Below are 62,608 nucleotides of genomic sequence, written 5' to 3'. Positions count from 1 at the left end.
CTACCCAACCATTGGGTTACGATGATGGTTTACGTCAAGAAACAACTAATTTACTTTCTGGATTCAGATATTGTAGTGACCCGCAATTAATCAAGGTTTTTGCCTAAAATTATCCGAAGTGGATCGGAAGCTCCGAAGCACAGATCGGAAGCTCCGATCTGGATCGGACGTTCCATTCTAGCTAGGGCTGGCGTCATCACCGACGTCAGCAAGATGACATCATTGCTTACGCACGTGAGGTGACATCGGACGTTCTGATGTCATGATCGGACGCTCCGTTCGCGATCGGACGTTCCGATGAGGGATCGGACGTTCCGATCGCCGTCTATAAATAAGGGGTCCGAGCCCTCATTCTGTGCACCGATTTCCCCTCCTCTCCTCTGGTTTTCGAACCTTCTTACTTAGATCTACGGAGTTCTAGGCATCCTATTGGGAATCCGGAAGTTGCCTAGCGATCCCGGCGTCGTAGCGGAGGTGTGCCTAAGTTTTGAGGCGATTCTACACCAGCGGGCTGACGACGGACGAAGGTATAATTTGGCTTTCTAAAAATATTTAGGATTATGAAATAGCTTAGTTAAGGCTTTTAGAGCGTTTATAGTGATGCATGGACTTTTGCATGTGTAGACGCAGTAGAGCAGACTTGTAGGCTTTGGACCTAGACGGGTATGCTAGGAGTTGACCTGCAGTGTTAGAGGTACGTAAGTACTGACCGAGATAGCCGGCATGATATTTATACATATGTGTGTGATGCATGATGTATGTGCTGTATTGGCTATGTTTTACTGTTTTTAGCACATGCATATGTTTTTACGGAGACTGCATCGGGTATGATGTGAGTCATGATAGTTTCCATCAGTCGAGGCGATTCTTCCTGAGGATTCGTGTCTTGGGAATATACGATTACCACGCGGAGTCGCTCTCTTGCCCGGTACTGTGTATTCCAGGCGCCATGAGTAAAGTGATTTAACCCTGATTTTTAAAGTCATGTGCATGCTCATATTTGTATTTATATCATTGCTTCCGTATTGAGCGTAGTCGCTCACGCCCTTTATGTTTCGTGTTTTGGGACACCTTGTGGTGGGTCAGGTCTGAGGCTAGACGGTCCCGGTGGTTCCCAGCAAGGTTGAGGTTGCTACCGTGCAGAGGTAGTTGGTTATGGATTCTGATACCCAAATTTCGATTTGGTTGTATAAAGAATTATACACTGTTTCTATCGTCGGTTGTATTCTGTCGATTGGATTTGTTGTACTTTGGAATTATCCGCTATTTAACGCTTTAATTATTATTGCTTGCGCTAATCACTCTGATTAGGTAGTGGATCCGGGTAGGGTCGCTATAGATATAAGTGCGACAACTCGGAGCAACTTCGACAAAGCTGTGAAGGGCGTCATTAGCTTGGTCCCGGAAACTCTGAGAGCCCTGGATTTTGAAGGTGCAGAAAGGAGTTGGACATGCGTTAGGTTGTGTGCATTTTCCCATCAGAAAACAAGGTCTTCCATTTACGTTACTTCTCATCAATGTTGTGTACTATAATGTTTAAGTAATATTTGGTCTATAGTGAAAGCTAATTATCTTCTTTAAGTGCAGTGGCGAGTGTGGTTTGTATACTTTGAGGTCAATTGCTGCTGAGATGACCAATGGCGATCCATATCAACTGAATAATGATGTCATTGCCGATTTCAGAAAATTTTTGACCATAGCGAATTGGCTCAATGACTGGTCCCTTCCAGCTATTGATGAGATTTGATGTAAGCACAATTAATTTGTTCATGCGAACAATATAAAATTGGCATTGTACGATATATTTATTTGTAGTAGAAATCAATTTTGTCAGTATGAATGAGTTTTATAGCAAAACTTGGAAGTATCTATTTGTTCGATAGCAAAATCATCGACGATCGATTATTATATGGAGTCGACCGACGTTATTCACACTCGACCGAAGGCATTCTTTATTTATTTACTATGTATAATTATAATTGTAAACTAATACGATGAGTATGAATATTATTAGGAGGACGAGGAATATAAATACTATTATTTTAATCAACTGATATATATATATAATTGTAATCTGGTCGATAGCAAAATCATCGACGACCGATTATTATATGGAGTCGATCGACGTTATTCACACTCGACCGGAGGCATTCTTTATTTATTTAATATGTATAATTATAATTGTAAACTAATACGATGAGTACGAATATTATTAGGAGGACGAGAAATATAAATACTATTATTTTAATCAACTAATATATAATTGTAATCTGGTTGATAGCAAAATAATCGACGACCGATTATTATATGTAGTAGACCGATTGGACCATCGATCGACCGGATTCCTGTTTTATTTATTATGTATAATTATAATTAAATTTGTACAACTTTTCAAAAAAAAAATAATAATTAAATTTGTACCTGTGAATTTGGCATGAAAATGACCTCAAGGATAGCATAATCAATTTTAAGGTATTCCTTGATATCCCCAACAGGCAACAACACCTTGAGGATGTTTCAGTTTTTCCTGCCATTTCGAGCAAAGTTTTTGGGTACCATGTCTTTCACGAACCATGATCATGCAAAGAGAGTTCTTTATCAATCTGAGTGAAAGATATAATATAGTTCTCTCTCAATCTGAGTGACAGATAACTCTATTTGCATTACGGCTAAACTTTCCTCAGAGTGGCAACAAAAAGCTAAAAATTCCGAGGCTTCTGGCATAATCTGCTTCGTGGGTGATCACCTTAAATAACCATGATCAATCTTGAGGATAGCATATGTGTGCAACAGTTATCGATCGGTATGAGATAGAGATGAGACAGAATGTTTCAAAATGATAACAGATGTTGTACTTTTATAATCAGAAATCAGAAGTCAGGGTAGGTTAAGTGTCAAGAGTCTGGGATACGTGTTGCAATTCTTTATTTTTCTCTTTGAACTTTTAGATTAAGATTTTCTTTTTTTTTTTTCCATCATAATTCACAATAAAAATCTAACAGAACAAATACAAAAAAATAATTTATATAATAACAAAAATAGATTGTTGATATGAGATTTAATATAAGCACAATATAAAACGTATTTTAGATCGTAATAAATTATTAAACATTGAATACGAATATTATTCGGCGGTCGATAGCAAAATCCGCAACGACCGGTTAATATATGGAGTCGACCGACGTTATTCACATTTGACCGAGGGCATTCTTTATTATTTAATTATTCTCCGTTCGGTAGCAAATTCATCGACGACCGCTTATTATGTAGAGTAGACCTTCATTCACAATCGACGACTGTTTATAATTAAATATAATATATTAAGCCTTTTTTCTTTAGGGGATATAATATTTTGAACTTAGACTGTTGACAATTAGGTTGTATTGTTATTATTATCTTCATTACGGTTTCAAGAATTATCAACGCATGTGTAAAGAAAAACTCATTAACGAAACATAATTTTATATAATAAAAGAAAATTTTTACAACCCTAATTCTTGCAATAGTGAATGATTCCATTCAGCAATCCAAGAGTACAAGTCAGAGTTAGGGTGATCATAGGCGATATTCATAAACTGATAAGAGTAAAAAAATTTCCTCACATGTTTAGACTCTTTCATTAACATTAAACGGCGAACATTTTCATCTTTGAAAATGTCCATGGAATTCGAAATGTGGAGCTTCCTCTTAAATTTTTCCTCTATGCGATCAAGTCTTCTGGCGTCTGACATTCGCCAAGGAGGTATTGGCGCTTGTCTGTACATCCTCAGCTCCTCAATCTTCGACCACGTAAACATTGTCTTCTCACAGACAAAGTCTTCGTACATCCTCTTCACATGTTGTATGTAGTGGTTGACGTTGGAACCTTCGCCTGCCATTGGAAAATGAATGCGAGAGAGGAGAAAAAAATAAAGAAAGGAGTGCAAGAGTTTGAGCAGAACGTAATATTACGTAAACACGTAAATGCACTATTTATAGACAAACATTGAAAGTTGCAAACTTGTATTCATCCTTATCATGAGCAGCCGATGCGATGGGACATTTTGAATTCATGTTCTCAATTAATACGCTATATTAATTGGTTGACGTCTCTTCGGTGAACTTATCGTAAAAGTAATTTCGTAAGTACTGTTTACACGCTATTATTATTATCATTATTATTATCATTATGAAAATAAATGAAAAAAACCCTACTGATGGAAACCCAGTTACACACAGGTAAGGTCCGTAAGGACTCCTCTTGTATTACCAACATAACCAACATAGTGGAAAATAGATACTATTTAACATTACAATGCAAGAAAAACAAAATAAATTACTAATGAAAACACGAAATAATACGATATCGGAATGAGAAAAAAAAATCTATCCGCCTACTGATGGAACCCATAATACGTATTTTGAAAATAGATACTATTATGGGGAGATGTCAAGGAAGAAAGACAGACGATGAGAGTTCAGAGCCTCTCAGAGTGTGTGTACCGGCCTTTTTAACGAATTTCGCCTATAAACATTATATATTTATAATAATAACATAATAACATTAAGATAAAGGGAACCTAATAGCCAGCAGACAAAAGGAAAAAATAAAAAATGAACAACGGGACAAAAATCAATACAATTGCGGTTCTTAAATCCCTCGATTTGCGTGTAGTCTTCGGGTTGCACAAACAGCATGCGCATGCGCATGCGTGATGAGCCCTCGGTATGAGTGTATTCTTTGAAATAATATTATTCATGAACTGAACCGGGCAATAAATAATCATGCGCATGCGCATGCGTGCTGATCCCTCGGTATGTGTGTCTTCTTTGGAGTAATATTATTCATGAACTGAACCGGGCAATAAATAAAGTCTGGCATTCCCGTCCGTGTACTAAAATAATAATGTAGGATTAAATTGGATTCACATTTGGTGGAGAATAATCTATCGTTATCACCATGGGTTTTGGATTGGAGCAAAATTGATCACAGTGGACGCCGATGCTACCTCTTCGACCGTTGTTCGATCGTTTTAAAATTTATGATCGACTGATCATTATTTGGCTGTCGATTTTTAAAAACTTGATAGTAGACGTGATCGAATGATATTTATGAGAAGACCACGTGACAATCCTGTGAATATTTGTACTTTACTTTACTATATAACCTCGAATACTGTGAAAGTAAAATAGCGATAAAGAATCGTATCCAGATTCATTAGTGTGTATTTTTGGGGATGCGCGCTTGCAATTGTCGGATTTCACCGGATCCGCAATAAGACACCCTAAACCCCAAATAATGCTAAACCCTAAACCCTAAATTGAAAACCTCAATTGAAAACCCTAAACCCTAAATTGAAAACCCTAATCCCTAAATTCCATTATTATGAAATTTGTTCCATGGAGATTGTATCATATTATTTCAAAGGTTATGATTGTGATTATTCGAATATATAAACATGATTACCTCCTTATCATAATGTAAGATTAAGATTAGTGTCACATTTGGTAGAGAAGAAACTATCGTTCTCACCATTGGATTAAGACTGGATTCATCATGGGCGACCAGAACCTATTCAATATACTGTGATACAACATGATTTGACCCATATTAAACACCGAGGATGCCCACACTACCGTTTCGATCGCTGTCCGACCGAATATAATTATTGATCGACCGAATATATTTGCCCGTCGACCCATTTCAGCAGTTGTTTGAAAGGCTCTGTTTTGACTCCTATTTCCCCATCATGTGTATGTGCTTAACCATAGTCCTCTGACCTCTCATATCTAAAGAATAAAATATCATATGCAATTTAATCTGAGATTACGATACAATTCAATAGTCAGAGATATGCTAAAATTTTTCTAAAAACTTGAGAGAAAGATTATATATATTTATTTGTCCTACTTGAGAGAAAGTATATATATATATTGTTTTTATTTTAATTTTTATGGAAACCATCATATAAAAATAAATTTGGTTAGTCAACTAAACCATTTAGGTTATGATTATGAATAACGTTATTGCTTACGATTATGATTAAGATTACAGTATTATGTATATGTTATTAATCAGTCGGCGTCTATGTAATAGGCGACTGATCATTATTTGGCTGTCGACTGTTAAAAACTTGATATTTGACGTGATCGAATGATATTTATGAGAAGACCACGTGACAATCCTGTGAATATTTGTACTTTACTTTACTATATAACCTCGAATACCGTGAAAGTAAAATAGCGATAAAGAATCGTATCCAGATTCATTAGCGTATCTTTTTGGGGATGCGCGCTTGCAATTGTCGGGTTTCATCGGACCCGCAATAAGACACCCTAAACCCAAATAATGCTAAACCCTAAACCCTAAATTGAAAACCCTAAATTGAAAACCCTAAATTCCATTATTATGAAATTTGTTTCATGGAGATTGTATCATATTATTTCAAAGGTTATGATTGTGATTATTCGAATATATAAACATGATTACCTCTCTATCATAATGTAAGATTAAGATTAGTGTCACATTTGATAGAGAAAAAACTATCGTTCTCACCATTGGATTAAGACTGGATTCATCATGGGCGACCAGAACCTATTCAATATATTGTGATACAACATGATTTGACCCATATTAAACACCGAGGATGCCCACGCTACCGTTTCGACCGCTGTCTGACCGAATATAATTATTGATCGACCGAATATATTTGTCCGTCGACCCATTTCAGTTGTTGCTTTAAAATTTCATTTTTTGGGCTATATATTTATTTCCAATTCGACCCATTTCTAAACACTTCAAATTTTTCTTATCATTTTATAAATTTTCCAACCTTCCCAAATCATACATTATCTTCCAAGACTTGACTGTTCGGCCATGCTAGTCTCAAGACTAATTTCACGGGAATCGGAATATATCCGTCTTCTTCGGATACACATTCCAAGAAAAAGGAATTTGATTCATTCTCACCCGTGACCCGATATGTGGGAATAATTCAATTCACTCGACGATTATAAGGGGCCATAATTATTATTTATTACTACCATAACGCATGTATATAAAATAATATATTATTATTATTATTATTATTATTATTATTATTATTATTATTATTATTATTATTATTATTACTTGAGAAATATATGATAATAACATATGTAGACTAATTCAAATTTAATTATTTATAATTTTAATGTGTAGGGACAATTTTGGAATAAAATCTAAAATGCTCAACCGTATGGATTATGATTATTCACTCACCCACCCAATCTTCTTCTTCTATAAATAAAGATAGAAGGCGTTTAATTTTTCATATTCATATTCACCATTATTAAAAAAATTTCCATCTCTTCATCTCCTTCTTCGTCTTCTATCTACTCTTCTCCTCTTCTCCTCTCTCGAATACAAAATTACAATAATTAATATTTTATCACTATGATTGTTGTTGATCAACTTATTATGTTGGACATTCCAGACCCCGTATGGATTTCTGCCGATGATACCCAACCTGGGTTACAAGTTCCATCCAACTACAATAATACGAGTGGAGTCCTAATTGCAGTCCTACGTATCCTCTATATTACCTAATAATACAAGAGGAGTCCTAACGCTGCCTGCTACCGCCATGTTCACTTCAAGATGGCAGCTGCGTTAGGTTTTTATTCCAAATCGCCTATCTAATCCTGCATGATTTCATGAATTAATGTAAGGCTTTCGAAGACTTGGGCATCAATGTTTTATTTTCGATCGTCGCATAAGCCGTTTGAAGGCCGAGATAGGTGGTGAAGAAGAAGTACTGGGATTCGAGTTAAGAAGAATTGTTGCTGCTCCTTGGTAATATCTTTTATTTAGGCAATCAGTTTTTTTACACCTAAACCCTAAACCCTAAAGTTTGAAAACAACAAAACAGATATCCGTAATAATTTTCATTTATGTTTATGTGAAATTTTAGATAGCAATATTTTTTATTAACAAACTTGTACCATTTTATATTTTTTATATACCAACCGACTCTCCTGGATGAATTAGGCTTCGTTAAAACTCTACACTCAAAGCGGTCGAGTTGGTAATATTAACAGTCGACACCATACATTAATCGGTCGACACGTTTTCCGCGCACAGACTACAAAAGTTAAATACGAATAAAATGAAAATAATAATAAATACGAAAAACCCTAACATTTGAAAACAACAAAACAAATATACGTAATAATTTTTATTTATGTTTATGTGGAATTTTAGCTAGCAATATTTTTTATTAACAAACTTGTACCATTTTATATTTTTTATATACCAAACGACTCTCCTGGATGAATTAGGCTTCGTTAAAACTCTACACTCAAAGCGGTCGAGTTGGTAATATTAACAGTCGACACCATACATTAATCGGTCGACACGTTTTCCGCGCACAGACTACAAAAGTTAAATACGAATAAAATGCAAATAATAATAAATACGAAAAACCCTAACGTTTGAAAACAACAAAACAGATATCCGTAATAATTTTCATTTATGTTTATGTGGAATTTTAGCTAGCAATATTTTTTATTAACAAACTTGTACCATTTTATATTTTTATATACCAACCGACTCTCCTGGATGAATTAGGCTTCGTTAGTAACGATCGATTGAAAAGAGAATTAAAACTCTACACTCAAAGCGGTCGAGTTGGTAATATTAACAGTCGACACCATACATTAATCGGTCGTTTCATGCTGAAGGAGTGACAAAAACAAAAATCAACGTCTTCTGGCATACTCCCCGACTGAAGGTATTCTTTTTACTTTTTTCCGTCCACGTCGGGGAATGACTAGAGGCGGCAGTACCAATATTTCCTCCTGCACTGTCCATTCACCTGGTACTGGATAGACATGGTCCGTATATGCTTCTAACCAGTAACGTGTGGTGTAATAATCATAAACAAAAATATTTGCGTTGTAGGCAGCAGCAATGGCATGTGAACATGGAATCCTGTCAATGTCGAATTTACGGCATGTGCAAAATTTACTCTGTAAATCAACTAACATGTTGCTTGTGCTACCGGACACGCAATACTTCCCCTCAGTTGCTTCAATGACTTCATATTTTCTAAAAACGATGAAATTCTCACGAACGATCGACTCTATCGCTGGTATGAGATGTGTAGTTGATGCAACCGCTTTTTGACGATATTTACTTCTCCAGGTTGATGTGATTCTTTGCAGTGCTTCCAATAATGCAATTATTGGAAGCTCCCTCTCCTCACGCAACCTACCATTTATTGATTCCACTCCATTCGTGGTCATGATGGAGTAATGGTTCCCGGGTTGTTTCGTTCTAGACAACCTTCCGGGAGAAGTGTTATCTTCCAAATATTTAGCAACCTCTGGAAATCTCTCTCTCAATTCTCTATACAAGGAATAAAAATCACTTTTCTTGTATGCTTTTGCCACCCGAATGAATAGCTCGGCAGCTCCCTTTTTTTTGTTGCTCTTGCCTTTGATGTTTTGTGACATGTGCCACATACAAAACACATGATGTGCACGATTGTATAAAAATGCAATTGCATTTATGATGCCCTGGTGTTTATCTGATATTATCACCAATTCGTCGTCGTCCTCTACTATGATTTTCAATCTGCTTAGAAACCAAGACCATGACTCAGAGCTTTCCTTGTCGACAACACCCCATGCAATGGGAAATTGGTGGTGATTTCCGTCCTGTGCGGTTGCTACAAGTAGCACACCGTCATACTTTCCTTTCAAGAATGTACCATCAATGCAGACAACTTTTCTCATGAATTTGTATCCCGTAATACATGCACCATATGCCAAGAACATGTATTTAAATCTATTTTCTTCATCCACTTCTAAATCCGTGAAACTACCAACATTTACTTTCTCAACCATTTTCAAAAATGATGGCAACTTCCTAAAATTCTCAACAGAATCGCCCATCATGGTGTTAAGGGCCAGTTCTTTACCTCTACGTGCCTTGAAGTATGATACTTGAACTCCCTGATTACGCATCATTGTGATTATTGATTTCGGCACAGGTGTAGTCCTTTGACCAACGAAATTTTCTAGCAACACAGCTGACACTAACCCAGAAGTAGCCTGTCGATTTTTTATACTCATGCGCATCAAGTCACAGGTGTGAATGTTGCAATATGTTCGAACGTTAAAACATGTTGAGTGTGGATCTTTCTTTGCACCTCGAATCCTCCAAGTACAACTATCAGCAGCACATCGAACATCATACACGGACTTGTTAGATTTCACTATTTCGAACTCGAAAGATGACTTTATTGCAAGTCGGGACAATTCAATCTGAAATTCTGCCTTATTGGAAAATACCTGCCCAATAGAAATGTTGGATCCATCACGGAATGAGTAGGTACCATTGCACATTGACTCATCTCTATTTACCAACGGAATTCTCTTTCGGATCCGAAGTCCATTTAGATACCCTTTCGGCTCGGACTCAGACCGTCTTAATTGCTGCTGGTGTAATGAAGGTTCTCCTAAAATTAAAGGATCTTCAAGTTGTTAGAATGGACAAGACACGTTTAAATTCTCAGTTGTTTCCTTATCATTCTCGTTAGGAATGACAAAAAATCCATCAAAGTATTCGTCATTATGATTCAACCCCCCACAGGACAAGACACGTTGACATTCTCAGTTGTTTCCTTATCATTCTCGTTAGGAATGACAAAATCTCCACCAAAGTATTCATCATTATGATTCAACCCCCCCCCCCCCCCCCCACAGGACAAGACACGTTGACATTCTCAGTTGTTTCCTTATCATTTTCGTTAGGAATGACAAAATCTCCATCCAAGTATTCGTCATTACGATTCAACCCCCCAACATTTACATCCATCGATCTGTCACGATCCTCGTCTTCACCATCAAGACCCCCATTTCATTGCATGATCTACCATAATCAGCGACTTTACAATTGCCACATGTATCATCTTCATCTAACAACAAATTCCTCCCAGTACGATTGATCCCCCCAACATTTTCATCCATCGATCTGTCACAAACATCAAATGATTGTTCAAAATTAGCGATGTTATTAAATGTCATGCTATCATTACTGAGGTGCTGAGTGCTTTCAAATGCATGCACTTCGTTGTCCAATCCAACGTTCACTTCCTCTTCTTCCATCATAACATTTAGCACAGGTCTCTTGTCTGGGGCACCAAAGTAAAGGTACGCACGCAGAGTTCTATCATCCTTAATATAAAAGGGAGGAGGATGGCAATTAGGAACAATCGGCAAATAGCTGAATTTGGTTCTGTTAATATCACATGCCAAATCCAGAATGTTAACAACCTCATTCTTAAAAGATTCGAAATTGCATGTCTCATCGTCCACTGTGATTAAATCCCATTTACAACTTTCATGTGAAGACCATTTGAAAATATCGTGCTCATCCCGTATCCACTTTCCATTACATTGAAGGACAACATTACTGATTGTCATAACCTATAAAAATAATTAGATTAAGCATAAGCAACTTTCAAAAAAAAAAAATAAATACGCCTGCGTTTTAACAAATTTTATTTGAATTACGAAGACGACATTGTCATGTCCAAAAGGTCGCCGTGCTTTACATATCAACCGAGATTTCATAATAATGGTCGAAATAATATTATGCCAACGGTGAAAACTACTTAAAGTCTTGTAGTGCAGTCTATATGCTTGAAAGAGCAGTCTAAATGATTCAAAAATAAGTCGATATTGGAGGGTATAAATTGTACTAATTATATGCAAACGGTCAGGTTGACTAAACCATTGAATTCTACACCAGCCGGCACTACAACAAGTCGGTCGATCATTACAATAAGTCGATAGAGATTCATGAAATAGCAGTCGAGATTACGGTCGGTATGACTTTACAAAATGCATTCTTCCTCTGTCGACGTTACAAAGAGACAGTCGAGCAATAGCCTATGTCGGTCGACCAAATGTAAACCACTCAAATTTCTTCCCCGATCCAACAACAATATAGTTACTACTAGAGTCGATACAAATATTTATTAAACAGTTAGCATTAAAGACATCATTGTAAAACATATACACAGAAAAATAAAAGATAAATGCCATTTAACATAACAGAAATAAAAGAAAGGGGGCAGATTTAGAGCATTAATGATATTGCTTACTTTTTGTTCCCTCTTGGAAAATACGAGGGATAAAACAAGGGAAATAGTTTGTTTGGTACAGGTGTGGGACTTTAAAGCAGAGTGGTCCAGTTGGAAGGAAGTTTTTGAGAATATTTTGATCGGAGAAAGGGTGGTCCCGTTAGAAAAGGAGCTGCGTTTGCACAGCAGGGGAATACGCACAAAAAAACAAACAAAAAAAAACAGGTCCCACGAGTATATGGTCGAGATAAAGGATTACCTACCCATTAACTAATCTGAGCGACACCACTTAAGAAATTAAGACCCAATTTAAGGGTCAACTAAGACAGTAAATTAAATGAGTTCCTTTTAACTTTAAAAAAAAAAAAAAAAAAAACACGTAAGTCCTTTGACTTAAAAAAAAAAAAAAAACAAGAACGAGCCTATATATTTAAATTTCCTTATAAATTCCAACCTCCTACCATTTCCATCTCTTCCCCTGGTTTTGATGGCATGATTCGCCGCCAGCAGAACTCTTCCTCTCGTTTTAGGGTTCGTTTTCTATCTCGCATGTCTGTTGATTAATTATTTGTTCCATGATTAAGATTCTACACCAGAGATTTTTCATTGTAAAAGATCGAATTCTTGGGACTGCTGTAATTTTGTTTTTGTTTTTTTTATAAAAAAGAATCAATCGTGCTTTATTTGAACTGGGTACTTGAGTATCTATCCTTTTTATTTATTTATTTATTTTGGATCTGGATGACTCAAGTCTCAGCTTTGTTGGACTAGCACCTATTTATTCGATTTTTTCAGGCTGATTTTCTGATTTTTTTCTTTTTGAATGTTGTGATCTGCTTGTGGTTGGCTTTGGTAGGTTTTACTGTCAGTAAACTGATTTCTACTGTATGAGCTTGTTTGTGCTGGATGGGTGTGTGTGGTAGCTGAAAATGTTTTTCTAGAGTTTGAGGGATGGATTGAACGATGGGGGTGTTGATTTTCTTTGCTTTGCTCTTACTTTATTTGGGTAAATTTGATCTTTAGTTGGTCTATGTTTGGTTTCTCTCCTATTGTCAATTACGGGCCTTTGTGTGTTTGTTTCCTTTTTATTTTCTTTTAGTTGTTCGTTTGGAATTTTGGAGAAACTTTTGGTAATTGCAAGAAGGTGAAATTTTGAGATCGAGGAGACCTTGTGCCTGGGCCCTGTTTAGAGACATGAACATGATTAATGAAAACCGAATTTATGGTGGTGCAGTGTGCACTTTTTTATCTACATGTAATTATAATTAAAATGGTTAAGTGCAAGTATTCTTATGTGTGGTGGTGGATTTCAAACACAGAATTAAGAGAAATCTTTCGAGAAGAATTTGTCTTGGGTGACTTTTGTGATGGACGAGTGTGTGGGAAAGTATGAGTATACAGGCTTTAGGCATGGACCTCCGGGTTAGTGCTGTTCTGCAACTAGATTGATACGGGATTTCAGATTTGGGCATGGACCTCTGGGTTGGTGCTGCTCTGCCAATTCGATTGGTACGCGCATTGGAAGTGGGCCTTCGGGTTGACGCTGTTCTGCCAAACCTGGATCCATGGTATAATGTTTGGCCAAACGACTATGACTGACGACATGATGAAATTTTTGAGCCTTGAGGAAAAAGGTCGACTGATTATGTCACGATGAATAATTATGTGTGAGGGTGGAAGGGCTAAATATTTTCGAAATGTTGTGAGCTAGTTTCGAAATATTTTCAGTAAAAGGTGCATTTTTATATTTTAAGTTTTGAGGAAAGAAATGATATTTTTCTATGTTCAAATTTTGAGTTAAGTGTGTATGCATGTGATTTTACCTATGTTTTATTTTTTATCAGACAGAATAGCTTGTTGGGCCCTTAGACACATTAGATTTCATGTTTCTGAAAATTTTTATGAATGACGATGTTTTATGTTTAAATTTCTAGCCTTGGGGATTACTATCGGAAAATGCTGGAAGTTTTTATTCTTAAGAACTTTTATTTTTAATTTTTTTTTGTTGATGTCAATTGATGAAGAAGTTATTTCATGCATCATACACGTAAACTCTTCAATATTTTAAATTTTAAATTTTATGTTTAAGTCTGATGCATGTTTCGAAATTATGGGGTGCAGTTTTTTTAGTATATTTTAATTGATGGTTCAGCTATGGTTTTATTTGTAATAAAGAAAAAAATCTGCATTTATTTTGTGAAAATTACGGACGCTGCATTGGAGGAGGAATGAACTGAACAATATGAAATATTTAGGTAATTTATTTGACCAATTTGAATTTTATTAGTTCACTTTATATTCCCGTTGCATGTTCTGTTATTATAACTTTCCGGCTTACGCGTAGACTATTTTAGGAAAATTTTAAAACGACAGGGATTATTTCGGCTCACGCGAAAGAAGAGGAACTGAACCTGAAAATTCCCTAACAACTGGGACGAAATTTGGTATTATCCAATCAGGCTTGTTGAGAGAGTTGAACAATGAGTGCAGGTACGATGACTGAAACCCTGCTAAGGTTTAGTCAAATGTTCGATTGATCTTAAAATGTTCTTGTACATTATGGGTCTGCGAGTTTGCTTTAAATTTTAAGCACATTGTTTCATTCATTGGCCATCTATCTTATGAAGTAATTGATTGATTTTGACCAGCGGAAGATTAAATATATTGGTTTAACCACAAATTAAAGGACAAAGCTTGTTTGATTCATTAATTTTCTTGTCCGTGGCTAGAAGATTGTTGTTTGATCTTCAATTGAAAATTCTGTTTCTAGACTTAAAAGATTTGACTTTTGAGTATAAATAATGTCAAACAATCTGGGTTATGGCTTACATTTCATTACAGGGATACTTTGTTTATGTCTACAACTAATATCCTAATAACGCTTATCATGTTTCAGTATTCATGTCTAATAGTGAGACTCATGGAGTCATGGTAAACATTCGTGAGTAGAAGTTGCACCCCAAATGTGTTGGGGGTATTCGAAATGAACGAATAACTTCATTCGTAAGAAGACCATCCAAATGCGTAAAAGTAGAATCTCTAGCTTTTGCTTGACCTGTTAATTGTGTATCGTGATTTATATTTGTTCTTCCCAAATATGCAGGGGGAGCGTTTGGTGGTAACAGAGGGGCAAGACCAGTGCCCCCCGAAAAAGGGGTGTTTCCCCTGGATCATATGCAGCTATGTGACCTGGTATGGTTAAGCTGTATACATTTAGACTTGCAGGCATTGGGGGACTGCTTTTGGTGTGCTCATTTGGCACTTTTCTTTTGTTGCAGGAGAAAAAGGACTACATCAAGTGTCTGAAGTCTTCAGGCCACAAATCTGAAAATTGCAGAAACTTCTCTAAGAGGTACTTGGAATGTCGCATGGAAAAGTAAGTGCATTGTATTATTTTGGTTTTTGAAGACTTAGTATTTTGATTTACAAGCGATTGACGATGAGATAACTGAACCTTACCTTTGCCAATTCGAGTAGTTTTACTTGTAGTTGAGTTTTTTTTAATGACGGGAGATTGACATTTGAGGCACCATATCCTGGGATTTGAATGGGCTCAAATCTCTCAGTTTTATATCCACATCAATTATTTTCCTTTTTATTTTTTTTATTGTTGGCATTCTTGGGTTTATGAGTTATGACTGGGAAGATGTGTTTATTATTGGGGAGGCTATATACCATCAGTAGCAATCATACGATGTTACCTAACGACCCAAAAGAACTGGGTACGTGTGCATCATCTTGAATTTTTAAATAAACATATTGCGCGACTTTGCAGGAATTTGATGGCAAAACAAGACATGTCAGAACTTGGATTTGGACAGAGAACATCCGATTAAGATTTTCAAAACTCATGTTTCCCGACAAGGAATAGATGCATGGAAAAAAAAGCTTTCCGTGAATTTCGCAATGGCAAAGACTGATGATATGGAGCTTTGCGTCTCCACACCAGAAGATCTCCGTTGAGCCTTGTTACCCTGAGATATGTTCGAGTAACAGATTTCTTTAAAAAGAAGAAAACATATCATTGAAAGACTGAAAGAATGAGACATCGTGAATTTGTTTACCAGAGCTGTTTTCATGATTTGTTATTTTTATTATTCTGTGTCATATCCATCCGCAGAATAAAAGTAGTGGAGGGACGGTGAAATAACTAAGTTATGGATTTAAGTTAATTGTTAACACTAAAATGGTAATCAAAATCCATGGATTTGAGATTCTTTCATCCAAGCACAACCTTATATTCTTTTTTAATATTCTCGAATTTGAGAACAATTTGTATCTCTACCCTCTACCACCGAAAATTGCTTATGTTTGCAGTATGCTTTTTCGTATTGTGCCGAGTATCTGGTTACCATGTTAATTTTTGATCCAAAATTCTTGATTAGATATGTTCATTTCAGATGTAACGAATTAACCTTCTGAACTTGAATGACTATTTGTGTAAGATTTAATTAAATTATTAGAAACAACTTAAACAAGAAGCTGGAATAGCTCAGTTGGTTAGAGCGTGTGGCTGTTAACCACAAGGTCGGAGGTTCAAGCCCTCCTTCTAGCGAAGTTGATTTTCCTTTTTTTTTTCCCCTTTGTTTTTGTTTTTTGTTTTTTTAACTTTTCACTTGCAATATTTTTGACTTTTAGCCCAAAATTAAACAAATTTTCATGTTGAGTTTACATATTACTCTATTTTGACATAAATATAATTTAGAAATGGTTTCTGTCATCAATTACGATAATCCACTATTGATATTATTTTATAAGGGTATTTTTAGTTTATCAAAAATTTATTCCATGATCTCCAAATTAGTTATTTTAGACTATAGACAATATTTATAACGATGTATATTTAATAACATAATAACCGTTAATTATAATAACGCTAGCTCCTCTTATCAAGGAAAACTTCAAAATACATAAATATATGTGCATGCTACGTACAAATATATGAATGAGACCATACCATACACAATGAGATAAGAGATGAACTAGAACCATACATTCAACTTATGTAAAGTAAACCATGTCACCAAAAAGCTAGCTTAGCTCCATATGAATTATCTCCAAACACACAAAATATGGGATCACTTCACCTCAACACTCACACCTTGTCTACATCATCACTTCATAGCATCAACACCCCTCTGAAAAAAATATTAAAGCCCCCCATTAACCATTTCAGCTTCACCACTCTAAAAAGATTCGGAATCGTCCGGATTCGAGCCGATTCCGAGTCGGATATCGCTCCCATCGACGACCAAGAACCGAACCCGACTGTCAGCTTAGCGTTTGTCAGCGTAAGTTGTACGTAAATAATTCGAAATAAGCCAAAATTTTATTCGAATTTAAGCGTAATCATTTATTGTTAGATGTTGCAAACAATACTTTATTTATATATCCATTATTTTTTTTGTAGTCTGTTTTGCTTCCGGACGGGTCTCCGGATGTGCATTATCGGACGGCTTCGGGTGGGAAGAAGCTGAGGGATATAATGCTGGATAACAACATTGAATTGTACGGGCCATATGTAAGCCCTTTTTGGTAATTTGCCTTTAATTAAAAAATTAATTATATTTACTGTATAGTTTTAATGCCATGAATAAATAACATAATTATTTTGTGAATTAAACTCCTACTTATATATAGGCTTGTTTCATTATTATTAATGTCATTTAATTACAGGCTAGGGCGTTGTTGAATTGTGCTGGAGGAGGAACCTGTGCCACCTGCATGGTCGAGGTAATTATTATTACACTGATTATAAATTCGATTTTATTAGCTCAACAGGGTTGGATTTTGTTATCGAGTAATTTTTTAAAAAAATATTTCAATTCACTTTAGTTTAATGACAAATTGTAAGAGGTTATTGTTATTAGTTCTTCCACTATTTTTTTTATAAAGTTATCTATTGATAATTAGCATGAGTCCAACCTGATTTTTTGATCTAAGCGTACAGAGCAGGTTAATGTAGTGTTTTGGAGAGTTTTTAGGAAGCACTTTTTAGCTTTTTTTTTTTTTCATAAAAATTAGAAATTTTGTAAAAAAAAAACTGAAAAGTGTTTCGTAGAAGATTTCCCAAATACTACCTAAATATATTGGATTATAAGAATTTAGAATCGTCTATAACCAAACCAAGAGTAGAGGATTGTTTTACTTTTTCACTATTTTATCTACGAAATCGAGTAGACGAATATTTTAGTTTTCATATTATTTTATTTACGGAAACTTCGATTCTAGCTATCTAGCTTACGAGTAGTACTCGTATACTAGCATCAATGACACATTTGTTATTGAACAAGAGATTCTTTTCTAGTTTAAAAATAAATAAATAAGATTCTTTTTGACAGTAGGTTGTTGAGGGAAGAGACCTATTAAGCCCTCGGACAGAAAAGGAGAAGGAAAAGCTTAAAAAGGTATTTCATTAAAATTCAGGGTTCAATGTGAAATCATCGAACTTCTTAATAATTACCAATTTTGCACTTCTATTCGTAGAAACCAAAGAATTGGAGGCTTGCTTGCCAGACCACGGTCGGAGGACCAGAATCCAGAGGGCTGGTTCGTCATTTCACACTTCCAAACTTATAATTCATTTTTTAAATTTATAATTATATAATATTTTACTTTCAAAAATATATATTTTTATTTTATTTTATTTTTATGTAAATACAGGTGGTCATCCAGCAACTTCCCGAGTGGAAATCTCATGAATGGAGTTACGGTGGGGAGGAGCCACTGGCAGAAGAAACCAAGAATAAATAATATTTATATTTTATTTTTTAAAATATTATTTTAATAAACTAAGCATAAAATATTTATTCAAAAGAGGAAAAGTTAGCAATATTTTGATATATAGAGCAACAAGAATGTGATTGCACTTGGTCACGATAAATTGTTGGCAATTTGATTTCTTATAAAATTGATAAAGTTGTCACTTGTTTTCGATTATATTTGTTATGCCCGATCCTAGAGTAATGTATTATGTAACAATCAAGCCAACCAAACATAAAGAACAAATCTACAATATAGAACAAAATATATATGAGTTTTGATATAATGAACAATATTCATTATACATTTATATGAACATTGACATCGAGTATGAATTTAAGAAGAATACACAAACTATATACGAATTACATTAGTGAAATTAAAACCAACTTCCACGATAGTGATAGCTAGTAAGTATTCTTTTAATTAATGCACGTGATCATCAGCCATTTCAACATAAATACACAAAGATTTATAAAATTTATTAAATATATTCCCATCTAAAAGAATTCATGGAGGCAAAGAGGTGGATCAAATCATAACTCCACATGAAATAATGTGAAACTTTAGCGTGAAATGCACTTTAATTCTATCACCAACATTACTATAAATACCAATAATTATTCAAATAAATTAATTAAGTACATTATAATAATATATATATTATCATGGACCACTCTATCTTCTTATTAAGTTGTTGCAGAGCTCGACACTGAGTGTGCCCATAAATGTAAGAAGGATGAAATAAGATCGAATTAAATTTATAGTCTTTTTCGATCTACAGCTAGTCATAGGTTAAATTCTGATAGGAACCCAAAAATTTAATATAACCTGTATTATTATAATTATATTATTATGTGATATCCAACTAATTACAATATTTTTTTTTTGTCAAAAAAATAAAAATATAATGTCTATGATCTCCTTTCATCATCCAGTTTCAACTCAAGATCCATGGAGTTCACAGATGAAAAAGGTCCCTGTAAGTTAAAAATTACAGAAGCAAGAAGAAGCGTAAATCTTCCTAGAATATCATCGATATCGCAGGAGGACGACTACGACGGCGGCGGCGATCCTCAGCCTGTGTCAGCAAGAACTTCTTGCGCTTCCGCAGCATCCTTCAGGCTTTGGCCGACGAGTCCGGAAACAGTACAATGGACTCGGACTCCGACGAACGCCGCCCAATCTCCGGCGCCGCTACTCTACCATTGCTTAGCATCACTGCATCGCAGTGAAGGCAGCATCTTCTCCGTGTACGTGACGAAAGATTTCATCTTTACGGGATCGAGTAGCTGCAGAATCCATGTCTGGAAGCTTCTTGATTGCTCTGAAGTGGGGTATATCAAAGCTTCGAGCGGCGATATTCGAGCCATTTCCGGGTGGGGGAGGTTTCTTTTCACGTCGCATGGCGACGGCAGAATCCGAGCTTGGGACGTGCCGTCTGCGGAGAACTTCCGGTCGAAGAAGATCGCCACATTGCCCGGAAGATCTTTCTTCAAATTTCCCAAGAAAAGCAGCCACCAACGCAAGAACCCAATTTCCTGCCTCGCGTACAGCAACATGGAGAGGCTTTTGTTCACGGGTTCTTGGGATCGGACGGTCAAAGTATGGCAAGTCTCGGAGAGACGATGCGTGGATTCGTTTATCGCCCACGACGGTCCCGTCAACGCGATCGTGATCAACCAAGAAGACGGGTGTGTTTTCACATGTTCATCCGATGGAACAGTGAAGATCTGGAGAAGGGTCTGCGGAGAAAGCTCTCATATTCTCACGATGAAGCTAAAGTTCCAGCCTTCTCCCGTGAATGCCTTAGCCTTGAGCATGTCGTCCCAAGGAAACTGTTTCCTCTACTCCGGATCCTCCGATGGGCTGATAAATTTCTGGGAGAAGGAGAGAATCTCTGGGAGATACAATCACTTGGGATTCTTGCAAGGACATCATTTCGCGGTTCTTTGTTTAGTAACGATCGAGGATCTTATCCTCAGTGGCTCCGAGGACGCGACGATTCGGATATGGAAGCGGGAAGATGGGAACTCGTTGCATTCATGTGTTGCGGTGGTGGACGGGCATCATGGGCCGGTGAAGTGCTTGGCCGCCGCCATGGAAGGCGATGAGATGGGCGGAGATTTGGTGGTATACAGTGGTAGCTTGGATCAAACTCTCAAAGTGTGGCGAGTGAAAGTAGTGCATGATCAATTATATTCGGAGGATAAAGTATTAATGAAGTTGGATAGATCAGAAGGGAATGATCATCAGTACTTGGAATATTGTAGAATGAGCCCTGTGTTGTCGCCTTCTTGGGTAGAGAAGAAGATTTCTGGTGGCGAATTCTGAACAAAATTTTTATATTTTGTCTAGTTGTTCTTAAATTCCATATAGTTCATGATGATTAATTGATGTAACATACATAAATTCAAGTCACAACTTTAATATATATCATCATATATACTCAAAATTATATATATAGTTAATTATGTCCCGAGTTTGTATTGAAATGCATGCATGCCCAATTGAAATGTGTGTGGACTATAGTTCTTTTGACAAAAGTTTGTACTAAATTATAATTTACTTATCTTGACTTGGAAGGTTTGAAATAGGATAACGAATTGCAAATGTTAAAGTTTACTACAAACTTTTGTTGGAATTAAATACGAAAAGGCTAGCTAGAATGATCAGAACCAGAAAAGTTTAGCATGGTAGTTAATTAGTTATTTTCTTAGAAAACGTTTATGAAAATGCTTCAAGACATTCCACAACGTTTTTCTTGTAAAAGTTTTTTCTTGTTTGGATTTTAGTACCGTATGGCTTGCAATCTTGCATGTGTTTGTTATATTTCAAGAATCATAAAAAAAAAAAAAAATAGTTTTCAGTTATTCTCTAAAAATTATAAATTATTATACTAGGAGAAAAAAAAATTGTTCATAAAATATTGACACGAATTTTGTTCAAATACATATTTTAAATTTTTTTCACTTATAAAATATAAAAAGATTTTTAAAGTGCATGCTTTGCCAAATAGCACCAAACTCTATCTCTTGCAATGCTCTGAACTATCTCTTGCAAAACCATAAAATATGTAGTAAGTACTCTTGTCCAGATCTCTTATTAATCACATATTAAAGCCTAATTAAAAATGCAATTAACAATAATTAGAGATAAACTACGGAACGCAAATAATTATTGGACCGACACAATATAATCTATTAAACAAATCCAAAAAATACAACCAATTAAATTATACTAATAAATTGTTTTTTTGATCCGATATGTTTGTCACTTTGCGATTTTAGTCCTTTATATTTTCAGATTTCAGTTTTAGTCCGCTATCTTTATTTTTTTGGGCAATTTTAGTCCTTTTTTCGATGTGACGCTGACATGGCACCAATTCAGTGCTGATGTGGAGCTGACGTGTACAGTGTCACGTAAGCATTTTCGAATAAAAAGGACCGAAATTGCCAAAAATCAAAACATGCCAGACTAAAATAGAAATGTAAAAACATAAAGGACCAAAATCGCAAAATGACAAACATACCAAACTAAATTTGCAATTTTTCCTAATAAATAAACCTAACAACTAGCTAACTCTGCTGCTGCATCTCGGCCTCCGACTACTCAAGTTTGAGTTGCATAACATTATGTACACGCGTCGTAAAATTAACATTTAATAAAATTGGATACTGATAGCTTTAATTTTTGAATTTGTTGGAACATGTGCCTCCCATTCTTATTAAGAACTAACCAAAAATTACTTTTTAAAAAACAATTAATGATCAAAATTTGCAAAAATTTATTCGGAAAATAGATTGACTCAATCATACGTAAGATGAAAAGTTAATATTTGTACATAAAAAACAGTAATTTTTTTATGAACCGGATCAAATATAAAAATAAATATTTATTATTATTTCCTTCTTTTGCCAACTTAAATATATTCCCTCCGATGTTCAAAAATATATATATATATATACTCCCTCCTTCCTACTCATTCTTTTTTCATACGTTCTTATTTATATATTCTAATTTCTATATTTGATGTTATCTCTTTTACTTTTTTATCCATTTATTTTTATTAAATTAAAATCATTAAATATTTTGAATAATATTTTGCTTCCAAACATATATATATTTTTCTTATTTGATATTCCTATAAAGTTTCAGTCTTTATGTTGTTTCTATATATTTGCATATGTTAAAGTTTCAGTCTTTATGCTGTTTCTACTTGCATATGTATCTGTTATGAGGGTGTACTCCGAATTTTGAAAATTTATACATTAATAGCAACAACAACAGCAACAAAGATGAACAAAGTCGAGGCGAGAGAAACTCTCTATCCGCAAGACGAAATTGCCGATTAACAGTGCTTAAACGTTGGCGGCAATCGTATTTAAGATACAACGACTTTACAATCGAGATATAGTAGCACACCAAAAATCTCGATCTTCAAGGAACAAAAATATGCGTCAACTTGACTTTTGTGAGAGAGAGAGAAGAATTTACAGAGAAATCTGATATATCACGTTATCAGATGTTTTCTAATTACTTCTTCTGCGTTATATAGTCATATATATATATACTATGACTCTAAAGAACACGTTTTATGGCTTAAAGATGCAACCCATAACAGAAAAAACCCAAAAAGAGTCGTGACTTTTCGGACTACAGAAGGTGCGCTCGGTCGGTAATTTTTAACCGATCGAGCACCCTACTTTTGCCACACTCACTGCCTCGGAAAATAAGGGTGCGCTCGATCGGTATAATTTGGTCGATCGAGCGCCCAAATTTTTTGGAACTTTCTGTCTCGGAAGGAAAGGGCTGCGCTCGGTCGGTCGTTTTTTAACGATCGAGCGCACTAAAAAAAATAAATTTCATTTATTTTTTTTTCTTTAACCAAATTTTATCCAAAAAGAATAATTGATCATAAGACCTCGCCGCGCAGGCCGCGCGCGCGCGCATGTTTATTGCATCGATTAGCGTCTTGCCTCTTTACAAAACACCCGTTGTCCTAAGGGCCTAATCCCATAATCCATAGTTGGATTATTTAAGGTGAACAATACATTGAACATGTTTCAATGTGGGCAACTTTTTCTCCAATTTATTTCACCAAATTCAAATTTTTGCATCAATTGGGACAAGCTTTTTGGACAAGTATACAAGCCTTTTGGACAAGTAATTGAAGCCCATTTCATGCCATTTTATTCCAACAATTCATTCAACATTTTTATTTTAAAGAATTTATTCAGTAGTTCCATTCCTTTCCCCAGTTATTTAAAAAAAAACAGTTAGCATTTATATAAATTTTATTTTTAAACATTTATTATTTAATAAAGTTAAGAAAAATTGATAGCGCTACATAAGTCTTTTGTCTTTCTTGGTCATAAAATTTAAAATTATTTATTTTCTTATTTAGTAAATTTGAGATATTATTGTGCTTATCATGATATTTATTTATCTCATATCTTAATTATTTTTATTCCTTACCTTTGTAGATTCAATCTTGAACTATAAAAATAAAGATCAAATCTTGTTTGATAAGATTCACACGGCTACAAGAAAACAAAAAAAGGACTCTTTTGCCTATTTATGAAGGAGGCGTGTACAAGAGATTAAGAGAGATAGACGAGCAAGTGAATTTTTCTGAGAGCTGTTGTGCGTACTACTTGAGAAAATTCTGAAGATGATATTGGTCGTGTTAACTTGATCGCCGTGAAGACTTTAAGAGTATTGAAGATTGAAGAGTGTTGCTCTTTCGTGTGTTTGACATCAAGGATCATCTCCTTACTTTATTTTCTTTATTCTATTTTGTTACGCCTTAAACGCATATAAATCTCGAATTATGAGATTAATGTTTTTAATGCATTAACAAGTCTTATTTCTCTATGTTTTGATGATTAACAAAACTAGGTTAAAATGTTACCAATATTTACATTGAGCTTATTACAGAGTTAAAATTTTCAAGATGAATTAAGACTAAATTCATACTCAAGATCAGAAACAAAATTCGAAGAAGTATACTGCTACGGGATCGGAAGCTCCGATTGGAGATCGGAACCTCCGATCATGATCAGAAGCGTCTTCGGAAGCTAAGGGTAGATCGGAAGCTCCGATCAGAGTTCGGAAGCTCCGATCTATTTCCAGGAAGTTTTATATTGTTCGGAATGAAGAACGGAAGCTACGAAGAACAAGTTCGGAAGCTCCGATCTATGATCGGAAGGTCCGATCATTTTCTAAGAATATTATATTGTTCGGAAGCAGATCGGAGGCAACGAAGTGAAGCAGATCGGAAGCACCGAACGTGATCGGACGTTCCGATCTTGAACGGCCGCCTGATAATCTTGTCCGAAAGACTTTTGCTCGACAACACATTTATTGCGCCGATCGGAAGCTCCGAAGTGGATCGGACGTTCCGATCCAGTACACCCGCGTGTCTCAAAATTCAAATTTCGGAAGCTCCGATGCAGGGATCGGAAGTTCCGATCGATGCCGAATTTTCAGCTATAAAAGGAGGCATTCCGAGGCCATTCAACACATCCCAACATCTTCAAGTCTCTCAATCCTCTCAAGCATTATTCAAGCCATTTGTTGAGCAATTTGTAGCCCCTTTTGAGTGTTCAAAATATATTCACATATCGAGTTGTATACGGGGTTGTAAAATCGAGGGTTGTTTGTTTATGAGTTGGTTGCTCGGTTTTGTAAACACTTGTGTGTGAAGCCAAATGTATTTTACAAGTGTTGAGGCTATCCTTGGAGCCCTTAAGGCCAAGAGTGTTGAGTTGTATCGGCGCGGTGATCGTGTCAAGTTGTAAGGCTATCCTTGGAGCCATCAAGGCCAAGACGTTCGAAGTGCTAGTGGATCCTTGGTTAATCGACTTAACCAAGAAGGGGAGACGTAGACGATTTATCGTCGAACTTCCATAAACATCTCTTATCCCTTTTACTGCTTTATTTACATTACGCATTTATTTACCGCACTTATTATTTGATTGCTTAAGTCTTCCGCTTGCGTACTTGCATAATCGCTTTAAATTGCTAAAGTTGCCAATAGAACCTAAATCCCCCCTCCCCCCCATTAGGTTCTAACAAGTGGTATCAAAGCCACCTTTTTACAAAATATTTTCAAAAAAGGCTCTATGGCAAATCTAGCTAGTGACTATGCTCAAGGGCAATCAACAAATCGTCCTCCTCTTTTCAATGGCATAAACTACGGATATTGGAAAAATCAAATGTCCCTATATATCCAATCCGTAGATTATGATCTTTGGAAAGTTACTGTGAAAGGTCCCTACATACCTACTAAAGAGGTTGAGGGTGTCAAAATTCCCAAGGGAATGGACGACTTTTCCAAGGAGGACATGCGATTAATTTCTCAAAATGCTAAAGCCATGAATATTCTTCATTGTTCCTTAGATATGAATGAGTACAACCGGATCTCAATGTGCTCATCCGCTAAAGAGATATAGAACAAGTTGGAGATATGCCATGAAGGGACTAATCAAGTCAAAGAGACGAAGATCGATCTACTCCAACTCAAATATGAAACATTCGAGATGGAATCAAATGAAGATGTAGATACTATGTTCCGAAGGCTTACTCAAATTATCAATGAGCTAGCCCAACTCGAGGAACAATATCCAACCAAACAAGTGTGGAGGAGAGCTCTACGCGCCTTACCCAAGGAGTGGGATGCCAAGAGAACGGCCATCATCGAGTCAAACAAAGGCGACACCGCATCCTACGATCTTGATCAACTACATGGGACTCTAAAAACCCATGAGCTGGAATTATCAACAAGGAAGGAATTAAAGAAAGAAGATACTAAGGCAAAGGGGATTGCTCTATCTAGCCAATCCAAAGAAGATGATGATGATGATGATATGGCGCTCTTCGCAAGAAAGTTCAAATGATTCATGCGAGGAAACAAATTCCAAAAGAAGCCAGATAAGAAAGTTACTTGCTACAACTGTCAACAACAAGACCACTATGCAAATGAGTGTCCTCTTAAGAAGAAAGTTGACAAGGGAAAGAAGAAAGCACTTCTAGCCACTTGGAGCGATAGCGACGATGACGAGGAGGAAGCCAACATTTGCCTCATGGCTAAAAGTGATGACATCACCTCCGACGACAATGATGAGGTACCATCTTATGATGAAATACTTCAAGAATATAAACTTATGTTTGATATGGCTAAAACCCTTAGAAAAGAAAATAAACTTCTTAAAAATGAATTAGATTCTAAGAAGCATGAAAACCTAAGATTAAAGGATGACATAGCTCATTTAGAAAAATCATTTGATAAGTTCAATATTAGTAGTAATAAATTGAGTAACTTACTTAGCATGCAGAAATGTAGTTTTGATAAGGGTGGAATAGGGTATGGTAAGAAATCAATTGACTTTACTAGCCTAATTGCAAAGGCAAAAATGAGATTACCTCCTACATGCTCTTATTGTTGTAAAATAGGACATGTTAAACATAAATGTAGATCTTTAAGATTTCAATATAATCAAAAGAGCTATATGAAATGGAGGCCTAAGAGTACTTAACAACTCATCAGTTGGCATTATGAGATCATGATCTAAGGGAGTTCATCATAGACCGGTTTAAATTGCCTTGATGCGACTGGTCTTCCTGATGAACGCTGCTTTGTCCAAGAAAATAGGTTTTTAAAGAGGCATAGCCCTACCTACTACTGGGAGCACTCTTAGAAAGTGACGATGATGTTGCTATGAGAGACTGAACTCTAAGAAGTCTATTTTGTATCTCTCTTTTCTAACACTGTGGACCCAAAAGAACTAAAGGGTACCAAAATAAATTTCTTGTAGGGAAATAGAAAAATTGTTCTCCCTAGCATATGGTATCTAGACAGTGGATGTTCTAGACATATGACGGGGAACAAGGAGCTACTTCAATCAATCAAACCAAAGGAGAAGAGAACTGTAACCTTTGGAGACAACAACAAAGGAATCATTGAAGAAATCGGCTCAATAGGTATATCTGAATCTTGCTTGATTGATGATATACTCCTAGTGAAAGGGCTTAAGCATAATCTACTAAGCATAAGTCAATTGTGCGATAGAGGTTATGAAGTCAAATTCACTCTCCAACACTGCACTATATCACTCACGACTGACAAATCCATAAATTTCAAAGGATATAGAAGTGAAAATGTTTACAAGGTTTCTTTAAACAATTTATCTTTATCAAATATTAAAAGTCTTGTATCCTTGAATGTTGATGACAACATTCTTTGGCATAGACGACTAGGTTATGTTGGTCCTAGTACCAAAGAAAAACTTTTTAAACTTGATTTAGTTGTTGGTATGCCAAAACTCAATTTAAAATTAGATTCTATTTGTGATGCATGTCAACTTGGCAAACATACAAGGAAATCTTTTAAAAGCAAAAATTTTATATCAACTTCTATGCCCCTTGAACTTTTTCACCTAGATCTATGTGGTCCCTCGAGGAACGCTAGCCTAGGAGGGAAGCTTTATGCATTTGTCATTGTGGATGATTTCTCACGATTCACGTGGACATTGTTTTTAGCACACAAAAATGATGCCTTTGATTATTTTAAAACTTTTGTGAAACGTGTTGAGAATGAGAAAAATCTTTCAATAAAGCAGATCCGTAGTGACCACGGAAGTGAATTTCAAAATGAGAGTTTTTCAAACTTTTGTGAAGAGAAAGACATCGGTCATAATTTTTCTTGTCCTAGGAATCCTCAACAAAACGGGGTCGTTGAGAGAAAAAATAGGACACTTGTGAAGATTGCGAGGACCATGATATGTGAGCATTCTCTACCAAAATATTTTTGGGCTGAAGCAATGAACACTGCCTGTTACATTATCAATCGCGTATCAATAAGGCCAATTCTCAAGAAAACTCCATATGAATTATGGAGAGGGAGAAAGCCTAACATTTCTTACTTTCGAGCTTTCGGTTCCAAATGCTACATACATAACAATGGTAAGGACAACCTTGGCAAATTTGATGCCAAATCCGACAAAGGTATCTTTCTCGGATATTCTACCTCAAGTAAGGCCTTTAGAGTTTTTAATAAACGCACTTTACTTGTTGAAGAATCTATGCATGTTATTTTTGATGAATCTATGTCTACTATTGTTCGCACTAACATTGATGATGTAGAATTACTCGAAGAAGAGTTGGCTTCCTCAAGCCTAAATGATATAGATGTTTCCGTTGAGGAAACACCACTTCCGAAGGATTGGACGCTTCACAAAGATCACCCAATGGATCTTATCATAGGAAGTCCTTCGAAGGGAGTAGCCACTCGTTCTTCTCTTAATAATATTTGTAATCATCTTGCCTTTGTTTCGCATGTTGAACCTAAATGCAAAGATGATGCTTTATTAGATGATGCATGGATAATTGCGATGCAAGATGAGTTGAATGAGTTTAAACGCAATGATGTTTGGTTTCTTGTTCCTAGGCCGCATGATAGATCTATCATTGGTACTAAATGGGTGTTTAGGAATAAACTTGACGAGCATGGCACTATCACTAGAAATAAAGCTAGGCTTGTAGCGAAAGGATATGGTCAAGAAGAAGGCATAGATTATGATGAAACTTATGCGCCTGTTGCTAGACTAAAATCTATTCGCATGCTACTTGCTTTTTCTTGCTCTAAAAATTTTAAGTTATTTCAAATGGATGTCAAAAGTGCCTTTCTTAATGGTGAATTGAAAGAAGAGGTTTATATTGAGCAACCTGATGGCTTTGTTGATCTTTCTTTGCCTGATCATGTGTTTAGACTAAACAAAGAATTGTATGGTTTGAAACAAGCTCCTCGAGCTTGGTATGATAAACTGTCTACTTTCTTGCTTTCAAATGGTTTTTCAAGAGGAAAGATCGACATTACCTTATTTACCAAGAATGTCAAAAATGATCTTTTGATTATGCAAATTTATGTTGATGATATAATTTTTGGTTCTACTGACGAAACTCTTTGTCAAGATTTCTCCAAGCTTATGCAGGAACACTTTGAGATGAGCATGATGGGGGAACTTAACTATTTTCTCGGATTGCAAATCAAACAGTGTAAAGATGGGTTCTTTGTGAACCAAAGCAAATACATTAAGGAGATTCTAAAGAAGTTTGGGATGGAGAACACCAAATCATCATCCACACCAATGAGCACAACAATCAGACTCGACAAGGATGAAAATGGTAAATCTGTAGATCAATCTTCCTTTCATAGTATGATTGGCTCCTTATTATATGCTACTGCCAGTAGGCCGGACATTATGTTTAGTGTTTGCTTGTGTGCACGATTTCAATCATGTCCAAAGGAATCACATTTGTTCGCCTTAAAACGCATTTTCAAATATCTTTCAAATACTCCAAATCTCGGCTTGTGGTATTCGAAAAATTCTTTCTTTGATTTAAAAGCTTATTGCGATGCCGACTTTGGTGGATATAAGGTGGACCGAAAAAGCACTAGTGGAACTTGTTTCTTTTTAGGAAACTGTTTAGTTTCTTGGTTTTCCAAAAAGCAAAACTGTGTTGCGTTATCAACGACCGAAGCCAAATATATGGCTACCGGTAGTTGTTGTGCGCAAATTCTTTGGATGAAGCATCAATTGCTCGACTATGGTGTATCTTTTTCAAAAATCCCTATTTTCTGTGACAAAACTAGCGCCATATGTCTTACAAAGAATCCGATTCAACATTCGCGCACCAAACATATTGACATTCGTCATCATTTTATTCGTGACCACATCGAACGAAATGAAGTTGAACTTCAATATGTTGACACGTCAAATCAAATTGCCGATATTTTTACAAAACCACTAGATGAAAATACTTTTATTCGTTTGCATGGTGAACTTGGCATGATTGAGTTGTAATCACTTGTAGGCATAAATTAAATTTAATGTCATATTAAGGGGGAGCTTAATATTAAATTCGAGCAAATTAATTTTGGATAATACAAATCAATTGTATTTATTCAAAATTAAGAAGCTCACATTTTTATGTGAATTATTTGCTTAAATGCTAAATAAAATAAATTTTAAAGAGTCGAAATCATGCTTTCTTCCTAAGGCAGATCGGCACCACCGATCCAGATCGGAACCACCGATCCAGATTGGAACTTTCGATCTGTATCCCGCCACTTTTCAACTTGCGCGGTAAATTTTCCATCCAAGATGAGGATCGGAACCACCGATCACAATCGGAAAGTCCGATCCCCATCTGATCCGTCTTTTCAAATTACTTTTCACCGCCTTATCATTAATTACCGCCTCAGGATCGGAACATCCGAAGCCTGTTCGGAGCTTTCGATCAACACGTGGCCTTACCTCAGTGGACCGCACGATCGGAACGACCGATCAGGATCGGAGCTTCCGATCGTTCCAACCCCTATAAATATCAGATCGCTCAGTCCGATTTCTTGCACCTAAATTTCTTCTCTTTTTTCTATTTCATACGATTCCAACCTATAAAAATGCCTGTCAAACGCCGTCGCGATCAAGAGAGTTCTAGTCGCCCTATTATTATCCGTGATCCTACCCAACCAGCTGTTTCTAGGCCATTCCTGATGATTATTTGCATCGTTCTATTCATCCGGGTCGTATCTTAGATACTACCTACTTGGCCCAATTCCATCTCCTACTGTTGAACTTAATCAATGCTCAACATTGGGAATCCTTTTTTCAGCCATCTGTCCCCGACCGAATCTTTCCTTCACTGATTCACGAGTTCTATGCAAACCTTGAACTCGAATTAGAGCATGGTGATATCACCATTGCCACGATCGTTCAAGGAAGGCATATCATCTTTTCTTCTACTGATCTGTCCTCCTGGTTTGATCTTCCCAGGAATGGACCCGGTGAATATTTTTCCCAAACTTGGCCACAAAATGATCCAAACTTTGATCGTAATCTCTTTCTTAGTACTATTCTCGGTCGACAAGCCACTGGTGATGACGATCGAATCCATCTCAAGAGTCTTTGTCCTGATTTCCAAATCATTCAAAAACTCATTACCACATCCATAGTTCCCCGCAGTGGAGACTTCTCCACTTGCAAATATCTGGATTTGTATATCCTTTTTCATATCATCTCCTCTCGACCTTTTAACCTTCCGCGCCTTGTTATGCAGATTATGCATCACACGGCAACGACGGCTAAAAAGGTTTCCTTTCCTTTTGCCCGGTTTATTAACCAGATTTTGAGTCGTTTTGATATTGATTTTGAGGGGATCCCTTCTCTTGAAATCCAGTCGAGTCATATCATCAACCATCAGTTTATTATCAGGATGGATTTATCTTGGAATCCTGTGTATTCTCGATGGGTTGATGATCCTAGTCGAGCTTTTTCTAGATTTTTTCCTATTACTGATTTTCATCGAGACTTTTCCTCTCTTCCTCACTCTATCCAAACCAAAGGTTTTCCGACTGGTCCTCCCAACACTGATATTCCATCCTCTTCCAGTTTTGAGGCCTTTGCATCTACCATTGGTGATCTTCCTTTCCAAGCTCCTGAGGTTCCTCCTACACCAATAAACCAATTTCCTAGCGACCGACTCTTCGAGACTCTTCATCGCATTGAGACGAGTATGCACACTCATTTTACCGAGTTGACTGCTAAAGTTGCCTCTCTGGAGACTCGATTTGATGACTTCGCCGCTCGCTATCCTCCTCCGCAGCATGATGATGACTCTTAGATTTTTTTTTTATTTTTATTTGTATTTTTTCTCTTGCTTTGTATTAAAAATTATTATTGTAATGAAATTGTTGCGTATTTTTAATTCTATGTTTCATTACTTTTTTCTTATCACAAAGGGGGAGAATTAATGGTTAAAATATTAATTGGGATAAAATTTGTTTATCTGATAAATTTGTTTATCCGTTAAATTTTGTTGCTTATAAAAATTGTTTATGATTATCGTATATTTTATCTCCTATTTTTAACCAAGTTTTGTGATCATCAAAAAGGGGGAGATTGTTACGCCTTAAACGCATATAAATCTCGAATTATGAGATTAATGTTCTTAATGCATTAACAAGTCTTATTTCTCTATGTTTTGATGATTAACAAAACTAGGTTAAAATGTTACTAATATTTACATTGAGCTTATTACAGAGTTAAAATTTTCAAGATGAATTAAGACTAAATTCATACTCAAGATCAGAAACAAAATTCGAAGAAGTATACTCTGCTACGGGATCGGAAGCTCCGATTGGAGATCGGAACCTCCGATCATGATCAGAAGCATCTTCGGAAGCTAAGGGTAGATCGCAAGCTTCGATCAGAGTTCGGAAGCTCCGATCTATTTCCAGGAAGTTTTATATTGTTCGGAATGAAGAACGGAAGCTACGAAAAACAAGTTTGGAAGCTCCGATCTATGATCGGAAGGTCCGATCATTTTCTAAGAATATTATATTGTTCGGAAGCAGATCAGAGGCAACGAAGTGAAGCAGATCGGAAGCACCGAACGTGATCGGACGTTCCGATCTTGAACGGCCGCCTGATAATCTTGTCCGAAAGACTTTTGCTTGACAACACATTTATTGCGCCGATCGGAAGCTCCGAAGTGGATCGGACGTTCCAATCCAGTACACCCGCGTGTCTCAGAATTCAAATTTTTGAAGCTCCGATGCAGGGATCGGAAGTTCCGATTGATGCCGAATTTTCAGCTATAAAAGGAGGCATTCCGAGGCCATTCAACACATCCCAACATCTTCAAGTCTCTCAATCCTCTCAAGCATTATTCAAGCCATTTGTTGAGCAATTTGTAGCCCCTTTTGAGTGTTCAAAATATATTCACATATCGAGTTGTATACGGGGTTGTAAAATCGAGGGTTGTTTGTTTGTGAGTTGGTTGCTCGGTTTTGTAAACACTTGTGTGTGAAGCCAAGTGTATTTTACAAGTGTTGAGGCTATCCTTGGAGCCCTTAAGGCCAAGAGTGTTGAGTTGTATCGGCGCGGTGATCGTGTCAAGTTGTAAGGCTATCCTTGGAGCCATTAAGGCCAAGACGTTCGAAGTGCTAGTGGATCCTTGGTTAATCGACTTAACCAAGAAGGGGAGACGTAGACGATTTATCGTCGAACTTTCATAAACATCTTCTATCCCTTTTACTGCTTTATTTATATTACGCATTTATTTACCGCACTTATTATTTGATTGCTTAAGTCTTCCGCTTGCGTACTTGCATAATCGCTTTAAATTGCTAAAGTTGCCAATAGAACCTAAATCCCCCCCCCCCCCCATTAAGTTCTAACATATTTCAAATAGAATTTTTAGGAGATATTTTTATTGTTAATTTTCTCATATGTTTTGAGAAAATTGATTTTTACAATGATTCACTAGTTTTAGGGTTATGTAAAGCCCTGAGGCGCTATAATTTGTACTCTTGCTTAAATATTTGAGTTTATTTATTTCGTTGCTTGTTTATTTTATTAACGCTTTTATTAAATTCCGTTGTATGTTATACATAGAGGTGTCAAAATGGGCTGGTGGGACGGGCCAGCCCACAACCCGTCGTAACCCACCATTAAGCGGGGCGGAGCAGCCCCTATTTAAGGCGGGTTGGGAAAACCCCAATCCAACCCACCTATTTTAAGTGGCGGAACGGGCCAACCCGACGGGCTTACATGTAAATTGGCGGGTTTTGGCGGGCCAACCCGCAACCCACCACAACCCACCATTAGGCGGGGCGGTGCAGGCCTGCCTACTTTTTAGGCGGGTTGGAAAATTGTCAACCCAACTCAATCAACCTATTTTGTATGGCGGGGCGGGCTAACCCATTTTGACACTTCTAGTTATGCCAGATGTTGCCAACATTTTGTGACAACATTTGAATCTGATTTTATGTGCAACCAAATATCCCTAACAATATCTATGTATAAATTTTCCAAATCGTCTCTCAAATATATTATTTTTTCTTCAAGTACAAGAAAAAATGTTTGTTATCATGCTCTATCGTTATCTTTCTTGTGTTGTGCGGGCATACTATCGAAATTATCACTGATTCAAAATCAATGATACGCAATAGTATGGACGTTTGTGCGAGCCATTCTATGCTGGCAAACCGGTACTGCCCGGTCTACCAGATCCAATGGTCCCGGGCCATTTTGCACATCACATCATGGTGATTTGTCATGGTCCAGGGCCGTTGGATTGTCCTTCGGGTCTAAGAATTGCCCCGTTTGTGCATACAATAGTACTGAGATAGTTGACGTTAGTTTTATTTTGATATACAAATTCTCTCTAACCATTTGTATAATAAAATTTCAAACCCGAGGAGGAGGAACTGGGGACTGGGGTGTTTTATTAATATATATTCTATTATACACTCGCAAAATAAGTTTACTAGCAAATTTTGCCGGCACAAATTCTCGAGAAAGAAATCTGAAACTGAATTTATCAAATGGTAAGAAATTTTTGTGATTTAAGTAATGGACTATATTTTTGGTAGACTAGAAATGTAAAATTCGATTGTATAGAAATAGGCTAGACAATTCAATATATGAAAATGTTCCTCACCGTTAGTTTGTTGTTAAATTTTGTAAGTATTTATTTTTTAAATTTAAATTACTAATATTTTTTAAATTTAAATTTTGTAACTTTGATATGGTTGTTGGATTTCTTTCATATTTGTCACCATGTAGTACCATCACTACCACTTATGTTTAAAAAAAATTGTAATTTAAATTTAAAAAATAAATATTACCAAAAGTTAACAAATAATATACATCTTTGACAAAGTAGAAAACTTTTACGTGAACTCCTGACAACAATTAGAGAAAACATTTTCAGAAATTGAATTGACTATCATTTTCACTTCACTATACAAATCCAATTTAATCTTCTTACTATAAAAAAATATGATTCATTTAATGAATAATTATGAATATTTAAGTCACAAAAAATTTCTCTGTTTTACCAAAAATTATCTTCCAATTAATTAAATTTCTTTGTTGAGGATTTGTGCATTCTAAATTTGATAGGAAACATATTTCGCGGATCTATAGACTATAATAGAATACTAGACACTCTAGTCTCACAGCTTAATTTATCATGACAATTTTTCTAAGGGATTGATGTATTATAATATATTAGTGGACGGGGCACACGCGATGCGTGTGTGGAACGAATATAATTTAATACAATATAATGGTCTTTTTATAATAAATAGTATCAAATGGTAGAGATATAATAGTAGACCAAGGTCCAAATGTGATATAAATAAGTTATACCTTGCTTCAAATAAAAAAAAAAAAAATAGATTTTCAGGTTGCTGCTTCAAATTTAAAATAAGATAACCAAGTCTTATTCATCCAAAATAAGAACATATCACGTGTAGCCAAAGCCATATACCTTTGCTGCTCCAATGCTGCTGGTAATGATGTTGAAAGATGCAGCTCTCCCACCCCTTCAGTCCTTTGCGGATGGTTCATCCACAGTCTTTTGAGTGGCTAAATGAAAATGAAAGTACTATAGCTAGACACAAATTAAAATTAAATAAACAATTCATTAAACATATATACTTGTAATAGAGAAATGAAAATTACCAAAAAAAAAAAAACAAAAAATATTTTAGAAGAGAAACATGAAAACATGCAGAAAAAAGTGTATACCAACCTTGGCCAAGGGAGCAAGACAGTTTGTGTTGCAGCTAGCATTGGAAGCAATATTTAGATCTGGTGTGTACTCCTCATTGACACCAACTACAAACATTAGCGTAAATAACAACTTTCTTTGCACCCCCGGGTGATTCACAAATTTTCAGGAGATTAATCGCTTGCGGATCAACTCATGATATTTAATATTTATACTAAAGTTAACGAATAATTTTTTTCTACCAATAAGCTCACAAAACCATTCATGTTTTGATTTCAGAAGTGTACGTATGAATATAGATTCAAAAAGATACATCTTCTAACAATTTGAAAGGGACCATCACATGCTTCCCATAATATAAAATACTCATTTATCAACCACCAAAGCAGATACTCAAAACTTTAAATGGGCCGCAACCTTATCTTTGTCAGTGAATACTCTAGTTGACTCGACAACATATATACTCCGCACTAGAGTCACCCCAAGGGATCTCCTCCGGGTTCCTTGAATATCACCAAATTAAAATTTCAATACGGTGTACTTTGTACACAACACATAAATAATCATCAACCAAATACAAAAAAAAAAAAAAAAAAAAAAAGAGAAAAGAATAAGCAAGGACCATACCTAACACCAAAAACTACAACAGGCTTCTCCCCAAAGAGAAGGGTCTTCTCATCCTTAACAGTGATCTCATTGTGCTTTCATTGTCCATGAACATTATCATACTTATCTATACACAATATTTTCCAATGACACGACATGAGGAATTCATAACAGAACAAAGTCACTCAACCATGAGTAGAGCGAAATCATTAGTCTTTTAGTCTTTTACATGAACCCTCGAGCTTTGAATACACTGCAAATAATTTATCTAAAAAACAAAAAAAGGGGCCGACACATTTTTACCACTCATTTCTTATTTCACATGGTCAATAAATCTGTTGTTTCTTTCTCTAGCTTTCATTCTCCTAACTGGAGTTGTGCGGCTATAAAATTTTTAACCATTATTTTTCATTTTAAACAAATTTAATTGAGCTAATCAACCATACGTACAATAAATAGTTAATTATTTGGAGAAATTTCTCATTCATGTATACAAAGATTTAAATTCTCCCAAACATTATATATAGACAGGCCGGGACATATATAGAATTTGGGGTACAAAATCACGTAATTCTTCAAACCAAATTGGCAAAGTAAAGGTAATAAGAAGAAAGCTTACTATCGTACAAATATTATATATAGACAGGCTGGGACAAATATAGAATTACATGTAGGTTTGCAGAAACACAAATATTTCACATGTAACAAAGTGTGGACAATTCCCACATCAGAAGGTTTTAGGTTTGAGAATTTGACTCAAAAGCAACGCAAAATGAACAAAACCCAGAAGTGACGCAAGATTTCAACCGAGGTAGCCGGAGTAACATAGTTTAAATAAACAAAAAAAAAAACGCATCAAAAGTAAAAGTTTCTAGCTACTCCTGTCGCACGAAAGAAAGTAGACATACGAAAAAACAATGAGACGAAGTTAGATATATATCTGACTATTAATTTGTAAAATTAATTTAGTTTCTTATATAATGATTGGTTGTGATTGTTGGTTAACAATGACTTTGCACAAAAGCAAATATCATGAATAAGCACGATTTAAGCATATAATTCACTACAAAATAAAAAATAATTGGATAACGTACAGGTGCTAATTAATGATAGTAAAATAAAATTTGTAATTAAATGTGTGAGATATTAAAAAACGAAGCATAAACTTCTAGATTTATTCAATATGAATATGTATACGTTTATATATATATATATATATATATATATTTCTATATATGCAACCAAACTCCAGAAAAATGATGCCTCGCGTTTTTGGTTTACTGTTTGAGAAGATGATCGACACACACACCCATAGTGACATAGAATACAGTCTCAAAAGCTTATCTAAATCCCACATAAGTACTTTATAGCGAGCTTACCTTTATGAATGATAAAATCCACATGGAGATCAGTAGATTGTGTCGGCCGTTGTCAATGAAATGGTGATTTGTCACTATTTTTCTAATGTGGTTACGTACCCAAAAAGTATACGAAATCGTTGAAATTCAAAATATTTATGGGTTCGAAAATGTAATTACAATATCAAATTTTATACCTGATAGAAGGAAAGTGGTCCAAAATATATATGGGTTTAGAAAGTGTAATTGCATTGACACATTGTGTACCTGATAGAACACTTCCACACCGAAGACCTGATTTGAGATTTTTTTAGAAAGAGATGAGGATAGTAAAAACTACAATTAATGGAATGATTTCTATTGGAATAGATAACACGTTTTTAGTTCTATATCAAGGAATATACGTTTCTTTCCTTTATTTTCCTTTACTATATAAAGACGCTCTTGTACTGTTCATTGACAATTATTGTAATACAATCATTTTCCTCTCTTCTTCGACAATGAAGTGGGAGTTCATCTATAGCATCTATTTTACTTTAACAATTTCTATTGCAAAATTGAAATGAAAACTTAAAATAATTAAACATTTCAATGGTAAATGCAAACTGACGAATTTACGCAAACGGCAAAACCATTCATTAACACAATTCATTTAAAAACTATACGTGGAGAATATTTTTTTTTAAAAAATATAATAGTTTTCAAAAACATTTTATAAAACTTTAATATAAAATACCATTTTTTAAATATAAGTGAAAAAAACTTAAAGTATGCGCTTGGATAAGAGCATACTTTAAGTTTTTTTCACTTATAAAACACTAAAAATATTTTTAAATCACGTGTCCAAACGGAACCTAATTATTATTTTTAATCAATATCCCGTTTTTTCTACTCGGTAATTCCGGTCCCGGTCAAGTCTATGTTAATATCAAAACATCAACCTGCAATCCTCTCCACATGATGTAAGGGTGATTCTTCTAAACTAACTTAATTATAGGTTAATTTCGGGAGAAAGGTGACATTTTCAAAACCTGAAGCGATTTCATTTGCTTCCCTGTTGTCTTAATTGTCTCGGAATATAATATTTATGACGGAGAAACACATGCATTCTCTAAATCATCAATGAGTAGTGATGCAACCGTATAATTATATGGGGCTAGCTAGCTAGCTCCTATATCTTCTGAGGATCTCACTACAAAAACGGTTTATTATTGCGATGGTTTTTAAACACCGTCGCAATTTGCAATGGTTTATACTAAACCGTCGCAAAATGTTGCCACGGTTTTACATGTAACCGTTGCAAAATTGTGTAGATCTCACTACAAAAACGGTTTATTATTGCGACGGTTTTTAAACACCGTCGCAATTTGCAATGGTTTATACTAAACCGTCGCAAAATGTTGCCACGGTTTTACATGTAACCGTTGCAAAATTGTGTAACGATTTTGCGACGGAATGTAGAGACGGTTCAAAATTAACCGTTGCAAAGGTTTAAAAATAGAGCATCGCTATCGCGACGGTTAAAGTCAAACCGTCGCAAAATTCTTCTACAATACGCGTCTTCTACGTGCGTCTCAAATAATTGTACGCGTGTCGGTGTCAGATCTTTAATTATAACGATTTTCTTAAATCGTCGCAAAAATTTGGCTATATATACAGGGACGGAGCTAGGATTTTTTAGTGAGGGGGTGAATTTATTGTTATGTAATTATTGATTATTAAAAATTTTAAAATATATATATATACATAATAATAAAAATAATTTTGACTCATATCATTGAGAAAAGTTTATTAAAATTTTGAAAAAAAATTGAATTTCTTATAAAGAAATTTAAAATAAAAATTAAATATGTGGTTTTATATTAAATTATGTAAAAGTTAAAAATAACTATTTCAAAGTTTTCAATATTTAAAATACTAATATTAAATTTTAATAAATGCAAAGAAAATATTTAACATGTAGATTAAAAATTAAAATAATATGTAATTTTTTTATTTACATGTATATTATATTTAGATAAATTATTATACTCTATTTTTTATATACAATTTCAAAATAAGTAATGATTAAATTTATTATGAAATTTTGAATTAACAAAATATGTGTAAGTGTAATATCAATGAATAAATGTTAAAACATAAAGGAGTTTTAGGTGTTAAATTTGTAATTAAATATGGAAGACGTTCTATGAAATTAAAATTGAAATAGTTAAATAAATCTAACTAATATATCTATGGCTTACTAACATTTATATTATATTTCAGTTTTTTAGAATAGTGATTATAATTTTAGTAGTTTGATACATTCAAAAATTTGATGATAATACAAAAATCAGATTAAAAAATATAAATACTTATTTTAAAGATAACTATTTTTTATTTGTTAAACCGTTGAATACATTTGTTTCAAAATATTTGCAATTAAATGTGATTCATATTATTTGAATTTTTGTATTAGAGTTCCTTTTTTAAAAAAAAAATTGTATTAGAGTTTATTATTGCGGGATTAATGAAAAATATACATTGATCTCACAAATATAAAAAAAGTTTTAAATTTTTTTATTTAATTAATTATATATGTGATAATAAAAAAAGAGGTACGTAATTTAAATACGAAAATTAGAATTTTTATATTTTTATTTATTTTTATTGTGTATATATTTAATATATAATATTATGTTATTATGTAAAATGAGTCTCAAGATCAATCACCAAAACTTCATACTCTACTTGATTGTTAGAGTACATGCAAGACCCAAATTGAATGAAAGCTTCGTTAAGCACTCGATGATAAGACATTCTTCATTTGATTTATTTATGTTTTCTTGAGTTTATGGTTTCAATTTAGTTGTCATAAATTGAATGAAATTTATGTTTAGATTGTATCTTTCGAGAGAGAAGATTTTGAATAAGATATAAAATTCAACATTGATGTTTATAGTACTTCGAAGGCATATAGCTTTATTAATTGAAGCCTTTGAAATAATTATTGATTTTTTTTCACATAATTATCTAATATATTATTTTCGATAAGAATATTGGTATCTATATTAGATACATAAATTTTATTATAGACACTTGGGGAAAGAGTTAGAAAACATTAAGACTTCTTAGCTAATAAATTGGAAGAAGTTAATGTACAACTATGAGAGAGGAATTAAGTGGTTGGCATTCAAGTTTAATTGGATCTTTAGAAAATTCGTTTTTTTAATTATTTTGAATTTTATTATTTGAAAATTCATCTACTTTCAAAGCTCTAAATGGGATTAAGACTACTATATTAATTTCAAATATTTTGTATAATATCAATTAATTGCTTCATTATATGTGGGAATATTATTATAAATGAGTAGGTCTCGAGAAATGGTCTCATAGATTTCATGTCAAGACCTATATTTACATTGAAAATTGATTTTTCGCATAAACAATATGTTTCATGGGTTATGTCAAATTTGCGATCTCTTTCACAAAATTAATTGAATCGTGATATTATCTCACAAATTTGTGTTATAATTATCGTATATTAAAATTTCACGGCGTATGTTTGCAAGCGAAAATACCACAACACATTATAAGAGAAAAAGAAAACAAAGAAAATAATAGTTAACTGTGGTTTATAGTGAAGATATTGATAAAAACTTTAGTGACAACAATAAAATAAAATTAATAAGATATGAGATTTATTTAGATTATTTTTTTAATTATAAAATGTGAAAATTCAAGCACACACTGTTGTATTAAATAAATATACAAATCAATAACTTGATAAGGTATAAAGAGGAACGATTTTTCTCTATTTTTAAAAAAATCCAAATTATATGTATTAAAGTTAAAATGTGAAACGATTTTGAGCAACTACGGTGAGCACCAATGTGAGCACCCGCTGATGTGTCACTCACTTATTGGATTTGCATTATGCCACGTCAGCACATGCTCACATGGGTGCTCACGGTGGTTGCTCACCATATCATTCCTCATATATGATATTAAATTTATTTTATAAATAAAACTTTAATATTATTTTACGGAAGCAAACGCTAACCCTTCGTTTCCACAACTCTAAAATTGTTCGAAGCAATTGTACTCGTGTCTCTTCGTGTTTTCCCTTCCCAAATTGATTTTGGTTTTGTACAGTTTTTCTCTAAATTATCGTGTCAAATTTCTTATGATTATCACGGAGGGATTCGTCGGACGAAATATGTAGATGTGGAAACTCTGTGTGACGTATGTTGCTTCTTATTGAATTTTCCTGCTAATTTCTTATTCATTTCGACCCACGCTCATTTCTTAACCCTTTTTCGCGAAATTGTGAAATTTTGTGAAGAAAAAACTTTTAGAAAGTCTCCCAAACGCTCTCAATTAAACACTACATCTATGTTATATGAGGTTTAGTTCAATCTACCTTAAGGATAATAATTAAGAGATCTAACAACTCATTATTTGCCATTAATTTGCTCTTTTATTTTATTTTTTAAAATTTTAATATATTTGTTGGCAGATGTGCGACGACTATTATGACCCACGTATCTGCGAAGTTGGTGGAACGAGAACCTGTTTTAATTTTGTTCTCGGAATCGTGAAAATAGCAGGAAATTACACATTTCACCCTATTTTTTAGTCATCTTTACATTCCGACTACCGAGATTGAAATTTGTAGAATATGATATATCATTGGATTCGTACCATAAGATGTGTGGGATCAAGTCTCAATAAATAGCACTACACACTGGCATATGTGACATAAAATATTTCAATTTTAAACATCCAATCATTTTATAGTAAACATTCATAATATATACTAGCGACAGAGCGTGGCGTGTGTGATATAATATATGAATATTTTATGAGTTTATCTTATTTATGAACTAATGAATTATTTAGTAGTTAAAATTAATTATGGGAAAGATAATATAAATTTAATATGTTAATATAATCAAATTGATATTTGAGATATATACGTGTGAAATGAATCATAGAAAAACAAACATAATTCGGATTGGTTGAAGAAAATGATCATGTGGAAGAGGTTAGTGGACAAAAAAAAGTTGAGAAAATTATGGACAAAAAAGGTAGAATTGGAAGATAATTTTTGGTGTGCATGACACACCAAAAACAATTACTATAAGACACTCAACCTTTATAAAATAGTACATACTAGTATAGATAGTATAGATATATTGTTTTTTTCTTTAATAATTTTTTTTGACACATTCTTTAATAATTGATACTAGCGTATTTGCACACACTCGTTGTGTGTGACAAAAAAGTTGATTTTTTTTAGTAAAATTAATTTCAAAAAACAAATCTAATAAATTTATGGGAACAAAAAAATGAATGTTTTGGGTTAAAATATTAAGCGAAAGGAGCAGTTAAAAGATAATGAATTATATTAGTTATTTCTCATTATTTTTTTCAAATAATTTGAAATTTCAAAATTAGAATGTCATACCAAGAGACCATGTTAATTTCTCTAAGACCTTTTTACTTAACTAGCGTATTTGTACACACCCCCGTTGTGTGTGACGAAAACGTTGATTTTTTTATTAAAATTAATTTCACAAAAAATGTAATAAATTTATGGAAACAAAAAATGAATGTTTTTTTGATTAAAATATTAACCGTAAGGAGTAGTTAGAAGATAATGGATTATATTAATTATTTCTCATTTTTTTCAAATAATTTGAAATTTCAAAATTAAGATGTCATACCAAGAGACCATGCTAGTTTCTCTAAGGTCTTTTTATTTAACTAGTATATTTGCACACACCCGTAGTGTGTGACGGATAAGTTGATTTTTTTTTATTAAAATTAATTTCGAAAATTTTTTAATAAATTTATGGAAACAAAAAAATGAATGATATTTGGGTTAAAATATTAACCTAACCATAAAGAATAGTTAAAAGATAATTGATTATATTAGTTATTTCTCATTCTTTTTTTTCAAATACTTTGAAATTTCAAAATTAGGGTGTCATACCAAGAGACCATGCACTTAGTTTTTCAAAGGCTTCTTATTTAATAAATAGGTATAGATACATGGACTAAAAAATTTCTGAGTTAATTTCTGAGTTAGTTTTGGACAATGGTAACCTCTCATTTCAAACTCCCATATACTAATATTATTGAAAGAGCTATGGAGCACTGGCCATGATACACCAATAGAACCAACATCAGAGCCACGGTTGTCGTCCACAGAGCCAACAGCTAAGCCATCTCCATGACCAGCATCAGAGCCACCATCGACATCAGCAGAATCAACAGTCGAACGATCATCGCCATCTTCGTCAGTTGAACTTTTGAAACCACATCAAAGAAAACAAATCAAAAAGAAAATACTGCACAAAGATGAGGATATTGCCGAAAAGTGCACCCACATTTTTATTTTATTTAAAAGGGGTACCAAACGATACAACATATATAAAAAAAAAACATTATTTTCATGTGAAAAATAAACGAAACATTTGCCATTCATATCATTCAAAAAATGGGATGCAAAATGATACACCATAAATCAGAGAAGTAGAAGACACCGGGCATCTAAGATGGTATTATCGAGATACATCAATGAAGTAAAATAGGTGGCACAATCAACACCCCAACCACATCACGTAATTTGCAAAAAGAAAAAAAAAAACAATAAGATTACCAGATATAACGTCACAAAAGCTTTTAAGATTACCAGATATAATTAAGCATTCGAAAAACATGTGTCTTTCCAACTAAGACAATCACAAACTACTAAGACAATAACCGTACCATGAGTGCCAATAATTTTCAGATGACAAGGGATCATAAGATTCATCATGCTCGGGAGGGATCGTAACTCCGCCGTCATCCTAAAAATATACACAACCACCAAATTCCGAACGTCATATGCCAACAAAAAGAATAAATAATGATATAAAAAAAAGTTTATATTTCTCTTCCCGGCCCCGAATAAAAAGAAGAAGCTACTCTAAAATTATGGCTACATAAGATGTAGTCTATAGCATCTGTCTGTGACTATGGATTTATGGCTACACTACATCATGTGTGCCTATGGAATTTTTTACAAGATTGTAAACTAGGCATCACCATCAACACAACACAAAACAAAACAAAACCAGCATCAATGCAAAACATGAACTCAAGTAAAACATTTAGGTAGTGTTTGGGAGAGCTTCCTAAAAGGATTTCTTAGCTTTTTTTTAACAAAATTTGAAATTTTGTTAAGGAAAAGCTGAGACCTTAATATATAAAAATCCACAAGCTAGGACAAAACTGGCACCTTGATCTCACAAAGCAATAATTCATCAATCTGAGGCATTGCATCAACAACAGCTCGAAAATAACGAGGCTCGTCACTCTCAACAGCCCTGGCCTCGAATGTCATGCAGTAATATTCAGGTGGCAAGATGTTGAGCTTGACGACCTGCTGGAGACTGAAATTCTTATTCTGCAAAACCAACAGAACAAAATCAATCATCACGGGTATTGTATATAGAATTAGATATACAAAATGTCCCAACTTTTTTCTGATTGTAGAGATTCAAGCATAGGTCCGCCATATCCTCGATCAGGCGCAACCCTTTTAAATTAAAAAGGGTTCGCAGTGACGTGGGTCATAATAGGAATCGCACATCTGCCAACAAATAAACAAACACAAAGATTAGTTAATTCTGATTGTTTATGCATGAACGTACAAGAAATTAAATTTGCCCCGATCCATATATATAATATAATATCCAAAGCATCGTACGTTACGCAGGGATTCCAGGCTTGTATAATGCTCCACAACAGTCTTCCGAATCTCGACATAATAAGCATCCATCGCCTCGCCCTTCAAAATGTTGTTGATTTCTAGGAAAACTCAGATGGAAGGGAAATAATATATATCAATCAACTTTACGGGTTAGGGTTTGCTGCTTAGAATTGAAGTGGGGCCGACTTTAGGATGGCGTGCATCATATAATATGTAATATTTTATGAGTTTTTAAAATTAATTATTGAAAAGATAATACAAGTTTAATATGTTAATATCATAAATTTGATATTTGAAAATTGAGATCATATACATGTGAAATTAATTATTAAACAAACATGATACAATTTGGTTGAAGAAAAGGTGGAAAAAGAGTGGGAAAAACATGTTGAGAAAAAGATGGACAAAGAAGACTAGAATTGGAAGATGGTTTTTGGTGTGTCATGATACACTAATAATTAATACAGAACTAGCAACCGTGGCACACATGTTGTGTGTGCATAACGTTAAAAATTAAATGAGACTTAAAATTTGGTAGCTGTCTAGTAGTTGAAATATATTATTGGCAAAGAAAATATAAGAACATAAAAAATGGGAAACAATAATAAAAAACAATAGTTAAACTTTTCTATCAAACAGCAGGACGATACTATCGATATTTTTGTAATATTAAAATAAATTAGTTTCGTGCTACAATAGTTGAATATCATTAATTTTTTTAATATATGGAAGTCATGATAGTCACCATCGCCAAAATTGTAGAAGTAAATTTCGCTATCGATTTTCAGCATGCAGGAACCAATAAACTGTATCTACTTCCAAAAAAAAAAAGTGACATTACTCCATCTCAAAAGAAGATCGAAAACAACATTTCCATATTAAATTGGAAAGAAGACAATTAATCTACACAAATTTTTCAAATTTAGAGACGAATTCTGCGACATCCTTCTTCATTCCATTCCACCAAAAATTCCCTTTTAAATCTCTATACATCTTTGTACTCCCCGGATGTACTGAAAACTTTGACTTGTGTGCTTCAGACATGACTTCATTCCGAAGATCATTGACGTCCGGTACCCATAAACGTCCTTTCATCCATAGGACTCCTTTATCATCCACATGAAAGTCTGGTAATTTTCCTTCCTTGATTTGTTCCTTGAAATTAGCCAACGATGAATCTAGCTCTTGACTCAATTTGACTGTTTCTCGGAGACATGGTTGAGCCGTTAATGAAGCTAGAATCTTCTTGCTCATGTCTTTTCGACTCAAGGCGTCAGCCATTTTATTGGCCTTACCTGGATGGTAGCTTATGGTTAGATCGTAATATTTTAAGAGTTCGATCCATCTTCTTTGTCTCATATTCAGCTCCTTTTGCGTGAATAAATACTTGAGACTTTGGTGATCAGTGAAAATTTCACACTTGGCACCGTAGAGGTAATGTCTCCAAATTTTCAGTGCGAACACCACTGCTGCTAACTCGAGATCATGAGTGGGGTAGTTTTGCTCATGAGGTTTCAGCTGTCTAGATGCGTAGGCGATCACTCTCCCTTCTTGCATTAGCACGCATCCCAAACCTTCATTTGATGCATCACTATAAATTGCAAAATCTTTTCCTCCCTCGGGTAGCACTAGTACTGGTGTAGATGCTAACCTTTCCTTCAGGACTCCGAAACTCTTTTCACAGTCCTTGTTCCAATCGAACTTTACATTCTTTTGGGTGAGTTTCGTAAGAGGTATAGCTATTGAAGAAAATCCTTCAACAAATTTTCGATAATAGCCAGCCAACCCCAGGAAGCTTCGAATTTCGGTCACTGACTTGGGTCTGGGCCAGTCTGTTATTGCTTCAACTTTCTTGGGATCTACCGAGACTCCAGCAGCTGAGATAATGTGTCCCAAGAATGCCACTCTCCTTAACCAAAACTCACACTTCTTGAATTTGGCATAGAGTTTATTCTCCCTTAAGGTTTGTAGTGTAATACGAAGATGTTCTTTGTGATCCTCTTCGCTAGGTGAGTATACTAGGATATCATCAATAAAAACCACCACGAACCTATCAAGAAACTGCTTGAAAACTCGGTTCATGAGGTCCATAAATGCTGCAGGGGCATTTGTCAAGCCGAACGGCATTACTAAAAATTCGTAGTGCCCATATCTTGTTTGGAAAGCCGTCTTTGGAATATCTTCTGTTTTGACCTTCAACTGGTGATAGCCCGACCGCAGATCTAGTTTGGAGAAAACAGTAGCTCCTTTAAGTTGATCGAACAAGTCATCTATCCTTGGAAGAGGATACTTGTTCTTGATTGTGATCTTGTTGAGCTCTCTGTAATCTATACGCATTCTCATGCTTCCATCCTTTTTCTTGACAAATAAGACTGGGGCTCCCCACGGGGATGCACTTGGTCTAATTTGCTTCTTGTCCAGCAGCTCTTGTAGTTGCTCTTTCAATTCCTTGAGTTCCGCTGGTGCCATTCGGTAAGGAGCTTTCGAAATCGGAGCAGCTCCAGGTTCTAGCTGAATCTCAAATTCAATCTCTCGGTCTGGAACCATTTCGGGTAGTTCCTCTGGAAAGACATCCGGAAACTCTCGTACAATCGGAAGATCTTCTAGTTTGAGCTCTGGCTCTTCTTTTACCTCGCTCACCATAGCTAGGTAAACTTCTTCGCGACCTTTTATCGCCTTCCATGCTTGGGAGGCCGACAAGAGGGATTTTCGCGTCTTGGTCTTTCCTTGAAATGTAATTTCTTCGAGGTTTGGGGTTTGAAGTTTAACATTCTTATCCCGACAGTTAACCACTGCATGATTTCTAGACAACCAATCCATCCCAAGGATAACATCAAATTCTACCATGTTGAGTTCAATCAAATCAACATCAAAGATTTGTTCATAGACACACATCTTACAATTCCTATGTATCTTGAGTGTCTCAATTATCTTGTTAGTAGGGGTTGCTACTCTCAGTGGTTCAGTTAGTTTTTCAGAGACAAGCCTTATCTTTTTAGTAAATCTCTTAGATATAAACGAATGAGTGGCACCACAATCAAATAAAACATATGCAGGCTTAGTATTGATTAAAATGGTACCTGCCACGACTTCATTCGTGTCATCAGCCTCTTCTTGTGTGATAGCAAACACACGGGCGTTGGGCTTTGTCTCTTTAGGTTGGGCCTGCGCAGTACTAGTATTTGGCCCTGTCCTTGACTTCACTGGTTCAGGACAATCAGTCATTCGGTGCCCCAACTTCCCACAATTGAAACAGGCGCCAGTTTTTCGATGACATTCCCCTTCGTGACGGAAGTTGCAGGTAGGACACGGTTTGATCAGTGGTCGACTTGGAGCAGAGTAAGTTCCCTTGGATGGTCCACCAGTTTGGTTCGGGCGCTTGGGTTTTGGCCCGATTGCAGAAGATTGACCAGACAGAGGTCGTTTGTTCTTGAAGTCGTCTTCCCGACGCTTGATATCCGATTCAGCTCGGATAGCTGCTCCCATCAAGTCTACAAAGTTGGCAGGCTGAAAAACTGCTAACGACGATTGGATTCGGCTATTCAAACCCTTTTTGAAACGGTGTAGCTTTGGATCATCATCTCCCATAATGGTAGGGGCATATGATCTAAGCTCATTGAACTTAGAGGTGTACTCCACAACTGACATATCTGAAGATTGCATGAGGTTTTCAAATTCGCTCAGCTTCTGTATACGAACCTCAGCTGGGAAGTACTGCTTCAAAAATGCAGTACTGAACTGTTGCCATGTGACTGGTCCCGCAGCCAACATAGCAGGTGAAACGGCTTCCCACCATTTCCTTGATTTGTCCTCTAAAAAAGGAATTGTTACCTCCACTTTAAGTTCTTCAGGGACTTCAAGTAAATGCAATTGGTCCTCCATTTTCTTTATCCAATTTCTTCCCACCTCTGGGTCAGCATCTCCCTTAAACATTTCAGTTCGGTTCTTACGGAGCGATTCATAATGGAATTTGACTCCGTTTTGAGCAGGTGGGGGAGGTGGCAGATTGCCGTTGCCATTGGTATTTCCCATCCCTTGGAGGGTCGTTGCTACAATTGCTGCGATAGCCGCAAGATCTTCTCGGCTCAGATTGATTCCTGGAGGTGGATTCGCATTATCCCCACGATTGTTGTTGCGTGTTCTTGGGAGTTCTCCGGCCATTTCCTACAGTAAGGGAGTTCTAAGAGTTTCTCGAAACATGATACTTAAAAAGAATGGAAATAGCAGAATAAAATGAATCAATAAATAATCCCAAGAATAAAAGTTATTTTATTGATTCTCAAAATGTTATGAAGATAAATGAATCAAAACAAACCAAGTCTCAAAATATTAAGGTATCATGCTGAATCAAACAAAAACAATGCTGAATAAAAGGACTAAGCTAGATGAAAGCCTAATCTATGATTTCTCCATCGCCCGAGGCTTCATCTTCTGCAGGAACATCTTCGGGGTTCTCTTCTGCCACCATGTCTACTTGTTGTAGGTGATTGATATGCTCGAGCAGGGTTGCGTTCACTTCATCACGACCTTGCACAGCGTTTTGCAACACTTGCACTTGGTGTTGGAGTTCTAACATTTCCATCATTCTTTGGTTGCGTAGGTCCTCGAGGAAAGTGATGGTAGCTAGGGACGACTCCAACTTCTTTTTCGTCTCCTCATGTTCCTTCTCTTCCTTATCAAGATAATATGCAAGCCTTTCGACGTCGCCTTCGAGGTGGTCCCGATGCTCCTCCATCTCACTCTTGTTCGCCTTTAGCTTCTTTATGTCTTCCATCATCTCCTCTTTCTCGTATTGCTCCACATATAGTGAAGTCCTCAATGACTCGATAACTTGATCCTTGCTTCGAACCACGTTTTTGTGAGCCGTGACTTTGGTGCGAGCCATCTTCCTAGAATAAAGAGGAATGGATTCAGGTCAGAATTCACATTGATGAATACTTCAGACAGAATTGATATAGGAAAAGATTTTCGGGCAATATTTCCAAAAATGGAAAATTTTGAGATTTCTTTATGGGCAGAAACTACAAGTTGAGGGTGTCGTGGGACAATTCGCGGAATTGGATTTCGAATTTTCTAGGTGAAGTTATAAGCGTTCGAAAACTTTCCTAAAACGGAAAAAACGCAATTTCGGAGGCTTAAACGATTGAATTCGGGCTAAAAGCGTCATTAGTCATACATAGTATGAGTTTAACTCAGAAGATCGTTTCGGGTCAGGATGCGCAGGGCTTTGGTCAAAATTTGACAACGTCAAATTTTTCGGCACGGAATCCCATCCGGATTTATGAACCTGGCGTCTCTGATACCACTAAAATGTCACGCCCCGAGATCGAGACGTGCCACCGGCGTTGTTTCAAATTCATACAAATTATAAAACAACCAGCCTCGTAGTACAGTATAAACCAAACCAGTCTATTATCATAAATAAACTTCAAAACATTGTCTTACAACTCGATAAATCCAAAATAACAACACCAATGCGGAAGCGTCTAAAAACTTAATAACAAAATATTAATGCAAAAATCTCAATAATAAAAATAACGAAATTTAGTCTTAATATTCCTCTATTATCATCCCCAAAACATGTCTTGTTCACGATCCTCTAAATCGTCCTCTTCATCATCTGGAAGGGGAAAAGTAAGGGGTGAGTGTTTTGGAAAACACTCAGCAAGTGGGGGCCGATCGTTCATACCAAAATATACATATATATTTATTTCAAAACTCATGGCATAATTCAAATCATAAACATTCATATCATGTCTTAACATAACATGGCATAAACAACATCATAACATATTTGACATGATATAACATAATTTTTGACAAGACACTGAAATTCATCTCATTATTCGTGGCTAACTGATCAGTCCCCTATATGTAATCCCTCTAAGGGGTGAGGTCATAGAACGGTTATTATACCCACCGTATCAGGGCCATAACATAACATGGTTCGGAAATTCCCTTTCCACTCCTAACTCGAGTCATAACAGTGTCAAAACATATTTTCAACAAATCATAATCATGAACAATATTAAATAACAAAATTCCAACGATTAACATGAGCGATCGAATTTTGTAAAACATACATATAATTTTAAAACATAAGCCCACTTACTATATACGTTCGTGCAAGATCAAATCGAATCAAAGATAGGATCAGTACAAATAATGAGTCTCCCTTATCGAAACTAGGTAGAGAATGAAATCACCTTATCGACTCGAGTTGCCCAAGACGTGGGTCACCTTCGGTAGCTGAAGAACTTTGAAAACTCAGCAGCTATGGTGATCGAAAATTCCAGCAGCTACAGTGTTCGAACTTGAGAGGTTATGAGAGGTTTTTCGAGAGATGTATTGCCGAGAGAAAAGTGCTGAAGGGAGTCAGTTCTTGCACTTAAATAGGCGTCAGATTTGATCTCAATTATAGAGGAAAGGAAATCTCCATCTTTATTCCTTGATTTAAAATTCTGAAATTACATTGATTTGTGTCCAAAATATCGATCATCAGATCATGGAAAAAAGGTAAGAGTATACTTAGCATAATCTGCGAGATCCTTCCATATTTGTGAAATCTTGCTGACCAAGTTTCGGGATTTCACATCCCTCCCTCCTTATGAGAAGTTTCGTCCTCAAAACTTGAATTAACTTGCTCTTCAAATAAATAAGGATACTTCTCCTGCATCTTTTCTTTCAACTCCCAAGTAGCTTCCCTTTCAGTGTGATTTGACCATTGTACCTTGACGTAAGGGATGGTCCTTCGTCTAAGGACTTGGTCCATGGTATCCACTATTCGAATAGGGATTTCTTCATATTTCAGCTCTTCATTCAGATTTCCATCAGTCACTAGTGGCTCTGCGTCCAAAATATGACTTGAGTTGGGAACATATTTTCTTAGCTGCGACACATAGAACACATTGTGAACTCTTGACATAGCAGGTGGTAAAGCTAGTCGATATGCTAATGTTCCTACTTTGTCGAGAATCTCAAATGGTCCCACATATCTCGGGTTCAATTTTTCAGCTCTGCAAAATCTCACAACTCCTTTCATAGGTGAAAGTTTGACGTAAGCCTTTTCGCCAACTTCAAATTCCAAAGGTCTTCTTTTTAAGTCCGCCCAACTTTTTTGGCGATCTTGTGCAGCTTTAAGTTTCTCCTTGATTATTGCAACCTTTCCCACTGTCTCCTGAATAATTTTGGGTCCAATAACAGCCTTCTCTCTGACTTCATCCCAATAAAGAGGAGAACGACATTTTCTCCCATACAGTGCTTCATACGGAGCCATTCCAATGCTGCTATGGTAGCTGTTGTTGTAAGCAAACTCAATTAAAGGTAAATGTTCGCTCCAATTGTTGCTGAAATCCAGGGCACATGCCCCAAGCATATCTTCAAGGGTTTGGATTGTCCTCTTAGTTTGGCCATCGATTTGAGGGTGATAAGCCGTACTGAGTGTAACTTTACTCCCCATAGCTTGCTGAAATCTCTTCCAAAAGCGCGATACAAATCTTGGATCTCTGTCAGACAAGATACTGACTGGAACCCCATGTAGCCGTACTATATTATCCATATATAGCATAGCTAATTTGTCCAAACTATACTTCATGCGTACTGGTAGGAAATGCGCAGATTTTGTGAGTCTATCTACGATCACCCAAATACCATCATGCCTCTGCTTTGATTCAGGGAGTCCCACTACAAAATCCATGGAAATGTGCTCCCATTTCCATTCCGAGATTTTTAATGGTTGGAGTAGCCCTCCAGGTCGCTGATGTTCTGCCTTAACCTGTTGACATACTTGACACTTAGAGACGAATTCTGCGACATCCTTCTTCATTCCATTCCACCAAAAATTCCCTTTTAAATCTCTATACATCTTTGTACTCCCCGGATGTACTGAAAACTTTGACTTGTGTGCTTCAGACATGACTTCATTCCGAAGATCATTGACGTCCGGTACCCATAAACGTCCTTTCATCCATAGGACTCCTTTATCATCCACATGAAAGTTTGGTAATTTTCCTTCCTTGATTTGTTCCTTGAAATTAGCCAACGATGAATCTAGCTCTTGACTCAATTTGACTGTTTCTCAAAGACATGGTTGAGCCGTTAATGAAGCTAGAATCTTCTTGCTCATGTCTTTTCGACTCAAGGCGTCAGCCACTTTATTGGCCTTACCTGGATGGTAGCTTATGGTTAGATCGTAATCTTTTAAGAGTTCGATCCATCTTCTTTGTCTCATATTCAGCTCCTTTTGCGTGAATAAATACTTGAGACTTTGGTGATCAGTGAAAATTTCACACTTGGCACCGTAGAGGTAATGTCTCCAAATTTTCAGTGCAAACACCACTGCTGCTAACTCGAGATCATGAGTGGGGTAGTTTTGCTCATAAGGTTTCAGCTGTTTAGATGCGTAGGTGATCACTCTCCCTTCTTGCATTAGCACGCATCCCAAACCTTCTTTTGATGCATCACTATAAATTGCAAAATCTTTTCCTCCCTCGGGTAGCACTAGTACTGGTGTAGATGCTAACCTTTCCTTCAGGACTCCGAAACTCTTTTCACAGTCCTTGTTCCAATCGAACTTTACGTTCTTTTGGGTGAGTTTCGTAAGAGGTATAGCTATTGAAGAAAATCCTTCAACAAATTTTCGATAATAGCCAGCCAACCCCAGGAAGCTTCGAATTTCGGTCACTGACTTGGGTCTGGGCCAGTCTGTTATTGCTTCAACTTTCTTGGGATCTACCGAGACTCCGGCTGCTGAGATAATGTGTCCCAAGAATGCCACGCTCCTTAACCAAAATTCACACTTCTTGAATTTGGCATAGAGTTTATTCTCCCTTAAGGTTTGTAGTGTAATACGGAGATGTTCTTTGTGATCCTCTTCGCTAGGTGAGTATACTAGGATATCATCAATAAAAACCACCACGAACCTATCAAGAAACTGCTTGAAAACTCGGTTCATGATGTCCATAAATGTTGCAGGGGCATTTGTCAAGCCGAACGGCATTACTAAAAATTTGTAGTGCCCATATCTTGTTTGGAAAGCCGTCTTTGGAATATCTTCTGTTTTGACCTTCAACTGGTGATAGCCCGACCGCAGATCTAGTTTGGAGAAAACAGTAGCTCATTTAAGTTGATCGAACAAGTCATCTATCATTGGAAGAGGATACTTGTTCTTGATTGTGATCTTGTTGAGCTCTCTGTAATCTATACACATTCTCATGCTTCCATCCTTTTTCTTGAAAAATAAGACTGGGGCTCCCCACGGGGATGCACTTGGTCTAATTTGCTTCTTGTCCAGTAGCTCTTGCAGTTGCTCTTTCAATTCCTTGAGTTCCGGTGGTGCCATTCGGTAAGGAGCTTTCAAAATCGGAGCAGCTCCAGGTTCTAGCTGAATCTCAAATTCAATCTCTCGGTCTGGAACCATTCCGGGTAGTTCCTCTGGAAAGACATCCGAAAACTCTCGTACAATCGGAAGATCTTCTAGTTTGAGCTCTGGCTCTTCTTTTACCTCGCTCACCATAGCTAGGTAAACTTCTTCGCGACCTTTTATCGCCTTCCATGCTTGGGAGGCCGACAAGAGGGGTTTTCGCGTCTTGGTCTTTCCTTGAAATGTAATTTCTTCGAGGTTTGGGGTTCGAAGTTTAACATTCTTATCCCGACAGTTAACCACTGCATGATTTCTAGACAACCAATCCATCCCAAGGATAACATCAAATTCTACCATGTTGAGTTCAATCAAATCAACATCAAAGATTTGTTCACAGACACACATCTTACAATTCCTATGTATCTTGAGTGTCTCAATTATATTGTTAGTAGGGGTTGCTACTCTCAGTGATTCAGTTAGTTTTTCAGAGACAAGCCTTATCTTCTTAGTAAATCTCTTAGATATAAACGAATGAGTGACACCACAATCAAATAAAACATATGCAGGCTTAGTATTGATTAAAATGGTACCTGCCACGACTTCATTCGCGTCATCAGCCTCTTCTTGTGTGATAGCAAACACACGGGCGTTGGGCTTTGTCTCTTTAGGTTGGGCCTGCGCAGTACTAGTATTTGGCCCGGTCCTTGGCTTCACTGGTTCAGGACAATCAGTCATTCGGTGCCCCAACTTCCCACAATTGAAACAGGCGCTAGTTTTTCGATGACATTCCCCTTCGTGACGAAAGTTGCAGGTAGGACACGATTTGATCGGTGGTCGACTTGGAGCAGAGTAAGTTCCCTTGGATGGTCCACCAGTTTGGTTCGGGCGCTTGGGTTTTGGCCCGATTGCAGAAGATTGACCAGACAGAGGTCGTTTGTTCTTGAAGTCGTCTTCCCGACGCTTGATATCCGATTCAGCTCGGATAGCTGCTCCCATCAAGTCTGCAAAGTTGGCAGGCTGAAAAACTGCTAACGCCGATTGGATTCGGCTATTCAAACCCTTTTTGAAACGGTGTAGCTTCAGATCATCATCTCCCATAATGGTAGGGGCATATGATCCGAGCTCATTGAACTTAGAGGTGTACTCCACAACTGACATATCTGAAGATTGCATGAGGTTTTCAAATTCGCTCAGCTTCTGTATACGAACCTCAGCTGGGAAGTACTGCTTCAAAAATGCAGTACTGAACTGTTGCCATGTGACTGGTCCCGCAGCCAACATAGCAGGTGAAACGGCTTCCCACCATTTCCTTGCTTTGTCCTCCAAAAAAGGAATTGTTACCTCCACTTTAAGTTCTTCAGGGACTTCAAGTAAACGCAATTGGTCCTCCATTTTCTTCATCCAATTTCTTCCCACCTCTGGGTCAGCATCTCCCTTAAACATTTCAGTTCAGTTCTTACGGAGCGATTCATAATGGAATTTGACTCCGTTCTGAGCAGGTGGGGGAGGTGGCGGATTGCCGTTGCCATTGGTATTTCCCATCCCTTGGAGGGTCGTTGCTACAATTGCTGCGATAGTCGCAAGATCTTCTCGGCTCAGATTGATTCCTGGAGGTGGATTCGCATTATCCCCACAATTGTTGTTGCGTGTTCTTGGGAGTTCTCCGGCCATTTCCTACAGTAAGGGAGTTTTAAGAGTTTGTCGAAACATGATACTTAAAAAGAAAGGAAATAGCAGAATAAAATGAATCAATAAATAATCCCATGAATAAAAGTTATTTTATTGATTCTCAAAATGTCATGAAGATAAATGAAGCAAAACAAACCAAGTCTCAAAATATTAAGGTATCATGCTGAATCAAACAAAAACAATGCTGAATAAAAGGACTAAGCTAGATGAAAGCCTAATCTATGATTTCTCCATCGCCCGAGGCTTCATCTTCTGCAGGAACATCTTCGGGGTTATGTCAAATATGCGATCTGTTTCACAAAATTAATTGAATCGTGATATTATCTCAAAAATTTGTGTGTTATAATTATCGTATATTAAAATTTCACGGCGTATGTTTGCGAGCGAAAATACCACAACACATTATAAGAGAAAAAGAAAACAAAGAAAATAATAGTTAACTGTGGTTTATAGTGAAGATATTGATAAAAACTTTAGTGACAACAATAAAATAAAATTAATAAGATATGAGATTTATTTAGATTATTTTTTATAATTATAAAATATGAAAATTCAAGCACACACTGTTGTATTAAATAAATATACAAATCAATAACTTGATAAGGTATAAAGAGGAACGATTTTTCCCTTTTTTAAAAAAAATCCAAATTATATGTATTAAAGTTAAAATGTGAAACGATTTTGAGCAACTACCGTGAGCACCAATGTGAGCACCCGCTGATGTGTCACTCACTTATTGGATTTGCATTATGCCACGTCAGCACATGCTCACATGACGTGTTCACATGGGTGCTCATGGTGGTTGCTCACCATATCATTCCTCAACATCACGGCGAAAACTCTGTGTGATATGTTGCTTCTTATTGAATTTTCCTGCTAATTTCTTATTCATTTCGACCCACGCTCATTTCTTAACCTTTTTTCGCGAAATTGTGAAATTTTGTGAAGAAAAAACTTTTAGAAAGTATTCCAAACGCTCTCAATTAAACACTACCTCTATGTTATATAGGGTTTAGTTCAATCTACCTTAAGGATATTACCTAATTAATAAGAGATCTACCAACTCATTATTTGCCACTAATTTGCTCTTTTATTTTATTTTTTTTAAAATTTTAATATATTTGTTGGCAGATGTGCGACGAATGTTATGACCCACGTATCTGCGAAGTTGGTGGAACGAGAACCTGTTTTAATTTTGTTCTCAGAATCGTGAAAGTAGCAGGAAATTACACATTTCACCTTATTTTTCAGTCATCTTTACGATTCCGACTACCGAGATTGAAATTTGTAGCATATAATATATCATTGGATTCGTATTTTTGAGACAATCATACCTTAAAAATTTCAAGTTAATCGAAATTGTTTTGGGCACAGGTGTGCACGGATTCCCTGCACCATAAGATGCGTGGGATCAAGTCTCAATAAATAGCACTACACACGGGCATATGTGACCTAAAATATTTCAATTTTAAACATCCAATCATTTTATAGTAAACATTCATAATATATACTAGCGACAGAGTGTGGCGTGTGTGATATAATATATGAATTTTTTATGAGTTTATCTTATTTATGAACTAATGAATTATTTAGTAGTTAAAAATTAATTATGGGAAAGATAATATAAATTTAATATGTTAATATAATCAAATTGATATTTGAGATATATACGTGTGAAATAAATCATAGAAACAAACATGATTCGGATTGGTTGAAGAAAATGTGGAAGAGGTTAGTGGACAAAAAAAAGTTGAGAAAATTATGGACAAAAAAGGGTAGAATTGGAAGATAATTTTTGGTGTGCATAACACACCAAAAAATAATTACTATAAGACACTCAACCTTTATAAAATAGTGCATACTAGTATAGATAGTATATATATATTGTTTTTTTCTTTAATAATTTTTTTGACACATTCTTTAATAATTGATACTAGCGTATTTGCACACACCCGTTGTGTGTGACGAAAAAGTTGATTCTTTTATTAAAATTAATTTCGAAAAACAAATCTAATAAATTTATGGGAACAAAAAAATGAATGTTGTTTGGGTTAAAATATTAGGCGAAAGGAGCAGTTAAAAGATAATGAATTATATTAGTTATTTCTCATTTTTTTTTCAAATAATTTGAAATTTCAATAGTAGAATGTCATACCAAGAGACCATGTTAATTTCTCTAAGACCTTCTTACTTAACTAGCGTATTTGTACACACCCCCGTTGTGTGTGACGAAAACGTTGATTTTTTATTAAAATTAATTTCACAAAAAATGTAATAAATTTATGGAAACAAAAAATTAATGTTTTTTGGATTAAAATATTAACCGTAACGAGTAGTTAGAAGATAATGGATTATATTAATTATTTCTCATTTTTTTCAAATAATTTAAAATTTCAAAATTAAGATGTCATACCAAGAGACCATGCTAGTTTCTCTAAGGTCTTTTTACTTAACTACTATATTTGCACACACCCGTTGTGTGTGACGAAAAAGTTGATTTTTTTTATTAAAATTAATTTTGAAAAAAATTTAATAAATTTATGGAAACAAAAAATGAATGATATTTTGGTTAAAATATTAACCATAAAGAATAGTTAAAAGACAATTGATTATATTAGTTATTTCCCTTTTTTTTTCAAATACTTTGAAATTTCAAAATTAAGGTTTCATACCAAGAGACGACGTTAGTTTTCCAAAAACTTTCTTATTTAATAAAGAAAATGCTACATGTACATAGAAAGTTACACATTGGGTTACACATTCCACATGAAATTACAAAATTATCCCTCCACTTTATTTGAAAAAATTATTTCCAAAATACATCAAGGATATTTATGTAATGTCAAGTGTAACGTGTAACCCAACGTGTATATGTAGCATCACTCATTTAATAAATAGGTATAGATACATGGACTAAAAAATTTCTGAGTTAATTTCTGAGTTAGTTTTGGACAATGGTAACCTCTCATTTCAAACTCCCATTTACTAATATTATTGAAAGAGCTATGGAGCACTGGATACACCAATAGAACCAACATTAGAGCCACAGTTGACGTCCACAGAGCCAACAGCTAAGCCATCTCCATGACCAGCATCAGAGCCACCATCGACATCAGCAAAACCGACAGTTGAAAGATCATCGTCATCGTCATCTTCGTCGGTTGAACTTTTGAAACCACACACCAAAGAAAACAAATCAAAAAGAAAATACTGCACAAAGATGAGGATATTGCCAAAAAGTGCACCCACATTTTTATTTTATTTAAAAGGGGTACCAAACGATACAACATATAATCTGACAAATTTTTAAAAAAAAACATTTTTTTCATGTGAAAAATAGTCGAAACATTTGTTGAACATCTATGCTCCCAAAAAATGTACATTCATATCATTCAAAAAATGGGACGCAAAATGATACACCATAAATCAGAGAAGTAGAAGACACCGGGCATCTAAGATGGTATTATCGAGATACATCAATGAAATAAAATAGGTGGCATAATCAACATTGGACCCAACCACATCACGTAATTTGCAAAAAAAAAAAAAAAACAACACAAAATCTTTGAAGATTACCATATATAAGCATTCCACGCCAATGGATAAAACATGTGTCTTTCCAACTAGAATATACAAACACTCGATGAAATGATGAACGGCAAAAGAATAAAGGAGGAACAAGTTAAGTATGATTCTTGGATGAAACGTAACATGAGTGCCAATAATTTCAGATGACATGGGATCATAAGATTCATCATGTTCAGGAGGGATCGTAACTCCGCCGTCATCCTAAAAATCAGGTGGGTGCACTTGTTTAAGATTGGTGTTCAAGACCCAATTGATGTTTAGTAAGTGAGATGAGACTTGTCACACATGAAAGTTTTGTACTTTCTATTATATGAATGCTGGAGGATTCGTTGAGTTGCGGGGTGATGCTAGAGTATATCGAATGCATCAATAATCTTAGGTTGCGTTTGGATTGAAGTATTTCAAATTCATGAATTTCGATTATAATTTTAGTGTTAATTAACCATGAAACATAGAGAAATCTCAAATTCATAGCTTAATTATTTACACATTACTTATTTGGATTAAAAAGGATTCTAAATCACCATTTTATTGGATGAACTTGAAATTCATCCTAACTATCATAAATTACCGTATAAACATAAAAGAAATGGATTTGATGTTTGTGGTGCTAATTCTCTAAACAACAAAAATGCATTTGAATTCATTGATTTGAAATACTTCTATCCAAGCGGAGCCTTAGAATAGCTTTTAAATCTGGGAACATAAATATAAAGGCATCATCAGAAGCTATAACTTTTTTATATCATTAATCAATATTCTTGTTGTTAATGGTGCGCATATGATGTTAGGAAGTTGATTGTTGTCGTATATTTTGAGGAAGATGGTGGGGAGTTACGATCCCTCCGGCCTGAACATACATGTCGACCGTGGTTCTCACGTTGATCCTGAAGATGTTGGTTCTATTAATGGTGTACCCGTTGCTCCATTGCTCTCTAATAGGTGTGACAAAACAAGGAGATCGATTTATTTTGTCACAAGACTTTGTTGTATCAACTTAAAATATCAATCACACATTTGGAATTTTCGATTTGTTACAGTGAAAGACAAATTTACCCCAACTTGATCATACACACTCGTGTGTGTGTATACAGCTTTGATCACGGTGCAGATAATCAAAATTATATATATATATATATATATATATATATATATATATATATATATATATTATGTATGTATAAACCAACCAAGATCGCGTGCACATATTTTTCTCATTAAAATATCAAATATTTTTATTAGTTATATCTATTTTATAAGATGTATCGAAACATTAATTTTTGAAGTCATAATATAAAGAGAAAATATTTTTTTGTCAATTAACTTGTTCATGTTTTGATTTTGGTCCATTAATTTTTCAAAATTTGGTTATATGATACACTAACTTTTAATTTTCAGCGATTTTAGTCCAACTGCACATATATCAGCTAGACCAATGCACATGTCAGCATATCCCCGGTTATGAAAGTTTTGGTTCTAGCATTCTCCTAAAAGACAAAAGAATGTTCTAGAGAGATTGAGAATAAAGTTTTTAGGTTCATGAGGAGGGACATAAAACATTGCGGACAAAACTTAACATTCTAGGTTCATACGAAATGTCCTATAATGTTGTGGAGATGATTGAGTCCGTTACCTTCTGGAGAAATCTAGCAAGATGTGGAGACTTGAAGGATGATCTAAACTATTTGACAACACTAGAATATTTTGTACAATTTATATGTGTATTGAATTCTAGAATGCTCTTTTATTTAGAATAATGTGGAAGATTCCAGTGCATAAGGGACATGTATTGTGAGGCCTCGGTTCT

At 35.4% G+C, this 62,608-nt stretch overlaps 4 protein-coding genes and 1 non-coding gene across 14 annotated transcripts; 4 read left to right on the top strand and 1 right to left on the bottom strand.

Annotated features, from left to right (window-relative positions):
- Positions 1 to 8,718: 8,718 nt before the first annotated feature.
- LOC140861991 (uncharacterized) lies at positions 8,719 to 10,368 on the bottom strand. Its single transcript, XM_073264991.1, has one exon. It carries the CDS (start codon positions 10,366 to 10,368, stop codon positions 8,719 to 8,721), a length of 1,650 nt encoding a protein of 549 aa, XP_073121092.1.
- Positions 10,369 to 12,554: 2,186 nt separating this feature from the next.
- LOC140864039 (uncharacterized) lies at positions 12,555 to 16,204 on the top strand. 9 transcript variants are annotated; one of them, XM_073267927.1, is made up of 6 exons: positions 12,592 to 12,641; positions 14,286 to 14,365; positions 14,465 to 14,600; positions 15,214 to 15,302; positions 15,389 to 15,486; positions 15,886 to 16,204. In XM_073267927.1, the coding sequence occupies exons 3-6, from the start codon at positions 14,591 to 14,593 to the stop codon at positions 15,944 to 15,946; spliced, it is 258 nt and encodes an 85-aa protein (XP_073124028.1). In that variant the 5' UTR covers positions 12,592 to 12,641; positions 14,286 to 14,365; positions 14,465 to 14,590; the 3' UTR covers positions 15,947 to 16,204. The 9 variants fall into 9 exon arrangements, with proteins under 9 accessions (XP_073124025.1, XP_073124030.1, XP_073124029.1 ...); XM_073267924.1 differs by having other exon boundaries at positions 12,555 to 12,641; positions 13,430 to 14,600; XM_073267929.1 differs by lacking the exon at positions 14,286 to 14,365 and having other exon boundaries at positions 12,581 to 12,641; positions 14,484 to 14,600.
- A 387-nt stretch (positions 16,205 to 16,591) lies between these two features.
- Positions 16,592 to 16,665, top strand: TRNAN-GUU (transfer RNA asparagine (anticodon GUU)). The gene has a single exon. It is a non-coding gene; the product is annotated as a tRNA-Asn (tRNA).
- Positions 16,666 to 17,148: 483 nt separating this feature from the next.
- Positions 17,149 to 19,029, top strand: LOC140866828 (photosynthetic NDH subunit of subcomplex B 3, chloroplastic). 2 transcript variants are annotated; one of them, XM_073271881.1, is made up of 6 exons: positions 17,149 to 17,401; positions 17,521 to 17,631; positions 17,787 to 17,843; positions 18,455 to 18,517; positions 18,597 to 18,659; positions 18,774 to 19,022. In XM_073271881.1, exons 1-6 carry the CDS (start codon positions 17,183 to 17,185, stop codon positions 18,861 to 18,863), a joined length of 603 nt encoding a protein of 200 aa, XP_073127982.1. In that variant the 5' UTR covers positions 17,149 to 17,182; the 3' UTR covers positions 18,864 to 19,022. The 2 variants fall into 2 exon arrangements, with proteins under 2 accessions (XP_073127982.1, XP_073127983.1); XM_073271882.1 differs by having other exon boundaries at positions 17,282 to 17,408; positions 18,774 to 19,029.
- Positions 19,030 to 19,826: 797 nt separating this feature from the next.
- On the top strand, positions 19,827 to 21,206 carry LOC140861990 (protein JINGUBANG-like). Its single transcript, XM_073264990.1, has one exon. The coding sequence runs from the start codon at positions 19,827 to 19,829 to the stop codon at positions 21,204 to 21,206; it is 1,380 nt and encodes a 459-aa protein (XP_073121091.1).
- Positions 21,207 to 62,608: the final 41,402 nt, after the last annotated feature.

Source organism: Henckelia pumila, chromosome 4, assembly GCF_033568475.1.
Source record: "Henckelia pumila isolate YLH828 chromosome 4, ASM3356847v2, whole genome shotgun sequence".
Classification (NCBI taxonomy): Eukaryota; Viridiplantae; Streptophyta; class Magnoliopsida; order Lamiales; family Gesneriaceae; genus Henckelia; species Henckelia pumila.
Note: the sequence above shows the minus strand (reverse complement) of the source record. Positions and strands in the feature narration are given on the sequence as shown.

What these genes read in the sequence shown, in the direction of transcription:
- LOC140861991 (XM_073264991.1), bottom strand. Translation starts at nt 10,368, where the DNA reads ATGTGCAATGGTACCTACTCATTCCGTGATGGATCCAACATTTCTATT.
- LOC140864039 (XM_073267924.1), top strand. An exon ending in ATATGCAGCTATGTGACCTG is followed by an intron (nt 15,303 to 15,388) that starts GTATGGTTAAGC and finishes CTTTTGTTGCAG; the next exon opens with GAGAAAAAGGACTACATCAA. An exon ending in TTGGAATGTCGCATGGAAAA is followed by an intron (nt 15,487 to 15,885) that starts GTAAGTGCATTG and finishes GCGACTTTGCAG; the next exon opens with GAATTTGATGGCAAAACAAG.
- LOC140866828 (XM_073271881.1), top strand. Translation starts at nt 17,183, where the DNA reads ATGGGATCACTTCACCTCAACACTCACACCTTGTCTACATCATCACTT. An exon ending in TCAGCTTAGCGTTTGTCAGC is followed by an intron (nt 17,402 to 17,520) that starts GTAAGTTGTACG and finishes TTTTTTTTGTAG; the next exon opens with TCTGTTTTGCTTCCGGACGG. An exon ending in GTGCCACCTGCATGGTCGAG is followed by an intron (nt 17,844 to 18,454) that starts GTAATTATTATT and finishes TTTTGACAGTAG; the next exon opens with GTTGTTGAGGGAAGAGACCT.
- LOC140861990 (XM_073264990.1), top strand. Translation starts at nt 19,827, where the DNA reads ATGGAGTTCACAGATGAAAAAGGTCCCTGTAAGTTAAAAATTACAGAA.